Source organism: Sceloporus occidentalis, unplaced genomic scaffold (genome assembly GCF_023333645.1).
Source record: "Sceloporus occidentalis isolate IW3139 unplaced genomic scaffold, rSceOcc1.0.p SCAF_484, whole genome shotgun sequence".
NCBI classification, from domain to species: domain Eukaryota; kingdom Metazoa; phylum Chordata; class Lepidosauria; order Squamata; family Phrynosomatidae; genus Sceloporus; species Sceloporus occidentalis.
In genome coordinates, this window is record NW_028317464.1 from 27323 (window position 1) to 98827 (window position 71505).

Here is a 71505-nt window from a genome sequence, read left to right on the forward strand (position 1 = left end):
TGGTTCACCATTTTCTCATTGAAGAACCGAGGAGCAGGAATTGCATGGAGCCTGACAGCAAGAATGAGGCACGTAAGGTGTTAACTCGATGGAGGGCAGACATTGCTCTGGTGGTAACACTTACCCTCAGGTACATTATTGCACCATTCGTCAGCATTTAAAGTGCTTCTGCAGGCCACACATTCCTGTCTAACGTCCCACATACACGCAAGGTGCCGAAATCAGGAAAAGAAACATAAATACTGTGAAGTGGGTGAGGAGGCCGCGCAGGACCACACGGGATTCATAAAGTTTACTGATTATCAGCCGTAAGTCCCCTATAACGCACACCGCTTATCTCCGGCCGTATAACTAATCCCGTCCTTATAACCCGATATATCCCTGTATAGTAATGGAGTAAAGAAGGAGTGTATCCCCCTTTTTGAGGCAGAATTAGAAATCGCTTCTATGTGGTGTTTTTCTCCTTCGTCTCGATCACCGGTGAGGACCGGGATAAACGAAAGGTTGAATTCGATACTTTTTTCCAACCAAATGACTCTGTTACTATGTAGTTTGCATTATAATGAGTAGACACAAAAAACAGTCCTATTGACAAACAGGTCATAAGAGAGCGGATGGTTTTCTCCCAAAATTAAATAGCAGCGGCGCAGGACAGACCCCTCTGTGGCCCCCTCTACCCCTTGTCCAGCTGGAGGATTTCCCATTAACAACTCTCTAAGCCCCATCTTTACGCCAGTTTTCAATCCAGGTGCAAATAATGTTGCCTACGCAGATCTCTTGATTTGTACAGTGACCTTTTATGGGTTTTAAACAACAATTTTTTTGCTTCCACTGCAGGTGGACATGCGCAGCCCACTTTGAGGACAGCCCGTCTAAGAGCCAACTTTTTAATTCTGATGAGCTGCTGCTGCAAGAAGATTTGCCCAGCCGCTTATTATCTACGGCTGGCTCAGTGATATTTCTCATACGTCACCATGCTGCTCGAGCGGTGGGTTGCGCAGGACCAGCTCAGGCATTTTTCAGCAGAAATGGCAGCAGGACCAGCCTTCATGATGCGTAGCAAGAGTTCCATGAATTCCAACCACAACGTTATTAAATAATTCCAATGTACTCAAAATGCAAAAATCACCTTAAATATATGACAAACACAGGGCCGGCCCAAGGCAAAATGCCGCCTGGGGCGAATTTTAAAATGGCGCCCCCCCCCCCCCTTATCTACCCTTCCTCTCCCTCCGTCCCTGCCGCCCCCCCCCCCTGTACTTACCTTTCAGCAGTCCTGCGGCGAGTCTCCCTGTTTGAGGAAATCTTCCGGCACTCAGCATTACAAGCCGGCACCGAGACCGAACAGGGAGACTCGCAGCAGAGGAGAGAAAGAGGGGCGCCGAGCGGGTACCGACAGCTTGGTAAGCGAAAACCACTCGAGCCCCTCTCTCTCTTTCGCTTTAAAAAAAAAAAAAGGGCTTCAAAAGTGCCGCCTGGAGCGGTTACCCCACTCGGCTCCATTGTCGGGCCGGCCCTGGACAAACATCTTCTACTCCAAGCTCCCTATACTTCCGAGCGCACATTTTACGACGTAGTTTAACTACCGGCTTGATACTGCAATCCTGGCAGTAGTCAGCCCTCAGGTCCGGCCATCAGGATTCACTCCAGATATCCCAACGGTCAGTAAGACATCAAATTCGTGACACAGATCAACTACCCTGAGATGGCTGTACTATATCTCTCTCTGGTACTGAAGGGTTAATCAGACATAATGGCATGGTTTGTGCTAAAATCACCAGAAAGAAGGAATTCTTCACCCATTGTTTTTCCACTGCAAATATAGCCCATTATCCCAAGGCTTTGGTGCCATTTACTACAATATACTTGACTATTGTACAGCCAGGCGTATCTGAAACAACCAGCCCCAAATAACATGGCAGGATAGTGACATCACCCGCCCGCTTCACTGAAAAAACATTGCTCATGGACGGTGGCTTTGATTATCCTTGCAGGGAGTACAACTCTGTCAGGACTGACTTGCCCAAAACTAGGATATTTGGTAAGTATGCAACACTGACCTAAGTGTTATCCTTAACCATTTCGCACACATGGATGCTGTCAACCACTGGATTTGAAGGCAAATTAATTGGTTTTACCCCTTTTCTCATAACAGATGTTTCTTCCGTTATGGAAATAATTCAATAAGTACAATATCTTTCCTGTTCATTTTTCTGCAAAAAAAAAAAAAAGGATAATTTCAAACTTTTTGCAGCTGTTGTCTGGGAAAACGCGCCGGCAGGACATTCCGAATCTCCCGAGAGATCTGGGAGAAATACACTTTCCCGCTTGGCTGCCAAAGTTGCAGAAACAAATTGTTTTGTCTCAATGGGAACTGTGGGAAGACGGTGCTGTTTATTTGCTTAACAAATATAATAAAAGCAGGAGACACTCTTTAAAAAATAACAGCGAAACGCGTCGCGGAGCCGATGCTGCCGGTATCACCTGTCCTGGCTTTTCAGAGAAATACACAACCTGCTTAAAACACGTGAATTGCATGCAGCTTGGATGTGTTCCTTCTGGGAACAGCAAACTTTCTTCAATCTGAGATGCCCCTTTTCTGCGCCTACGTCACAGGATATTCATAAAATTAACTCCTTAATGAACACTGCTGGCTGCCAAACATTAGTGATTAAGACATGATGCCTGGTATCCGCCTGGTTCATAAATATATAAAAGCTTTAACTCAAGGGGCTGAACAAAAAAGATTGTATAAAACGTTTAGGAAATGCAATTATTTTCATACACAGCCTGCATATTTCAGATGTAATTGGACAAATCAGAACAATGAAAAATAAAATGTTCTTCTTTAATACTTCGTCGAGAATCCTTTGCAGGGAATGACTGCTTGAAGTCTGGAACGCATGGACAGCACCAAACGCTGGGTTTCCTCCTTTGCGAGGCCATTTCGACAGCTGTCTTCAGTTGTTTGTGGGTCTTTATGCCACAGGAAGTGAAATCGAACCGGTAGAGATCAGGTGATTGACTCGGCCATTGCAGAATATTCCACTTCTTTGCCTTAAAAAACTCCTGGGTTGCTTTTGCAGTCGGTTCTGGGTCATTGTCCATCTGTAAAGCAAAACGCCGTCCAATAAACTTTGCTGAATTCTGCTGAATCTGAGCAGACAATATATACCCCCCTATACACTTCAGAGTTCATCCGGCTGCTTTAGTGACCCGGTGCCGATGGAAGCCATGCATACCCACTCCATCACACTGCCTCCAGCGTGTTTTACAGATGATGTGGCATGCTTCGGATCATGAGCCATTCCAAGCCTTCTTCATCATTCTTGTAGAGGTTGATCTTGGTTTCATCTGTCCAAAGAATGGTGTTCCAAAACTGGGCTGGTCTTTTTAGATGTTTCTTTGGAAAAGTTTAATCTGGGCTTTCTATTTTTGAAGCATATGAATGGTTTGCACCTTGTGGTGAACCCTCTGTATTTGCTCTCGCAAAGTCTTCTCTTGGATAATGATATGCTTACCTCCTGGAGAGTGTTCTTCGCTTGTCTGGATGCTGTGAATGGGTTTTTCTTAACCATGGGAAGGATCCTACGATCATCCACCACTGTGGTCTTCCGTGGACGTCCGGGCAACTTCATGCAGAGCTCACCAGTGAATCCTTTTTTTCTCAGAATGTACGAAATTGTTGATTTGGCTGCTCTTAATATCTGCCTTATGGATTTTTTGCTTTTTTTTGCAGCCTAAGAATGGCGTTTCACTTGCATTGAGAGCTCTTTTGACCACATGTTGTGGGTTCAGAGCAACAGCTTCCAAATGTGAATGCCACACCTCAAATCAAGTCCAGACCTTTTACCTGCTTAATTGATGAAGAACTAACAAAGGAATACCTTTCATGGACATCTGTCCATGAAACAACTTTTTAGTCAATTGTCCAATTACTTTTGGTCAGAAAGAGTGTGCTACATATTAAAGAGCTGTAATTCTTAAAGCCTTCCTCCAATTTTGAATGCAAATACCCAAATTAAAGATGAGAGACTGCACTCTAAGCCCATATTCATTATTTAACTGTAACTTGAAATTATTTTGCTAAACATCCGAAATAACAAAACTTGTGTCAGTGTCCAAATATTTTGGGGACCTTACTATATATCGTCTTTCTCCAAGTGGGTCTCAAAGCGCTTTTTGTGCACACCCTCAGAATCGACAGCTGAATAATAGTTATTATTACCCAATGAATGGTACTCATCTATCAACCTCGGAAGAACGAAGGGCTGAGTGGACCCTGCCGGGATTTGAACCTGCAACTAAGTGAGCAATCTCGCACGTACCGGGTAACGAACAACCTGAGTGAGCGTAGAAAGAATTTTCACCTTGACTGCCTTACAGCTGTAGCTCTAGAAAACTGACATCCAATTGTCCCTGACTTATCTGGGTTGGGACAAATATATTCCCACCCGACATTTGTTTCTGCTCAATGTAAAACTTAATGTGTTGGAAATTACCTTTGTTTTAAAATGAAAAGAAAATTGCTGCAAGTTCCACCATAATCCTGCAACAAACTTTCCATACAGGGCCACAGCCAGCCCACACCCAAGCCAAAGAGGACATCACCTCCATATTGAGGGCTAAACTACTTGGCCTGTTCAATGACACAAAGGTCAGGGATACCAGACCCAGCCTGGCCTCGAACCACTGACTATACAGAGCTCCAGGAAATATTAACTCCCAAGCCAGTGCAACCCCATTGTCGAACCCCAATCAGGTTAGCTATAACTATAAATACATGAGTTGCAAGTTTAAAGAGGCTGGAGGTATCAGGAGAGGCAGAATAAGGACAAGATGTCCCAGAGAAATGGTCTTTAATTATCCACTAATCACATGGTGAGAGCAGGACACAGGACACCTAGCAAGCAGTAAGCCACGTCAGTTGGCCCTTGGCCTGCCGACAACCATCAAAGTGCCAGGTCTGTGGTTGATCCTTGGGTGCGTTATATTGCAGAGGGTGCACTCCCTGCCACCTGCACCTTCTAGTGGATGTATCAAGGGTTAAAGCAATTAAACAAAATATCTTAAAAAACATCCCAGAGCTAAAAAGGGTATTTTGTGCCAAGCATAAAGTGCTAATGATTCTCAGGTAACGTTTCCCAAACAGCCGTCCAGCACCATAAGGAGAGGGTCAATGCACACTAACAAATGGTCTTTATTACATGATACCCTTATGGGCAATGTGTCCTGTCTGATAAAGGGCGCTGATTTAAATGTTTACCATGATATACTATATACTATGAGCCCAATTTAAAACCACACTGTACAGGGTTAATGTGGCTAGAACATTCCATTTACAGCAGGGAACTGGGACACATCCAGCCTGACCTGTCTCACAGCTCCTTGCAGGGATTCCATTGTTTTAAGAATCAGATGGGGTTGATGTGCAGGTCAATTGGAGCTGACAAAATCCGCCCCATGTATGCCCTTCGACAGAAGAATAATGTAAAGAGCAGTTAATGGAGGCTCAAATTAACCCATCTCTCCCCATATCAAACACAGCAGCCACCAGGATCCGGAGTAAAACACATCTGGTTTTCTTTAGTATCAAAATCACCAAGTTTTTCTTTTGATGGGGTACTGAAAGCCACGTCACCCACACGGAACGCATTACAGCATGCTACAATTTACTCGATACGTGTCAGTTAAATCTGAGAACATTGGAAAGAATGTAATTTTAACATGATTGTATACACCAAAAAAAATCTTCCTATTTAAAGAAAATGAACCAGGACATAAATATTCAGCATTCAACAGGAATGCTTTCTGGGCTGTGGAATTTATTGGAGGTCACCGGCGAATAATTCACACTCTGACCGTTAACTGTATGAGAGTCCGGTTTTGTCTGCGGCCAGTCTGCGCGTAAAAACATGTGGGTGACAGCGGGGTACCATGCATAGGAAGCGTCTCCCCTGCCTGCCAGGATTCGGGCTGCACACCCCGTTTTACTCACAAACGAGAGGCGCTCTGGACATTTGCACTTTTTTTACTGGAAACACAAATTCTGATACATCTGTTAATACGAGTGGGATGGAAATTGATGGCAGCAGAGAGTATGAAATCTACTTTTAATTCCAGTGATATATTTACAAGACACTTCTAAAACAGCCTCTTGTGGCATCATCACCATCCGTGGCTAACCCGGTATCTGAAAACATAGACCTTTATAAAAGGTTTCTATTAATGCAGACAAACAGCAGAACCCCAAAGGCAGCCATTACTTTGAAAGCAATATGAACACATCTCCAGGTATCTCTTGGAGGCAGATCTTTCCTCTGACTTTGCAGGGCACACGATGGACGAAATCGCCGTCACACAGTACTTTCCATCCCAGATTAATAACGGGAATGCGCCTGCAGACTGTTATAGCCAATCACAGACAAGCGAGCGTACAGGAACGCCTCTTCACGACTCCGCAGCGACTCCCAAATAAACTACTGGACTTTACGTTTTTTAGCTGATGACGATTTGTCTTGATCATCATCTGTAAGAGAAAAAGGCGTTAGGGCATTTGTGCCTTTCACATGATTCCTTCACAGTTCTTTAGTGCACAAGGGGTTAAAAATGCCATAATAAGAAATAAAACAAGGATAAACATTTAACCCCTTATTTACTGAAGGTATTTTGTACTCAAAAACAATTATTTTGTATGATTTTAACTCTGATAATTACTGCTAAAGTAGTCAAGCAAAATACATTACTTTCGGTGTCTTGAGTTCCTGTCTTTGTGGCAATTATAGGGTTAATATTAGAAGGTATCCATCGCTGTATCAGAGCCGTGCATTATTTTCACATTCAGTAGACGGGTTTGTTACGGGTATAACAAATGAAACAAATAAGCCACAAAGTGCATGTATCAGGGGTATGGCACCGGAGCTTGTAGGCTCTAGTCCTGCAGCCATTTGGCCGCCATCTTGGTAAAGTCGGCCATTATTTATTATTTATAAAAATAAAAAAAAAAACTCTTACGATGTTTAGCATTTTTTGTGCGAGTGCACAAAAAATAAAATCACCAAAAATGTATTCAGCTGCCCCTCCAGGTTACAGAAAATCCCCACATGCTCAGGTAACGGTATAGTTTTTGTAATCTACAGAGCACACGGCATAATACGCTCATCTCACTGTGCGGCAGCACAGCGCAGGCACTCAGAAAATAGAGTTAAATGGCATAATATACTAAACATAGTTTAGATACAAAAACAAGTATACCAGCATTTTGCTCTTCTGATGTACCCCCCTTTGTGGATTGCAGTTCCCGTCACCCTGGCTGAGGGTGATGACCATCTGTGCACTATAACAGGGTACCAGAGATCCCTGCATGTTAGCAGGAATGCCATGACAGTCCCAGCATGCCGGCAAAATCATCTAACAAGAGGTCAGCGGCAGCATGCAGTGACATTTATGTGTTCCTGACATTTCTACGGCAGCAGACAGCTCCTCAAACAGATCTCGGAGCAGGGATCGGATTGTATTTGGTTCCAGAGACAGATGCTGATGGGTTCCTCGACTTCCTCGAGCTGATGGCCACCTGGTTGTACACACGAGGGCTGACCAGAACTAACGATTTCTTACTAAACGGAACCAATCACCACACACTTTATTCAATTCAGCTCACCCGCCGCGGCCAGATCCTCCTGCGGTTCCTCGTCCGGCAGGAACTTGGCTCGGCTTGCGCTCTGCGGGGCGTCATCGCCATTGTCCTGGTAGATTCGGGACCACTTGATCGCTCGGTCCATCTCGGGAGGAGGCGCTCTCTTCTCCTGCGTTTGGTAGGACTCAGGCGGAGGGACCGCGTTGGTCTTCCAGACTTTAAACTGTTTAGGAGGCTGCAACATAAAAGATGAGGGAAGAAGTCAGAGAACGACAATGCCTGCCATGCGATTCATACTAATAAAAAAATGCGTCACCAGAACAGACCACCAACCCCATTAATTACAGCGAGATCTCTGGTGTAATAAGCGCAATCAATAAATTTCATTAATCGGACATTACTGCACTCGCGCCCCACACCACCCCTCAGGCTGGGGCATCACATACTGTAGGAAAGCAGGATAAAAGGGGCACCGGATACATGGCACAACCCGTCACGCGGGGTTTTAGGAGCCACTGGCAGGCCCTGTGTGAGCGCATGGTACATCATAACAAAGGGCCCCACAAAACATTCAGCTGCTTCCCAAACTTCTGCCTGCTTTACTCCCTTCCTTGCATTCTGCCCCTCCGCTTTGCCCTTCATTCCCTTGTGTTAACCCTGTCCTCCCTTTGAACTTTATTCACCGGCCTCTGTTTTACCTCCTCTGGTGCACGCAGGACCCGGCTGCTCCAGTCGATGTTCCGGTTCAAGGGGTTAGTGAGGAAGGCCGGGGTCCGCACTGTCTGGAAGAGCTGCTCCGGCCGGGGCAGGGGGTTCCCGGGGGAAGGGAGTAGCTTCTTAACCGTAGGGGCCAGGCCCTTAGTCCGCTCCCTGTCCTGCTGCTCGTCCTCGGAGCTGGAGCCACCATCGGCCGCGAAGAAGCCTAGGGGATCCCGTTCCTCAGCAGCCATGGCGGAGAGTGCGTTGGAAAAAGCCTCCCCCGAACACACGGCACCAGCACCGGAGTTCCGGGTACAGGGAGCGCAAACCTACGCGGACACCAGGCGGCGCCGAGAGCCGGGAAAAAATCCCTCACACAGGGCTGGCCCGACAATGGAGCCGTGTGGGGTAACCGCTCCAGGCGGCACTTTTGAAGGGGCGGCACTTTGTCGCCCCAAGCCCCTTTTTTTTTTTTTTTTTTTAAAGCGAAAGAGAGAGAAAGGGGCAGGGATGGAGGGAGAGAAAGGGTAGTAAGGGGGGGGGGGGGCGGCATTTTGCTTTGGGCCGGCCCTGACCTCACATGTAACAAGTCTGCCCTATGCAGGAGTCGGGAAAACATCCCCCACATGTAACAAGTCTGTCCTACACGGGAACAGGGAAAACATCCCCCACATGTAACAAGTCTGCCTCACGCGGGAGCCGGGAACGCAGAACGCTCCGGGAATGCAGAAAATACACGCGAGGATTGGGTGTCTGAGGAGAAATGCATGTAATAAATTATACACCCGACCCTCACACGTGTACGAGCTCGCGGGACATCCCTTTCCAAAACCATCGACATTAATATGAAATCGGTACTCCCTTTGCAGATATAACGGCTCCCGCTCTTCTTGGAAGGATTTCCACAAGATTTTGGGTTTCTGTGGAATTTTTGGCCGTTCATCCAGTAGAGCATTTGTGAGGTCAGACGCTGATCTTGGACGAGACACCTGGCTCGCAATCTCCGTTCCAGTTCATCCCAAGTTCTTCCGCCCCGAACTCCCTTCAGCTGTGTCATTATGGGGAGCTTGCTGTGTGCGCCGGGCCACGCGCTTCAGCACTCAGCAGCCCCGCTCTGTGAGTGTACGTGGTCTACCGTTTCGTGGCTGAGCTGTTGATACTCCTAGACGCTCCCGCTTTACAAAAATGGCACTTAACAGCGGACCGGGGCAGAAATTCCACCAACTGACTTGAGGCCAAGGTGGCATCCTGTGATGGAGCCATGTTTAGTCACTGAAGTGGAGATGGCTGCCTATGGGCTGATTTTATAAACCTGTTAGCAGTGGGAGCGACGGAAACACCTGAACTCAGTAATTGGGAGGGAGCCACGGACTTTTGGGCTTGTAGTTTACATGCAGGGAGGAGGGTTACTTTTTACATAAAATGCTTGCTGGCGGCATTATACAAATACATACCAGGTCAGTATAAAATGAGCTCTAGTGATCTATTCACCAAGAGGTCTCTACAAAAGACACGAGGACATCAGCTGAGACTCAAGGAAAGGAGATTTCAGCATCGGAAAGGGTTCTTCACAGAAAGAACGATCAGAATATGGAACTCTCTGCCAGAGGATGTTGTATTATGTAACTCCTTGGATAGTTTTATGAAAAGTTTGGATGCTTTTCTGGTTCAGCATAACATAAAGCGCTACAACTGTTAAAAGGACAGTCGTATCAGCAAGTTGATCCAGAGAGTAATCTGATTGCTGCTATAGAATCAAGAAGGATTTTTTCCCCCTATTGTGGCATAATTGGTAATTGCCCCAAGTAGGGTTTTTTGGATCAACTTAGGAACTTTAGAAGTGGGTACGTGTGAAAGTTTTTTTTACTATACCTATATATTACAACCAACACTATATATATACTATACAATATGACTACATTACTATACCTATATATTACAACATACTATATATATATACTATACAATATGACTACATTACTATATAACTATATTACAACCTACACTATATATACTATACAATATGACTACATTACTATACCTACACTATATTACTACATTACTATACCTATATATTACAACCTATACTATATATACTATACTAGATTACTACATTACTATACCTATATATCACAACCTATACTATATTACTACACCACTATATTACTACATTACTATACCTATATATTATAACCTATACTTGTCACGGGCAGGGCTATCGGCCGAGCCGCGACGTGGGAGTATGGGTGTACCAAGGGTTAAACGCCAACCAGACTTCCGGCGCGTTTGGTCACTTTCCCCGCAGGGCACCAAGCAACCACCACCAACCCCAACCAGTCACCCCAAAACTCCCAGTGTAAACCACGCTGCCACCACCAAGAACTTTAAAACCGGGCGTCTTAGGTTACCCAAAAACAATCAGACCGCGATAACTACACAATCCCCAAACTGATATCTATATAGTTAACCGCTTAGTAACGTGACGTATTTATATGTATACAAAAGGCTATCTCCAGGCTGAATTCGATTAGAGAACAAAGACAGAACTGATTAAAAATGTTTAATCTGAGTATAAAATGGGTCACAGTGCTGTTACATAAAAATGCATACAAAAAGAGACATAGACTTAGTAGTACAAAACAGTGTAAAATAAAAGGGATAAAACAAAGTATCATACCATACTTCCTTGGAGCCTTGATGTTGTCTCTGTGATGGTAAAAACAGGCTCTCTCTGTGATGGTAAAAACAGGCTCTCCCTCCATTACCAATTGCCCACCTTTTTATCCCCCCCCCAAGACCGCCCTTTTCCTGTTACCTGAGCAAGGGGATGGGAGTAGGGGGTTCAGAACTATGACCTTCTGAAGGCGGGGTTATACCTTCTCATCTTTGGTCTGGGATCACAAAATATGTAATATGACGCTGGCTGAGCTTGGCATAATTATGACACCAGGATCATCATAATTCTCTGGTCCTAGTGATCATTTTCATACCAAACTCCACACCTGTATCAGTTGGCACAAGGACACGTTCGCATAACACTTGTTATGGTCATGCCTGCATGGCGTGTTTGGTCTCCCTGAAACCAGCACGTCGCAGGCATAAGGATGCAATGTACGATGGGGCCCAAAAGTTATGTACCCATCATATTTTGGACATTATACATTTAATAATTGTACCCTGTGTCTATTGATACCCTGTCTCCACACCCCAGGGAGATGTTGCCAGGATGTCTGGCCTTTCACTCTTCCACAGGAATCCCTTCCTGTCCAAGGTGACAATACCCAGCATGGGGTAATCAAGTTTTATTTTGGGTTCTGGCTCCAAAAGGAAAGGTGTGAACAAATGTTACTGGACTTAGCATCAGTCAAATGCCTTAACCCATTCAGTGCCAAGCTCCAGTTACTCATGCCGTGGCATGACACCTCCCCCTTTAAAATGGTGGCCCAGAGATTAAGCCACAAGCTTATCTCTGCGCCAACCTACTCTTTCCCTGGGTAACAGTTTCCGGCTTAGATAAAGTATTTCTTTGGGAAAACCCACCCTGCAGAATATACTGAGCAAAGCATCAGCTACCTTATCTGCTCTGCTACAGGATAAGGCCATGGTCTCAGGGTACCCAGGGGCATAGTCCAACCCCTTAATAACAGATTGTTTCTTCATGCAGCTCGGTATAGCTACAAGCCCCAACAAATCTACTTGACGGGTAGCTAGGGTGTCCCGCCCTGGGTTCCCAAACCAAGTAGGCACTACGTGAGAGATAACAGAATGGTCACCAGTTTCACCCTCTCCCTTGTGTCCTGACTTCATAGTCCCACAGAATATGGGCACAGGTGCACCAGAGCCCTCTCTCTGTCCCCCACCCTCTACCATTTTAAGGGATACACTAAAGCCTCCCCCCTCCCCCTCAGAAATAGAGTCTGGCTTTTGTCCTTTAGTGGAATCACTTTTTACAATATGCCCGGTGTCCCTTTGGTTTGACACTGCTGGTTCAGGCACAGACAGGTATTCTTGCACTCTCTGCCCCCTATTCTGGGAAGACTGCTGCCAGGTTACCACAGCTATGGTTGAAACATCTGTCACTCCACCTGTTCCACTCAAAGGAGGCATACATACAGGACCCTGGGAACCAGCTAATCTTGCCACAGAGCAACACTCACTCACCCTCTGCCCTGCTGCACAGTCGGGCGGTCCTCTCACACTTTCACAAAGCACCTCAGACATCCCTGGTTCTGGCACAGATTCGATCTGCCCTCCCTCCCAGTGATGCAAAACCTCCACATTCTCATGCAGCACCTCAGACACCCCTGTTTCTGGCACAGATTCGATCTGCCCTCCCTCCCAGTGATCACATTTCACAATGTCCCCCAAAGTTTCACACAGAACTTTAGGTGAAGCAGGGCTGTCAGTCAGCCCTTCTGGCTCGCAAGCAGTGTCCTCTGGAGCATAGTGACAGAGCATTCGGCCCAAATCATTCCCCAACAGAACATTAACAGGGATATCCTCAGAAACACCCACTTCCCGCAAACCTTTCCCCGCACCCCAATCCAGGTACACACGTGCCATGGGCACAGCAGGGCGCACACCCCCAATTCCTTTGATGGACATGGTTCTTCCCGGGATTATGTCCTCCGTATTCACCACTTCAGGGCGCACCAAGGGGAATGAAGCTCCAGAATCTCTCAGCCCCATGGTCACCCGGTCACCCACAGTTACACTCTGCAGGTTATCCTCCTTTCTCCCCACAGGCCCACCCACAAGCAAAACTGATGGTGCCCTTTCAGGGGCGCTCCCACCCCCACGAGCAGGTTGGGGTGGATTTCTAGTGGGGCAATTAAAGCTCATATGCCCAATCTGGTTGCATTGAAAACAACGGCGGCCATGTGACCCACTAGACATAGCCCTTACCCCATTGGCAGTTGGTGGTGAAGTCCTCACTGCTGATCTTGTGGACGATGATGGAACTGTAGCCCCTCTCCAGGTGGAAGTACCAGCTGACACAGCTCCACGCCTGGATGCACGAATGTCGGCGTAGTCATCTGCCAGCTCTGCAGCATCCCTAGCTGTTTTCGGCTTTCTTTCTAAAATCCATTCTCGTACATCAGGGCTCCGGGTCTGTAAGAACTGTTCTAGGACCATTAAGTCATTAACGGCTTCATAGGTAGTAACTTGTACTCCAGTAACCCATTGCTTGTATGCGGTTTCCAATTGTGCAACATATAGAATGCAGCTGGATTCTGCTGCATGCTCCTAAACTTTTTCCTGTAAGCCTCAGGAGTAAGGTTAAAAGTTTTTTGCAAGGCAGATTTGATTGCCTCATAATCGTTATCAGTCTCTGAGGGAAGGGACACAAACACATCCAAGGCTTTTCCTTTTAGTTGTGGGGTTAGATATCTCCCCCACTGGTCTGAGGGTAGTTGGTGCTGCCTGCACACTTTTTCAAAACTTTTTAGGAACACATCCAAATCAGTCCCTTCTTCCAGGGAGGGAAAATCATCCTTGCGAAGCCTACGTGTGCTGGGATCTGATGCATTGCTGTTCAGGGAGGACTGAACAGTGGACTGCAGCTTGGCAATTTCCAGCTCATGTCTCCTTTGTGCCTCTCTTTCTGCCAGCCTTTCTTGTCTCTCTGCTTCTCTTTCTGCAGCTTCCCTTTCTGCCAGCCTTTCTTGTCTCTCTGCTGCCTGCTGTTGAATCATCACCTGCATGGCCTCCCGAGGATTTGAAGCCATCAGTTGCCGAAATAACTCCGTTGTGCAAATGTCCATAGCACTTTGAGGGGTACAACCACTAGGCATTCCAATGAGCGCTCCTGCAGTAGTAGGGAGCTCTGTCACACTTTCGGTGTCCATCTCTGGCTGTACAGTGTGCCTGTCGGTCTCCATAAGGTCAGCAATAAGTTGTTCCTTGCTTTTGCCAAAAGTTTGTAAATCCCTTGCTTGGCACATCAATTCCAGGGCCTCTTTGGGTTGTTTGCGATAGGCCTCCATATTCGGAAATGGTATAGAGAAAGAAAAACCAGAGTAGGGAGGGGAAACTGTTTTGTACTTTGTATGTCTTTTTTAAATCAGCACTGAGCTCTGTCTTTGGAAATTACACAAAAAGGTATGCAATTTCTTCTAGTGCTTCAGGCAAATCCAGTCAGCACAAAAAACCTCTAAAAAATATATATATCAATATATCTATCCCACCGCTATGCCACCAGTTACTCACGGGCAGGGCTATCGGCCGAGCCGCGACGTGGGAGTATGGGTGTACCAAGGGTTAAACGCCAACCAGACTTCCGGCGCGTTTGGTCACTTTCCCCGCAGGGCACCAAGCAACCACCACCAACCCCAACCAGTCACCCCAAAACTCCCAGTGTAAACCACGCTGCCACCACCAAGAACTTTAAAACCGGGCGTCTTAGGTTACCCAAAAACAATCAGACCGCGATAACTACACAATCCCCAAACTGATATCTATATAGTTAACCGCTTAGTAACGTGACGTATTTATATGTATACAAAAGGCTATCTCCAGGCTGAATTCGATTAGAGAACAAAGACAGAACTGATTAAAAATGTTTAATCTGAGTATAAAATGGGTCACAGTGCTGTTACATAAAAATGCATACAAAAAGAGACATAGACTTAGTAGTACAAAACAGTGTAAAATAAAAGGGATAAAACAAAGTATCATACCATACTTCCTTGGAGCCTTGATGTTGTCTCTGTGATGGTAAAAACAGGCTCTCCCTCCATTACCAATTGCCCACCTTTTTATCCCCCCCCCCAAGACCGCCCTTTTCCTGTTACCTGAGCAAGGGGATGGGAGTAGGGGGTTCAGAACTATGACCTTCTGAAGGCGGGGTTATACCTTCTCATCTTTGGTCTGGGATCACAAAATATGTAATATGACGCTGGCTGAGCTTGGCATAATTATGACACCAGGATCATCTTATTTCTCTGGTCCTAGTGATCATTTTCATACCAAACTCCACACCTGTATCAGTTGGCACAAGGACACGTTCGCATAACACTTGTTATGGTCATGCCTGCATGGCGTGTTTGGTCTCCCTGAAACCAGCACGTCGCAGGCATAAGGATGCAATGTACGATGGGGCCCAAAAGTTATGTACCCATCATATTTTGGACATTATACATTTAATAATTGTACCCTGTGTCTATTGATACCCTGTCTCCACACCCCAGGGAGATGTTGCCAGGATGTCTGGCCTTTCACTCTTCCACAGGAATCCCTTCCTGTCCAAGGTGACAATACCCAGCATGGGGTAATCAAGTTTTATTTTGGGTTCTGGCTCCAAAAGGAAAGGTGTGAACAAATGTTACTGGACTTAGCATCAGTCAAATGCCTTAACCCATTCAGTGCCAAGCTCCAGTTACTCATGCCGTGGCATGACATATACTATATTACTACATTACTATATTACTAGACCTATATATCACAACCTATACTATATATACTATACTAGATTACTATATTAGTACATCGCTATATTACTCTACTTATATATTACAACCTTTACTATATTACTACATTACTACAGGTCGTCGGTGGCTGCAAACGTGACACATTATTTACTGAAAATTACAATGTTTGTGCAACAGTTTGAAACAATTTGCTACTTTTTATTCCAGGTTTTCCCGGCTTACACTCAGCGAATGGTAAGAAAAATGTCAGCGGGGTAAAACATAAAGTGGGAAGTGATCAAGTCTCCATAGCAACCAATGGAACAGTCGTGCTGATTGGACCATTCTCTTGGTTGCCAAGGCAATAAGACCATGTTTGAAAGTTTGGACTCGAATTTGTTTACACAAAGTATTTAGGAATGCGGCAGAATGTTTTACATGCATGTAATGCAACCCCGCATAATGCGTATAAAAACAAGAACAAACATGTAATCATTTGGCGAAAAGAAGTTAATAATATTCGTTTCCCAAGAAAAGGCTCACATACAGCATTTATACTACATACTGTACAATCTACGCGATAAAAATATAAAATTATGTTCCGCGTCTGTTATAGGATTTCATTTATTTCTTGTTACTTTGACTTTATCCAGAGATTTCAAGTCTCAGCCGCTGCGTCATGCAGCCAGGTGTCTACTACTACACCGTCATGGCGCAGAAAATGAGCTTGACCTTAGAGGCAGAAACTGGTTGTCGAATGCTGAGTTTGAGCAGGCTTCCTGGGGGCTACAGGGAAGTGGTGGGGCCCCAGGTTCTCCTGGTACTGGAAGCCTGCTTGATAGGGGGACACTTTGTCTGGTAACCCCTGGCTCTGAATCTGATTGGTTGATTAAGGTCAGAGATGTGTTAAAGTACAGGGGGAGGCTGGCCTCACTTTCGGGGTGATAGAGAGCCGTCGATTCCTTTTCGGGTGCAAACAGCTTGTCGTCCATGGAGTAAGTGTTATTTGCTTCCTGCACAGACCCGTTTGGAGTCCTTAGAATATTAATGTCTTCTAAACTGTCACCTAAAAAAGGAAATGATGCAGATTGTGAATATACACAGAGTGACGCATATCACACGGACAGGACGTGCCGCCAAATTCCTGCCTTTAAATAGCGCCATCATGTTCTGGAGCGCAGTTACACTCTGTACGTGCATACGCGACTTCCAGCTGATCTATGGATATGATGCAAACGCTCACCTACTTTATTACATGAATCCATACAATTCTATAGATAAAGAAGTGTCCATGCTGCAGACAGGATACCTCTGAGGCCTAAACCTGTTCACCTTTTCTCTGGACTCTGCCGAGGAGCCAACTGTTCTCGTTTGGAAAATGGTGGTTGTTTTTTCTATTAAAGAGGGTTTGTGCCGTAACAGAGCCGAGCGCGTCGGTTAGCTTTGGCAGAGAATCTGCATGTTGGTTGGAGGAATAAAAACTTGGAGGGTTTCTAAACCTCGCTATGGAGTTATTGAACTTAAAAGAGGGTGCGTGGAGTGAGCAGTTTGCGCCACAACTCCCATGATCCTCTTCCATCCCCTGTTGGAAGCTAAGTGAGAGTTGTAGTGTTAGCCCCCCTTGATACTGTAAAGCGTTGAGTACACCTTTTTCAGATACATATGTAAAAGCCCCTTCCCCGGGACCCGATTACTTACCCCGGATGGACGCCAGCTTCCTGTTTCTGGCTCTCTGCACCTCGTCCGTGATTTTGTCTATTAGGAAATCCTGCGTCTTTAGTAACCTGATGGATTCGACAAAGGCATCAAGTCCTTTGGGGTTTTTGGCCACGCGGTCCAGCAGCTCTCCGGCTTTCTTACGACTGTTCGTTTGACACAAAATCTCTTCCGTGTCATCTCTGTTCAGTATCTTTTGGGATCGCAAGTAGTCAAAATGTCTTTCCGCGATGATCTTTTCGCACAGATAGTGTCTCAATGATTCTAGAACCTATGAAAAGAACAGTATTTGAGGTATTGAGCTGGGAGGGAGGTCAGTGGGACGGGTGTATTTTTGTCTGGGACATATTGGGGTAATTCACTATTACATATATACATTTACACACATACACCAATCAGCCGTAACATTATGAGCGTCTGCCTAATACTGTCTGGGTCCCCCTTTTGCCCCGTCGAGGCACAAACTCCACTAGACCTCTGAAGCTGTACTGTGGTATCCGGCACCGAGACATTTAAGTCCTGTAAGCTGAGAGGTGCAGCCCCCATGATGTGGGACGCATCATGGGGGCCGCGTGTTCTCCAGCGATGCACCCGGCCATCCACGTGATGTAAAAGAAAAGGGGAATCATCAGACCGGCACCTTCTTCCATTGCTCCGTGGTTCAGTTCTTCTGCTCACGTGGCCATTGTAGGCGCTTTGTGCACTGGATGGGGGTCAGCATGGGCACCTTGACTGGTCTGTGGCTATGTGGCCCCAAACGGAACAAACTGCGATGCTCTGCGTGTTCCCACTCCTTTCTATCAGAACCGGCAGTCACTTTTTAAGCAGTTTAAGCTGCAGTCGCTTGTCTGTTGGATTTGGCCCCCACGGGCAGCCTTCGCCCCCCAGGTGCATCAATGAGCCTCGGCTGCACATGACCCTGTCGCCGGTTCCTTGGACCTCTTTTGATAGATACCGACTGCTGCAGACCGGAAACCCCTCACAGGAGCCGCAGTTTTGGAGATTCTCTGACCCAGTCGTCTCGCTGTCACAATTTGGTCAAAGCCGCTCAGATCCTTACGCTGCCCATTATTCCTTTGAGGATGAAATGTTCACCCGCTGCCTAATATATCCCCCCAGTGACAGGCGCCATGATAACAAGATTATCCGTGCTATTCCCTTCACCTGCTATGGCTGATCGCTGTGTGTGTGTGTGTGTATGTATATATATATATATATATATATATATATATATATATATGCTGCACAGTAAAAATATACATGCGCACACACATAAATATATATATAAATATACATACACGTATATACATTACCTTTAAAAAGTTTGGGGTCACTTAGAAATGTCCTTGTTTTTTAAAGAAAAGCACATTCCCCCAAAATAACATGAAATGGATGAGAAATCCAGCGCAGGCGGGGTTAATGTTGTAAATGATTTTTAATGGAATCTCTTCATAGGCGTACATCACTCCTGTGTCCCAATGGCCCTTTATCACTCCCATCACTCCTGTGTTCCAGTAGCCCTTTATCACTCCCATCACTCCTTTGTTCCAGTAGCCCTTTATCACTCCCGTGTTCTAGTAGCCCTTTATCATTCCCATCACTCTTGTGTTCCAATGGCCCTTTATCACTCCCATCACTCCTGTGTTCCAATGGACATTTATTACTCCCATCACTCCTGTGTTCCAATGGCACGTTGCACGTTGCGTTCGCTGATCCAAGTTTAAGTTTAAAAGGCTGATTAATCGTTAGGAAACCCTTTTGCGAATATGTTAGAGCCAGAAATGTCCTTGTTTTCCATGAAAAGAGCTGAGTGACCCCAAACTTCTGAATGGCAGTCTGTATGTATATATATATATATATTCTGTTTATATTGTATATACCGGTAATTATAATTATTAATTTACTGATGGTGGCCTCCTCATTTACCTGTCAATAAACTAACGTAAGCCAATGAAACCTCTTGTTAGCCACTTGTCCCACCCTCTGCGTCTTCAGACACTCAGCGCCAAAGAATCATCGATCAGAGGCGTATTAACCCTTCTGTCTTCACCCTTCCCAGTCTCCACTGCTGTAGTTAATGTGTTGGGGGTCTGTTCCCTTTATCAGTAAAATATTTGGGGGTTTAGATGGTAAATAGTTGAATGGATAAAGTAATGGTTGAGTGACAGGAGGCAGAAGGTTTGGGGTAAATTCACAGGATCTAGGAGGCAGAAGGTTTGGGGTAAATAGGGGATAAATGGTGGAGACAACCAGAGGACTGATCCTGCGCAAGACGTCATTCACCTCTCACTGGGGAGGAAGGTATGTAGCCCCAAACGCTCACCATTCATACAGTTGGGTGCCCCAGCTCCCCCCGGGGGGGGGGGAATTATCCTTGTCAGTCGCTCAATCTGAAACACTTAAGAGATGGCGAGGCATGGAGGATACACGGCTGCGACGCCTTACATTCCACATAATGGAGTGAGCTTGGTGCATTATGCATACATGTAACTTAACCTGGGCAATGCGTGTAACACCGCGTTTACAGCGAGGCAGGACCATGTAACACGTCATCACACGTCTGTGTTCCCAGGAGCTGACACTCATTTCCTGATACACTTCACGGCATAACCTGTTCCTAAAGGGCCAGACATGCTCACACTATTCGCTGAGTTTGCGTGGCTGTTATTGGCTACTGGTCAGGCTGAGCTCCAGGAGACCGCGCATGGCACCAGGAGGCTCCAGCGCAGCCATGACCAAAAAACATTGGCTTGTCTGTTCCTTTGAAGCGCAGAAACATTCACCAGGACTGGGGCCCCTGATACTCACATCTCTCTTCACTTCAGCCATATCATCTTCGCTGAGTTTGGGGGGACTGGTCAGGGCCATCTCAACAGGGTCCCTCCGCTGTCAGGGACATAGAAGAGCTAGCACTCTAATGTGCCGTGTTTAATGCTGCAGGTTCAGCTTCCTGTCGGGACGATACAGATTGTAACAATCTCTGCTTCCTCTTGTGACGTCTTCGCACTCACTTCCTGTCTGACAGGTTTCAGCCAAGAACAACTTAACGGAGCCCGGGACGCCCTCAATGGATCCTCAAGGATCGAAGCACCCAGGGGCAGCTCACCCCATGTTGGGAGGGGCAGAGAGAGGGGAAGTCACCCAGTGTCAGGAGGTGGTAAAGGGTAACTCAACCAGAGTTACATTTTGACACTGGGTAGGTTGGCCCACCTCTCCCTCCCAACACTAGGTGAGACCCCGCTGCCCCCCTTGTGACACTGGGAGAGCTGCCCCCCCCCCCTTGGCAACTTGCCCCCCCCCCCTTGGCAACTTGCCCCCATTGACACTGGAAGAATTGCCCCCTCCAGGACAGGGGCGGCGGAAGGACAGCTCACCCAGTGACAGGTAGGGTGACCAGATCAGCCATGTCTTCCAGGACACGTCATTTTCACATATTACTGAGTGCTGCCCCCTGCAGTGCGTGCGGGGTATTCGCTTCCAAACGTGTGTAGTTAACCCTTTCAGTGCTGATGTGCAAAACCTCCATTTATTATTATTATCTTTTATTACGCAGCGCTTAATACAATACATATGTTCAAGGGGCACGACGAGGTGGAGAGAGCCCGGCTCGCAAGCTTACAATCTTTGTGTGGTTAACCTCTTCACTTCCAGAGTTCCAAAGGTTCTATGTCCGTGTGTGTGTGTGTGTAGTTAACCTCGTCAGTGCTGAAATGCAAAACATACAAGCATGTGTGTAGTTAACCTCTTCAGAGCTGGAACACAAATATTTGACTTGTATGTACATACTTAACCTCTTCAGTGCTGGAATGCGAGCCTTCCGCGTGTGTGTATTTAATCTTTTCAATGCCGGAATGCAAAACTTCCATTTAGGTGTGTAATTAACTCCTTAAGTGCTGAAGGGCAAAACCTCCCTTGCCCATATGTGGTTAACCTCTTCATTGCTGATGTGAAAATCTTGAATTTGCATATGGATAGTTAACCTCTTCAGCGTGAAAAGGAAAAACGTCCATATGTCTGTTTTTAACCCCTTAAATGCTGGAGTGCACCTCTTAGATGTTATGTATTCAGTTAACCTCTTCAGTGCTTTAGTGCAAACTTGCACTGTGTGTAGTTAATCTCTTCAGTGGTGGAATCCAAATTGTCTCTGTACGTGTTTAACCGCTTCAGAGTTGCAATACATAAGGTTGAAAAAAGACCTAAGTCCATCAAGTTCAACCCTAACCTTACTACTCTTGATCCAAAAGGAGGCAAAAAAACCCCTAATTAAGCAACATCGAATTCCGCCATCAGGGGAAAAAATTCCTTCTTGACTCCAAAAGGCAATCGGATTTCTCCTTGGATCAAGAAGCTTTAAAATATTAATTCTATTTATATCCCTGTATGTCATGCCTTTCTAAAAAAATTTAACCTCCTCATGCCACTCGCACGCCCAGCCCCAACTCTGTCTAAATCCTCCTGCAAAGATTAGTGTGAATTCCCGGCCTAATTTTGTGTCATCAGCAAAAACTGTGACGTGGCTCTCAATGCAGCTTGGGAGATCATTTATAAATAAATTAAAAAGAAGAGGACCGAGAAGAGACCCCTGAGGCCTCCACTTAATACCTGCGTACAGTCTGAGTGCAAAACTTCAACATGTCTGTAGTTTACCTGTTCAGTGCTGTAGTGGAAAATGCCCGCGTGTAAGTGTATATTTAACCCTTTCAAAGCTCGAGTGAAAAAGTTCTGTGGATCTGTTGAGTTTTAATGCTGGTGTGTGAAACTGACATGTGAATGTAGTAAGTTAACCTTGTGTATTTGTGTAATTAACCTGAAATACAGACCATCCATGCATTTGTGTAGCTACCCTCTGCAGTGTTGGTGTGCAAACTATCCATGTATATGTGTCTTTAACCCTTTCAATGCTCGCGTGCATCCATAGCTTTCGAGCTTCCATAAGTCTGTGTGTTTTTAATCTCTTCGATGTTTGTGTGCAAAGCTTCCATATGAATGTGGGCAGTTAACCTCTTCAGTGCTAGAGTGCCAAATAGTCTGAGTGTAGCTGACATCTACAGTGCTGTAGTGCAAACCTTCCATGGGTCTGTGTGTATTTACCGTAATCGTTGAGAAATAACTGGACAGTTACCTCTGGGACAATAAACACTGCACACACTTCCGGAAATGCCCAGCAGAGGGCGCCCTCTCCCTCCTGATCAGAAAGTGCAGAGAGGGTTTTTGGGAGGTTGTCTCGGTGTGGATAGGGAGCACAGGTGGAGGTCATTACCGTGACCCCTCTGGCTGCTGAAGGGTTCCTCTAAATGTGATGTTCCATAGGGTAGAACAAATAAAACATTGTTTCCGTTCTCTGTTGTCTCAAAATCATATTTAGAGCGATCATGGATTCCTTGTGTAGATATTTTTGGTTTAAGACAATTTGTGATCTCAGAAACATTCCTATATCTATGTATCCCTATAGATACGTGTGCATCCATATATATATATATATATATGTGTGTGTGCGCATTCCCTATAGCGTGTTTCCCCGAAAATAAGTCTTATATTTGTTTTTCCTAAAGAAGACACACTATGGCTTATTTACAGGGGATGTCTTATTTTTATTAAGTATGGAACAACAATCTACATTTATTCAAATATAGACCTGACGGGGGGAGCCGGCCTTGTTGATGGGGCTGCCCGCACCTCTCCGGTCACCTCCGAGATAGCAGCTGTCACGATGGGGCAGATGAGAAGGGCTGCCCGTCTTCTTTACTGCTCCGCACAGGTGCGCTGCATCACGCCTGTCACTACGTCTTATTTTCGGGGTATTGTTATATTGCGCAAATGCTTAGAAATCCTGCTACGGCTTATTTTATGGGTATGTCTTATTTTCAGGGAAACAAGGTATATACGTGCGCATCCTTATATACAGTCTCTCACAAAAGTGATTCCACCCCTCACATTTCTGTAAATATTTTATTATATCTTTTCAGTGACTCTCTGCTACAATGTAACGCAGTGAGTGTACAGCCTGTATAACAGAGTAACTTTACTGCCCCCTCGAATATACCCCAACACACAGCCATTAACCCCTCAAATATAACCCAACACACAGCCATTAACCCCTCAAATATAACCCAACACACAGCCATTAACCCCTCAATATAACCCAACACACAGCCATTAACCCCTCAAATATAACCCAACACACAGCCATTAACACCTCAAATATAACCCAACACACAGCCATTAACCCCTCAATATACCCCAACACACAGTCATTAACCCCTCAATATAACCCAACACACAGTCATTAACCCCTCTAATATAATCCAACACACAGCCATTACCCCCTCAATATAACCCAACACACAGCCATTAACCCCTCAAATATAACCCAACACACAGTCATTAACCCCTCAAATATAACCCAACACACAGCCATTAACCCCTCAAATATAACCCAACACACAGTCATTAACCCCTCAAAATAATCTAACACGCAGCCATTAACCCCTCAAAATAACTCAATACACAGCCATTAACCCCTCAAAATAATCCAACACGCAGCCATTAACCCCTCAAAATAACTCAATACACAGCCATTAATGTCTAACACCTTGGCAGCAAAAGTGAGTACACCAATCATACAAGGAACTGGAGTTATTTTGGTAACGAAACCCTCACATCCGTATTTGCAGAACATGCGTTAACAAAATGAAACCCGAAATGAAGGTTTTCCTGATGCCTGTTAACCCCTAAAGCGCCGGGTGAACCCGTTTCCCAAAAGTAAATACGAACGTTCAATAAATCACGGTTTCAGCGTTTGGATAATTGTGTTTTATTTCATAAAGACTAAACCTGGTTACTGGGAGAACGGAATGATGGTTCTGTGTTTTAGCTCCCTGCTCCTTTACTGATGCACGAGGGCCAAGCACCGTATACACCACACGCTACACGGAGAAACACGTTTACTATGCTGCATACTTTCTATCGCACAGATTAATTTGTGAGAGAGGGGCTGACACCCCCTCCAAAAATTGGCCCTTGGGGGCCGCGTCACTGGCACCAGAGACCATGAGATGCAGGAACCTCTACATGTTGCACACGTTAAAGGGAAAACATGCGCAGGCTGCAGATAAAGCACAGAAAGCAGCTTTTAATCTAATGTATGTGAGCTGCATTCATAATCCATATCAGTTTGGGATCGGTGACGTCCCATTCAGGGCCAGACCCTCCAAAGATGGACGTTAATATAATGAGGGTGGAATATAAAACCTCGCAATCTGCCGTGTTCACTGGCCACGGCCACCAAAGGCCACAGAAAGTCTAATACAGAACAGAAAACACCTGAGGTCCGGTAACAGAAGAATCACCATCCCAGTGTAATAAGGGGGCACTTTGTACGTTACATATTTAGAGTAAATGTGGGAAAGTCCACTACACGCTGCGCATGGACGAGTGAGAATACTGAGACGTGGCTCGCTCGGTAATAAATCATCGAGTGCACATTTACTAGAGACTTGTTTCATAAATCATACACATTTCAGACACCAGGACCAAAGGGAGACGTACACGGGGCATGTTTCAAGCTGTGATCATTATGTCATTTTCATGTTACTGTTATGATGTCGTTGTGATGTCATGGAGATGTTGTTTTAAGCCCTTGTTTTAATGTTGACACACTTATCCATCTAATGTAAAATCTTGTTACATCCGAGCATTGAGCTGCCGTTCGTTTAATCCACACCAAATCATTCTGTCCTGAAGCCCCCGATGCTGAGTTCCACGAAGTTTGAATAAACCCGCTGGCATCCAAGCCTCCGTGCCCTGGAGGGGCCACGAGGGCCAGCCTCCTCCCTACAGACTGCAGGCCCTGGCCTTGGAAGGGGTTCTGTTTTTGGGGAGGTGGAGACAGGGCGTCCATTGGGACTACTTCTTCCCCCTGGTAGGCTACCGACTGCAATAGCAACCCGCTACTGGGCTGAGGTGGGCCAAGTGCAAATACTGAGCTGTGTGCAAAGGAGGCCAGATGGAGAACAATGTGTGTTTTGCGGTTACTCTTATATGTAAATTACCCCTTTGTACCGTTTAAATATCAGAGTGTTTTACCCTCAAGGATCTCGTATCGGCTGATGTTTCTTGAGGGGGAAGGCATTAGCGGCTGATATTCTGACATCAGCTGATAATAAGCAAGGGGTTAATCGGTCAGAGTAGAGGGCGAAGCGGACTTTAGTGGATTTACCCATTTGGGGTACTGAGATCCGTTACACCGCCTTTAAACCCATACCAAAGCCTCATTACATGGGGAATTTTGGGGTAAAATTCTTCAAGCTGTACTGTGGGGCAATTAAGGCAAGTCCCTACTCTTCAGGGTGTCTGACAGGTACGGCCGCAGGTCTCAGGTCTCAGAAGCAGACTTAAGACCTGCAGTCCCTCTGAATGAAAATCTAGGTTTAAACGTCCACATGCGCTGCTGCGGGGTGAATATGGATTGCGGCACGAACACTCGCAGACGTTGTGAGATTGTCAACAGCATTAAAGAAAATCATTGTGATCTAAGCAGCGATCACCAGTCCTTAATATTAATCCCTCAAACCTTTCACTTGTACCTGACTTATTACGTATATAGGGGCAGAGGAGTCTGGAAAATGCCACTTTTACCCCTGTGATCACGGATAGAAGACTCGGTCAATAACTGTGATATAAAAGATTATTTCTAGCAGCGAGGAGCTTGATTATTCCGAGGGGAGGACGACGAGAAGCTCTCTCTCGCTAGAATAACGTAACCCCCGATGTCGCGTGGACGGCTCCCCCTGCTGGCTACATGCTGAGTTACGCTCTGATCTGTGGATTTCATTTATTGCCTGAATTCTCCAGCGTTCTGTTATGAAACCATCGTTCATTTACAATATCAACAGATTCTCCTCAACATATTTCATTTGCCATAAATTGTTCACTAATATTTTCTGCGAGGGTCGCATGAAATGCACTCTATTTTATAAACCTCCTGAGATCTCCCCCGGCAGCTCATCCCCGCACGGTATCGATAGAAGCGGGACGGGGGGTTTGTCCTGCCTGTAATATGTCAGATAATTGCTGTCATGGCACCATTGATGGTTTTTACTAATCTGGAATAAATTGACTGATTTTATCACGTTTTACATACTTAAGATGTAGTTAAATGCATCATTTTTGCTCGGATGTATAAAGATTTAAGGCCATTATGTTATAAATTCAATCTACTCACATTCATCCAATGTATCCCACTATGGGGTAAAAAAACTCCCATTATCAGAGGAGAAATGCCCTGCGTGGAATCCGATTTAAGGGATCCCTGGTGAGTCGCTGTGTGACCCCGATGCTGAAATTGCTTGGTGTCTGGACTGAGAACGCAACTTTAGAAATCTACATATCAAACCGAGATCAGAGGGAACGTTCCACCAACAGAGGCAGCGTGAAATCCCGACACGTAACGTTGTGTTTCATTCACAAAGGGTTGGTGCGTTTGTAACGGGGGATACGACGTGAAGACCAGCCAATCAGGGCGGCATTCAAGGAAGAGGTGAAGTTCTCTCTAATCTTTTACGAGACTGAACTAAACACATACGGGACTCCGTGGCAGAGCGAGGCCACGGACTCGGTCATTTAAGTGACAATTAACAGCTTCAGGGATCATTTTTTTTGTTGATGAGAAGGGAGCAGCAGGTCAGACAGCCGTCTACTTTTGCCAGCTCGCTGTTGGCCACGGGAATCAGCATATGGTCCTTCAGCTTCTCAAACACCTGGAAACAGAGAAAATAATGAAAGGTGAGAGCCTGCCAGCAACGTAATGTCTGACGGGGAGGCCGCCGGCCCCGGCTGTCTGATGGGGAGGCCGCCGGCCCCGGCTTTTCCTTAGCCCGGTTATTGAATTTCTAGTTGTTCTCATTATGTGGTATTTAATCTGACGGACACAACGGCCAGACTGTCTCTGAAACAGGACACGTTGAATTGGCCGCTTTAAAACTGGACACGAAACACGACGCGACAAACATTCACCTACGAGAACAGATAATCAGATAGTTTTGGGGCAAACCTTGACACTTTCTGGAAACTCCTCGGGCGCGCGGTGCAGCAGGACGTGGCCTTTCCCCGGGACATTTAAATAGACGCAGTTGGCTGCCGCGTCGTCGGGGACGGTCAGCTTGTCGTAGCGGTGATCGCTCATCTGCTGCATGGTCTGCAAAACAGAAACGCGCTCGACGTTCATACAAAGTTACTTTCTGTTATTACCCAGCGTCAGCTCGCTGTCTGTGTGCGTTACATTAAAGTTTGTTCTATGCTTCTGGCTCCACCCATTAGTCACATGACCTCAGCCTCCATTTTGTCCTAATGTGTGATTCATAAACTCGAGCAAACACGCACATACATATGCGAGGCCACCCAACCGTCATATGCGAGGCGACCCAACCAAAGTGTCCACATCGAGCTTCTAACCTCACGTCTTTTTGGGTGAAAATCAGCAGGATTCTATAAACGTTTAGCTCTTTGCTGCGCTAAAAACATCTGCTTCCAAAAATCGAGAGCCGCGGAACTAATTAAAACTTTAACGGCTCCGAGGAAAGAGGCGACAGTGGCCTCCACGCGTCTGCACCTTCATCCCAGATCCACGAGGGCCGGATTCTGCTCTCCACCCGGCCAGTCCGTCCGCTCCTCACGTCGGAGATTTACGGCCCGAGCTTGGTTCTTAAAGGTCGTCATTTGAACCTCACACATTCTGCGTCGTTTCTGATTATCTCACAATGGTCAATTTAAATAGCTGACCAGCGGATTTTTTCCCGACTTTAATGGCATTTTCTGAGCGGATCCCTCGTGGGGAGACGGGAGAGGATTTGGCCGAGGGAGAGGGTTTATTTTTAGGAGTGAGTTAAAAATGCGATGTTCCCTTTGGTGTTAGAGGGAGTCTCGCCTGACGTCAACTGAACAAAATGTTCTGTGTCTGAACGCTTCAGCTGCCGCAGTAAAACCTCCAGCGTGTACACGGCCAAGAAAAAACAAGAGCGTCAGCTCCATAGACAAGCCACGGGGTCTGAGGCATAGCTGGGGTTTCTATAGGGTCTACGTGTTTCGTCTACGTGCTGGGGGGTTACCGCGTTCTCATGGACAGAACCCCTCCTCCGCTGGCTAAAAACACAAATAATTTCAACAAATTCTGGGTTACTTAGCGGTGTTTCTGCCAATTCATCAGAAGCACGGAATCTGTGAAAAAGTAGAGGAAACCTCCTTAGAAATCTGCCGCTTCTCCCCCGACGCAGCGGCTTCATCCACGGCCCACGCTTTGTGGACAGACTGAGCAGCCGCCTGGATACTCCCCGGAAACAAACGTACGAGCAGAATAAAAACAGTACGATGACATCATAAAAGAAAAAACAAATCTGCCACTTCAACCAACGTTCCCCGATCAGCAGAAAGACCAATCGCCAGGGGCCAACGTCGCAGGGCAGCCATCTTTCCACGCTGACACTTCCCCAGGCGAGACGAAACCAGGAGATCGCACATGAACCGGGCTCTCTTACAGCTGCATTAAATTATAGGAACTTCTATGAAATTCAGGATCTGGCTGAACATTTTCAGCGGTATTCTCATTAACCCCTTGAATGACAGGGGATGAACACAACAATTTTTCCAATCTTTTATCTGCAGGGCCATAAAATTTGGATGAAGTTGCGGTGGATTTTCCAGGGAATGGGATGCGAACGTGAGAAGCTGGGGATGGGGGAAAGATGGGGCACGAGCAGCTTAATACGTAGCGGCGTCAGCACTCCTTGTACAAGCTGAGCGCCACAGCAGGAAAAAAACAACCTCCTGCATTAGTCTGTGCAGCTGGCAATCTGGAGCCCCGTCGCAGGGGATAATGTACTGAAAACATGCGAATGCATGCGCAAGGCCCAGCGCTGCCAGCAAGACCATGAAGCAGCTTGGAGAGTAAAATGCCCCCTCGTATTATTTACCTTCAGAGCTTTTTGGGCTCCTTCACTGGATCCAATAACGATAAGGTTCGGAGCCGCCATGCTGCAGAAACTCTTCAAATGCAGATTGTCGTAAACGGGAACCGTGGAAACCGCGTAATCCTGGGCCAAAAACAGGAGGAAAGGAATAATGCAGCCTGCTGCGAATATACTCTGCACTGTTCTACAACCTGTTGCCAATATACCCTGCGCGACCCGGCTCATACCGCAACCTGCCGCCAATATACCCTGCGCCACCCGGCTCATACCGCAACCTGCCGCCAATATACCCTGCGCCACCCGGCTCATAACGCAACCTGCACTGCACGCTGCCGCTGCTCATATAATCTCTGCGCGATGCACTGCACGCTGCCGCTGCTCATATACTGCTGCTGCCCGGCCCCGTCACGTTTTGGTATCGAGGTCTCTTTTCACGAATGTTTCGTTTGATTCCGTTGAGCTTTCAGGCCGATTACTGACCTTAAACGCGTCGGCCAGAATCTCCGCTCCGCGCTGGTTGGTTCTTTTTGATAAACCCACAAAAAACTCTCTTCCTGGAAGAAATAAACAAATTCTTTTGAGAAATATATATCTACATCCTACTCGGGAGCTGCGCTACCGACTAATACCCCCCCTACTAACCCCAACCCACCAAACATGACATCATCAGCACCAAGAAGAACCCGAAATCTTTACTAATTACCTGTAAACAGAACGTCTCCACCGTCTAGGGTGGCGCTTTCATCCGTCATCTCGACGACGTTCAGCCGGAGGTCCTGCAGAGCTTTCTTAACGGCTTCCACCTAGAATGAAGAGAGCGAGACCTCAGCGCTTAATTCTCATACTTTGGGGACTTTTTGTTGCATTTCATTCACAAAACCCGCGATTGTCACGAAAGGCTGCGGCGTTTGGCAGACGGCGACTTCCGCGTAGAGAAGCCGGACCTCGGATGACGCGCATGTTCATTTACAAATCCCCGAAAAAATGCAAAGCATTCCACGCCAGACCTGCTCCTTCGTGTTTAGTGTCTCTGTGGCCCGAGGCCTTGGCTGCCGCGATAGCGTATCTGCGGTATATCGCTGCTCAGGATACGCTGCGCATGCACACCGTACCTTCTCACGCCGCCACACAAAACATCCCTGACATTTTGGTGAGAAAACTGAAACCTTCCCAAGTATTTGAGAGAGAATTACAGCAATGGCCTCACCCGTCGGCAATGACGTCAGATCAACAGGTTACACAAAAGCCACGAAGGAGCGCCCGTCGCCCGCAAACCTTATGTAGAGGGATCCCTGCTTTGGAACAGGTGTGTGCCTGGAGCCGATCCGTCTTCTTAATCCCATGAGATATCAAGGTGTTCTAGAACCTCAAGTAAAAAAGACCCCATTTGGGAGAATAATCCAGAACGAGAAACCAAAATCACACTTCCGCCACTTTCCCCAAATACAAGCGGTTACACGTTACGGGCAATAACGCCGCATAACGGAGTTTACAGGGGAATGAAGTATCAGAAACTTCCTGTTCTCAGGATCTGCGTGATTATTCCTCCCCAGTAAATTACCTCTGTGCTATCATTCAGATGATAATTTGTTGCTATGGTGGGGTAAAGGTGATGGAAAGCCCACCACTTAACACGAAGGGGCAGCAGAGTTATAATCAAACTCTAATCTACGCTTATAAAGCACGTTTATTCCCCCCCCAAACCTGCGTAAAAGATGAGATCAGTGTGTAATGATGCTTCAGAGACCCCCGCAGTTCAGAGACCCCTGATTAAGAGAAATAAACGAGTCCCTAGAAATGAAACAATTAATTCTATCCGCGGATTGGAATGAATCGACGCCGATCAGGAGCCAAATGGAAAGAATGACAGAATCTAAGGAGCCAAAGACGTCGAATCGTTAACTAAAATTCAAAGCAGACTTCACTTAAAAAAAAACTTGTCAATCGACATTAAAATATTGCATTCCATCCGAGATCTGGATTGTTTTTCCTCGGAACGCTTTGATTTGCGTTGCGCACGCACACACCTGTGCCGCAGAGAGTTCCGTTTGGCAAATCTAGATGAGAGACTCAGAATTTAGAGTTCTGGGAAAAAGGCAATAAATGTTTGACATTTCTAAGAAAGAGATTCCAGTCTTTTTCAGATGAAACACGTTTAGAGACTCGACCGGCCGCATTCGACCAACAACCCAAAGTGTCCGAGACAAATGAACAAAGATAAAGCCGGGGGGGGGGGGTCATTAACTGATCTTCTACGCAGCGAATGTAGGGAGAGACGAGACGCTCCGCTCCAGAGACCTGTCCGGAACATGAGGCCCCAACGCGTTTCACAACCGTCTCAGTTCATTTACACTCCATGAAAGATCTCTGAGCAAACCGCATACAAACTTTACAACAAACAAACAATAACTAGCTTACGCAACAGAAGGGGCAATAACGTTTAAAAAACAATTCCCGTTTATCCCAGTAAATAACTTAGAGTTTTAAAAGTGTTCCCAGCACTTGCCTACCATGGATACGTCGTGGTGCGGAGTTCTATCCCAATATTCCAGACGCTCCATTATCTGATATTTACAGCTACTATTTAACATAATGGAAAATTCCCAACTGCTGGTACAAAAATCATCAAAAGTTTAAAAAGTGATTTTTGTGACAAATGCATAACCTCGCCTTCGCTAAACGTAACGTGTAACGCTTCTGCTCCGTCTACCTCGACAAGCATCTGAATCGTCGTTCATTTCATGAAAACAGCTTTACAAATTGCTGTTGACGTCGTTGAAAACGGATTACGATTTACCAGCCGCTGATTCGCATATCATCAGGTCTCACGTGGTGGTCGGCGCGTCCGTTCCTTTTCCAGGTTTGCTTATTTCCTTTATATTTAAAGCAAAAAAAGTAACATTTATTTCCTCGTTCCTTCACAAATCAGACCGTCCTGTACTGACCAGTCCGTTACGTTTTGTATTTTATATCAAATTCCCACACAGGTTGCATTTTATCCCCACAATGTGAATACCAGACCCTACGCAGATTTCTGGAAACGTCCTAGGGGTACCGCCAAAACCTGACAGAGAAGACGAGTATCTGTGAAGTTAATTAGCGCTGCCAGGTTTCGGTGGCCCCTGCCGGACACCCTGCATAAGCACCAAGATATCACTGTTTGTTTGTTATGAAAACACGGCCTCGGTCAGAAAAAGACAGGAATTTATTAAAGGTCGGAAAAAGCCGGAAGCCGGGGTCATGGAAAACATTTTCGAGGCACCCAGAGGCATTCCAGATTCCGTGTGATAAGGAGGACGACACGCGGCACCAACCTCTTTCCTACACGATGGCGGACAGGGAAACGTTTCTCTTCCATCCGGTGCCCCTCGCTGGGCCAAGAATTCATTATCTTTCAGACACCAAATATCCCCAAATACCCAGAGAAGCCCCCGGCGCACGACATGGGTCCTATTATCTCGCCAAAACTATTTAAAATTCATGAAGCTTGTTGAAAGGCGGACGGTCACATTCTAGTCATTCCGAAGGGTATGGGAACAGGAGAGCAGAAAAGGCACCTCTCCGGGAGCTATTATTACGGCCATTAAATTGCTACTTAACATGATCCGCATTCCTCCGGGGCTGCAATCCGGCCACCACTTAAAGGGCCCGGCCCTCACTTGACTGCAAACCAGAGGGCCACCGCATGTAATGCAAACTTCAATGTGTGGGAGTCGAATGGTCGACGACCAGAGCCGAAGCCAGTCCGTAGCCTGCGGTGGGCACCAGGGAGCGCGACTGCGATTGTATCCTTAAAAAAAAAAAAAAAATCCCAATAAATGTCAGTCGGGCTGGATTTGCTGCTAGGGTGGTGGATAAGTGTATAAGAGACCAATACAGTGAGGGATTTTAACATGCATGGGATAGACATATGGCTCCCGAACCAACAACTGATAACAGAAGGAAACATGCGCAGACTAATCGGGCCGAATGGGGCTGATCTTCCAGCGGGTTCTAGGTTTCTGTGCTTGTTCCCAGTTAAGAAAAATGTCCCCCGGTGGGGCTAGGTGTGCAGTAGTGTCTGGTTGGGGCACTCAAGAGTACAACGAAGTGTTGTGGTAATCCAGTTCTATCGACCTATTAGCCATTGGTGTTGTTGCCCCACCATGTTTTCCTACCAATGTAACAGGCGGCTAGAAGCGTTGTCGTTAGAATTATTATATCGTCCGGTATCCGTCACGGAGATCAGACTTTGTATGTTCTGTTATGCACAACTCCGCCGCTGCCTCTACATAGACAGATTTACGCTCTAATTCACGCACTGCAGTCTATTGTGAATTAATCTCTTTTGGAGAGAGAAAACGTTTTTCGGGGGATATTTTTATTTTATTTTTTTTAATGTCCTGGACCAGGGGGAGAATCTTTCGATTTTTGATTTCCCAGTCTGTGCAGACGCATTTTTTCCGTGCGACCTCGTTCACTAACAGATCCCAGTGAAATCGTCCCGCTGTGAATGAAATCCTGGCTCCTGCAGTGAATTTCGGTTCTTGGCTGAGTCATCGTTTAAAGGGGATCCCTTTTCTTTTTTAAGTTGCGCGTCTCTCCCCTTTAGGAATAGAGTTTGACCTCCCGCCCGATGACGTGATTTCTCCAGCTCGGCCATTAGCATTCGCCCAGAGATTTGTACAAACCGTACTTTGATTTCTTTATATGGCAACCCCCGGGGAGGAAGCAAAACCCATAATGGGAGTCATGGGGGCCATTTTTTCCGGATGATTATATTCTGCAGTTATGTTGTGGAAAGAATTAGGAGCTGGGAGGAGTGAGGAGTCTAATCTGACGACCCTGCAGAGAAAGAAAAGCCAGGATCGCATTTCTCCTACGCAGGCAAAGACTTGGCAGATAAACAAAACAGTCAGTGTTCAGAGGCTGCAACGGCGTACAGGCCGGGAAGGTTACCTTCCGCCAATAGTCGGCCCCCCAGACAGAGCCCCAGGTGTGAAGCTGCACCCCCAGACATAGCCCAGGGTAGGGTACAGTCCCCAGACAGAGCCCCAGGTGTGATGCTGCACCCCCAGACATAGCCCAGGGTAGGGTACAGTCCCCAGACAGAGCCCCAGGTGTGACGCTGCACCCCGAGACATAGCCCAGGGTAGGGTACAGTCCCCAGACAGAGCCCCAGGTGTGACGCTGCACCCCGAGACATAGCCCAGGGTAGGGTACAGTCCCCCAGACACAGCCCCAGGTGGGAAGCTTCCCCAAGAGCCGGACTCCAGTTTCTGATGAAAAGCAATAACGTTTGTTGTAATGTTGTAAATTGTCGCGTAATTGTGTTAATGACGCTGGAAGCCAAGTCCTCTACAGACAGGAACGCAGGGATTTTAGACATGAGAGGGAGTTACGGCAGATTATCCGTAACGTGGAGCGCACCAGCCCTTCCATGGATTGATTGTAGAATCTGCCTCCAACCCCATCCTCTGTTGAATAAGAATAAGGATTGGGGGTTACAGAATCCGACGTGACGCCGAATCATCCACTTCCCACATATTGTCTGATCGTTTTTCTGCACTGCTGCAACCGGGACATGAAGAGACCGTGTTACCCACTGACACGTGTGTCACAACTGCCCGGGGCATGACGGGACCCCATGACGCGCATATGTTAAAAAGCCAATTCGAGGCGAAAGAGGTCATGTGGCCCCAAACTGTGCAAAGTCCAACAGCTCACTACCTGTCCCCACCTCAAAGGGGTTAAAAATAAATAACTGATTGTATCTGGCTTCTCCGCCAGTCCCAATGAAAGGGGTGATTTCTGGAAAAGGTGTAAAACAAACCAAAATATGCAATGTTTGCACTGACCAGCGGCAGCTACGTGTACCGGGGGTTATTACCGTACATTTCCGATCCTTACTCGGTCCCATTCTATCATGCGGCATTATTATGTGCCTCAGGGAGCGCGGGTGGATAGGGGGTCCATGTGCTGCTCCAGAAATAATGATACCCCCATTATCCACAGCTACAGAACAACGTATTTCAGAGTCACGGACCAGGCTGAGGAAGTTGAAGGTAATTGGTGGTCGAGGTTTTACCGCAGCTGGAGAGCTACCCCATGATATGACCAGCGAGACAGAATGCGACAGAATGCCAGGACGCGCAGGTCTCTACAGGATCTTGGGGAAAAAAGTCTCTGAAAATCCAATAACCCACTAAATAAATCATTTCTTTCAATTTCAAAGTTTAAACGTTCCGATTTCTTCTCAATACATAGAAAGCGGAGTCTAGAACATGCCGGCGCACAGCGGAAAGTCTCTGCCAAAAAGTGCCGTGACGCGAATGTCCGCGAGACACCAACTCGCTCTTTTACCTTATAAGGAAAAACGATGATGTCCGGAAACTGGCGCCTTTACACAGATTTTTTGCAGCTGTTGAAATGAGCAGAAGCCAAAAGCGGCCTCTGAACGTTTGGATTCCTTTGTGTTGTGATTATCATCCGGAGCTCGGAAAATCCTTCAGCATTCGAGCGGGACTCGGAAAAAAACATCTGGAACAAAACCCGCCAGGGATATCAAATGAAAATATTTTCTCTCGCTGACGATAATAGAGCTGCGGTCATTTCCTTAAAAAAGATCTGAGCTGAAACCTGGGAGTCTCCAATACGGACTGACTTTTTACGCCGTCTCTGCGATTCCTGCTCAGGTCGGCTTCGGACCTTTTATTATTCAACGTGGCTTCTAGAAACAACAAATAACAGACCAAGCAAGCGGGTTATAGGAAAACGCAGGGCTTCCCCCTACAAGAAAAAAAGCCGAAAAAACCACGACCGTGGAAAACGAAGCGTTAGCCGGGGGGGGGGGGGGGTGACCAGAGACCAGAAGAGGGTCTCCCACCGTTTTATTTTCACTAAATAATTCAGGATAAAATATAAATGTTTTTCTTTTCAAACCAGTTGCAGTTTTTGCCCCATAATATAATGTTTTCACAAAGCATCATATCAGCCATTTGTATGCCATTAAGGGCCCCATGTCAGGAACAGCCAATCAGAGGGCTCTTAGTGGCCTCTGTGATGTGGCCCCCGTCTCTCTTAGGTATGGCCAAGCTCAAAAACACGGACCCAAGATTTTGCTGAGGGCCGGCCAGCCAGTATATGCGGCAGTACACAGAGGGCCAGCTGGACAGGCTGTATGCTAGACACAAAGCTTTGGGATCTGGACGATGAGGAGTTTTCCAGAGACTTTATTTCATGAATCACCCTGGAGGAATGCGTCGGGGGGGGGGCAACATTTCTTTTTTATACCCAAATTACAGAAATTTTATTCTTTCGGTTATATCTGCGCCGCATTCCTCGCGCTCACATCCTTTGCCCCATAAAAAGCGTTTACCCGTCTCATGCAGTTTCTGAGGACAGCATGTTCCACATTCAGGGTTTCGACAGGAAAAATAAAACCATAAAACAGCAGAGAACAGAAAAACAGACAACGAGTGAGAGGGGGAGCGAGGAAAGCATGAGGGGGAGAGAGGAGAATGCAGGGGGGCTGAGTGTGAGTGGAGGGTGAGAAGAGTGTGGGATGGGGCCGAGGTAAGTGTGGGGAGTGAGGAGACTGGGAAGGGGCAAGGTGAGTGGGGGATTAAGCAAGAGTGAGGGGGAGAGTGAGGCAAGTATGAGGGGGAGTGATCAAAGTTAGTGTGAGTTGGGGAGTGTGAGTGCCAGATGAGAGTCAGTTTACCTTCTGCTCTGTGAGGTGTAACAGGCAGACTCTGGGGTCTAGGCAGGCACCCTGGGCACCCCATTCCTCCCCGATATAACTTAGTTGTTGCACATTCGCTTTCCCTCCATTATTTTGCTTTATGAACCAAAAATATAAATTACTGTGTAATTCTAAAGAAGACCAGAAACGCGCCGGTCCAGTCTGCTCATTAACCGCAATAATCTTTCCAAGAAAGCGCCTCATCCAGAACAGGCGGCTTTCCCATGTCGCTCCAGAACTGCCACGAACGCACCCAGGCAGGCAAAGTGGAAACCCCAAAGCACAACACGGCCCTTCCTGGTGAGTTCTGGACATTTAATGTCACAGTAGGACAGCAGCTTCACGGCAATTATTTTAATAGATTCATGAGATTTTATGGGGCAGTAGAAGTATTGTTAAACACTCATCTACACACACCAGACAAGCCAGAAGGCTTGCTTTTCCCTCAGATATCTCATGGTGCTTTCACAACCACAAGGGATTCTGGGTAGGCACATGCAAACAAGATTAACTTATGTAATGAGATTTTATGCGATCCATAGTTAAAAAGGGACAGTTTAGGCCAAAACTGTCCCTTTTTGGACAGTTTTTTACGTATATTATTATTAGGAATATTATAATGCATTTTCCTGCATGCAGATCCGCGCATGCATCCTCTAGTTATGGCAGACAGAAAATGGAGTTTCTGCCCCATGTAACTCTTCCCACGGCTGCCTCTACCGAGCCCAGGATGCATTCTCATGTACACATCTTGCACACACAATGAAGCAGCAGCCAATCACATGCATGCTAAAAAAAAACAAAAAACAAAAAAAAAAATCAGTGCTCAAATAGCATGCATGTGATTGGCTGCTGCGCCTGCTACTCCTATTACCGTATTGGCTCGGATATAGGCCGCCCCCGTATATAGGCCGCACCCTAAAAGTTTGGTGCTTTTTTAAAGAAAAAGTTTTTTTCTTTAAAAAAGCACCAAAAAAACATGCTGCCACTCTGTCTCCCCCCCCCAAGATATGCTGCCACTCTGTCTCTCCCCCCCCGAGATATGCTGCCACTGTCCCCCCCCGAGATATGCTGCCACTCTGCCCCCCCCGATTTACCAGAGGAGACTCCCGGGTGTCTTGCGGGGCTGGCGGGGGACATCTACGCAATACGCGTACACAACTTCCGGTGCCGGCACTCAGCTGATGTGCCAGCACCGGAAGTTGTGTACGCGTATTGCGTAGATGTCCCCCGCCGGCCCCGCAAGACACCAGGGAGTCTCCTCTGGTAAGTCTTGGGGGCAGAGGTAAAGCTTAGACAACCTCCCGTGCCGGCACCCCCCCCCGTGGAAAGTGCTGGCAGGGGAGGCTGTCTGAGCGTATCGGGGAGTAGGATGCAGGTCCCCTGCACCGCTGCGGGGCATCTGTATCCTAACCCTGCCCGGCGCCCGGGACTGCATCTCCTGGGCGTCGGGCGCTAGACCCCGAATATAGGCCGCACCCCCACTTTAAAGACTTAAAGTGGGGGGGAAAAGTGCGGCCTATATTCGAGCCAATACGGTAATTTAAATGGAAACCCTGCTCCTATTAACCAAAATGGAAGCGCTACTGAGCGCGTGCAAGAGGTGTACCGAGGTACGCTCCCTTCTTTCAGCCGAGACAGCCAGGGAGGAGAAACAATCCTCGTTATCTATTTAATAACTAAAAGAGGCCACAGGCCATGAAAACAGGTCCTGAGATGAACTGGAATTCCTAAGGTCTGCTGTTTACGCCGGAGATTTATTGTAACATTATTTCCAGTAATTTCCGTGTTTAAAACGAGTGTCTCGTTTGGCACATCCTATAAATCCAAGCGATGTAGCGTAGAGCTGATGTTACGATATTATCTGAGCACGTAACGCATGTTGGGCTACGAAGAGGACTCCGGTGCTGCCAATGCCCCAGCTTTCCAACCTAGAAACAGCAGAACAGCACTCCAATGTTTCTGGTGCCTAAACTGCCCCAAAATACCCCCAAAATATCACAAATAGAGTCGCTCAGCACTCCAGTGAGGTATATTTAATTCAGCAACACGGCAACGTTTCCACCTTACAGTCTTTATCAAGCCATTCCGACATCTTTCATATGTGGTCGAGCTGGATGAAGGCATTAACACGGGGTAAATAACGAGGGGCAAATATATTATTATATATATATATATAATAATAATATATATATATATATATACACAGGGCCGGCCCAAGGCAAAATGGCCGCCAAAGGCCATGCCGCCTGGGGCGAATTTTAAAATGCCCCCCCCTTATCTACCCTTCCCCCCCCCCCCTTGTACTTACCTTTCAGCAGTCCTGCGGCGAGTCTCCCTGTTTGGTCTCGGTGCCGGCTATGAGGAAATCTTCCGGCACTCAGCATTACAAGCCGGCACCGAGACCGAACAGGGAGACTCGCCGCAGAGGAGAGAGAGAGGGGCGCGAGCGGGTACCGACAGCTTGGTAAGCGAAAACCACTCGGCGCCTCTCTCTCTTTCGCTTTTTTTTTTTAAAAAAAGGGCTTGGGGCGGCAAAGTGCCGCCCCTTCAAAAGTGCCGCCTGGAGCGGTTGCCCCACTTGGCTCCATTGTCGGGCCGGCCCCGTATATATATATATATATATATATATATACACACACACACACACATATACACACACACATGCGTATATAGAGAGAGCGGTTCCTGCCAGGGGAGGCACATTCAGACCTCAAAGTGACTTGAATGTTTGTCTGAACCTGAGAACATCTTTCCAGAACGTTCTGCTTCCATTCGAGGCTCAGAGGGCGGTTGGGGCCGACATCCTGAGGAATGAAAGGCAATTTGTTCTCACAATATTTTCCTTGGATTCGCTATGTGGGACTGAACCGTTAAAAACAAGACAGAAATAGGCCTTTCCTTGTCCTCGGCAGCGACGGGTATTATACAGGAATCCTGGTCCGCGGCCAGCAAACCGAGCAGCCAGGAATAGTTTGGCATTTATTCAAAAGTAATGACTTTCCGTATGAAAGCGCAGGTAACCCTGAAAATACGGACATTCATCAACGTCTGTTCGAGAAAAAGCCACTTTCTGTCCTCCACTGGAGATCTATATTGGAGCAAACGTGGAGGAAATCTGTCCACCAACAACGATTGTGACGGACGGGGCAGAAATCGGTATCGGGATTGTTCTCAGGAAGGTGTTGGAGGCAGAATGTGGAACAGGTCCAGACCCCCAGGTCACCTTCCATATCCCAGGACGTACCTAAAACCCTGGCATGTGCCAAGTACCCCAAAGCCCAGCGCATTATTATTCCCAGCGTGTACCCTGTATGTACACATCACATACATGTACAACCCCTGAATCCCAGCTCGTCCTTTTGGATTCTCAACACTTCCTCTCCCAGCTCGTCATGGCTGACTCTGTGACCTCGTATTTATTCGCCATGATGCAATCCCAGTACATTCAATGTGTTTGTGAAGCCAGCCAGTAATTATTGTCATTGATCCAGATACTGCTGCAGCGTGACAAACAAACGCAAACACACTTATGTCACGCCTTACACGGATATCACTAGAAGATACTGAGAGAAGCGGTCAACGCATTCTGCTAATGGGAAGAAATCTCTGCCGTCGGAGCTTTAATTCTTTACTCTGGACCAGATGCAGAGTGCGGTGCCAGCAGAGATGATGTAACCACCTCCTCGCAGTTTCTGTTACATAAAGCATGAAATAATATGCATTGTATGCTCAGCCGGAATGGAGTCTGCCATCGTGTTCGAAATGCTTTAAATAAACAGAAATTACTTCCTCCAGGCCGATGCCGCCTCCGACAGCTTCTCTGCTCGAGAACTTGAATCACCACATTCCAAGCGACGGTTATAGCGGCCCTGTCACCCCGTCACCCTGGAAATTGTGCTGAAATAGTCATGATGCTGTGGGCACCCGGAGTACTTCCCGTTTCTAGATGCCCCCTTTACTGTGGCCAATCAGGAAGGAGCACATGAAGTCTTTGCCCCAGGGCCCTGAGTGTTAGGGGCCCTAGGCCCCATCCTGTGGTAAATTTTCCTGATTACTAGTACCCTGAGTGGTGAGGACCCCGGCAGAGAGGTGCGGGAGGGCTTTAATGCACAGCATTCGCGCCAATTGGCTGTTTACTCTTCCTTTGCTTTACTGCCCTCCCTTTCCCTCCATGTTCCATGCAGTGGCATATTCAGGCCTAGGCCCCTCATAACAGGGAGTCTGATCGTCACTACTCAATGGGCCGGTTAAAAGGGTGATTGCTGATCTCCCCAACATGGAAGTCTGTGCCAGCTGTACTTTCAAAAGCGGGGTGCCAGGTGGCCCTGCCTTGGGTTAGGCCTCAGGCAGCGCCAAAGATAAATAAGTGACTGGCCACATTGGCTTGTGTGTGGAGCTCGTACGTGCTGTGGGGAGGACTGCAGCTGATAGTAACTTTAGAGGAGCTTAAATTCCTAGTTTTTTTCACCCCAGTATCGTGAGGTAATATCATTGCGACATTGCTGGGACCTCTCGACATACACTTAGATGAAAGCAGCCTGCTGCCGGGTCCAGAAACGCCAGAAGCGCACCTGTGGGCAGCAAGGGGCAGGCACGGGATTTAAAGATCAGGAACTGCTATGCAGAGGCTCCTTGCTCCTTGCTTTATATGAAATTTGATTCCTGGCTTGTCTGACTACCCTCTGCCTTACGATTTCATACCCTGGAGACATTATCTGTGCACCATACCTGGCTATCCCGACTACCTGTTCTGTGCACCATACCTGGCTATCCCGACTACCTGCTCTGTGCACCATACCTGGCTATCCTACCTGCTCTGTGCACCTGACCTGGCTTTCTGTGGCACCTGTCCTGGCACTTACCTGCGGCATTCCCTTTACAGGTATCTGTCTATTCCTGTAGTGGTTTGCTACTTAGACTATTTACATCTACCTTTACCTGAGCCTCCTCACTTTGGGGATCATCCAGGCTTTGCTTATCTTAGGACTCAACACTTTGCTGGGTCTTTCAGGACTCCTGGGGTGAGCGCTCCTGGGTCACGGCCGTAGCAGCAATTATGTTGTAACCCTACGTTGTATTAAAAATATTAAACCAATGTGTCCCATTTATTAAATATATTCATTATCTAGATCCATAGATCATATGTCTAAAGAAGAGCAAAAAAATTACCGTATTTGCTCGATTATAAGATGAACCTGATTATAAGACGACCCCCCAAAATCTGAATATTACTTTAGGAAAAAAAGAAAAGGCCTGAATATAAGACAACCCTATAGGAAAAAAGTTTTACCAGTAAATGTTAATTCATGTAAACTATTAAATTTTTTAATAAAAGCTATGATTGAGAAAAATATTTTTTTGTTTTTATTTCCTTGTATTTTCCAACCTGCCCCCCAGTTACGCACATCTGCCCCCAGGCTTGCCACTCCAATATGGCACTGTGGCCCATGATATGCCTTTTAACCCTCTATATGCCACTGTGCCCCATGATATGCCTTTTAACCCCCTATGTGCCACTCTGCCTCCAGAAATGCCTTATACCCCTATATCCCATTCTGACATTTAGGGGGTTAAAAGGCATATTATGGGGCAGAGTGGCATATAGGGAGGTATAAGGCATTTCAGGAGGCAGAGTGGCGTTAAGGGGGTTAAAAGGCCGGGGCAGCGGGTTGACGTCTACGCGATTCGCTGCAGCCGAAAGGAGGCGTGGCTAGCAGCGGGGGTTTGTCTGCGTCCATCGCGCAGACCTTCCCCGGCTGTCAGAGATCAGAGTTCCCCGCACCAGTGCGGCACCAGCGCAGGGAACTCTGATTTCTGACAGTCGGGGAAGGTCTGCGCGATGGACGCAGACAACCCCCGCTGCTAGCCATACCTCCTTCCGGCTGCAGCGTAAGTTGTCAACTCGGATCGAGTAGACGTCAACCCGCTGCCCCGGCAATACAGCAGGAAATTGAAAGCACCGGTAAGTGTGTGTGGGGTGGGGGAGTGTTAAATGGGGGGGGAAAGGAGGATCCAGGTCCCCTGCAGCTGCGGATCTGGATCTTAGTCTCATAGTCAGACCCCGATTAGAAGACGAGGGGTATTTTTCAGAGCATTTGCTCTGAAAAAAACCTTGTCTTATAATCGAGCAGATACGGTATTAAACCCACAGAATTCGTCCAGGAAGAGGCTACCGTTTCGGACACTGTAGCCCCAGAATCTCCCATGAGAAGTGGCTTCATTGTGCAGCTCACTGGGATCCCACTAGGGGGCGTCATGGAATGTAAACCAGGACTTTTTAATACAGAATTAAAAAACAACTTGAAAGCCAGATGCTTTACGTCTTACATGTCGCTGCCTACATGAGGCTTCAGGAGACCCTGGCAGGGGAAAGAGGCAGAAATCTTATTTTCTCTACCAATTTTACTATAATGGTTCAACTCTTTGTTGGCAAGACTTTCTAGGAAATGACTCCACCTGAGACATACCTTACGGTGGAACTCCCAGCACCCTGCCTAATATTTTTTAATAAAGCATTTAGTATGTGAGGGATATATAAGTTATCCATTAGGGCAGGAGATCATAGAGTACATCTCACGAATTAGGCTTCAATACACTCTTGTATGAAAGTCCCCGACTACAGACACGCGGCAGGGATCGTCCTAGTGAGGATGGGCCAGCAAGCAGCCCTATAGAAAACACTGCTGATTGGATCTTAATAGGCAACATTAGTTAAAAAATGTTGTGTGAATTGGAATGCACAAATCTACTACGCATTAAATATCATTATCATACACAGGGCCCGGGGTTCAGCTTGATGTAGACCTGGAAAGGAGGAGAGGGGCTTGTTAGCCAGAACCATGGAAGGTTATAAAAGGAAGAGATAAATCTGGATAAACTTGTCACAAGCATCTGCCCCCCCTCCCTTTTTAATTTCTTTTAGATTAAGATGATCGGTGATGGCAGGGGCCCCTGAGGGCCGGCATCCATGCAGCACGTAGCTGATTGAGGTACAATGAATTCGGACAGCACTAGCACAAGTACTGCAGGTCGGCTCTCTGGTGAGTGGTAAGCAGTGTGCAGACTGTGATGGAATGTTATGCCGATCGTCTCGGGGACCCCCCCCCCGGTGCTACGCCTACGTCGGTCGTCTCGGGGACCCCCCATGCTACACCTTGGTCGGTCTTCTCAGAGACCTCCCCAGTGCTACGCCTAGGTCGGTCGTCTCAGGGTACACCAGCCAATCATCAAAAATCTCATCGGTTTAAGAGAACATATATGATCAGCTGCTTCATCTAACCTGCGGCCTTTTATCTCCAACCTCTGTGTCTTTATATCGGAATTTAATGACTGTATTGGCATCGCTTCTGCCAAGGAAGTTTATTGTAACAAAATGAAATAAACCCAAGTTTTTGGCAGCGTTAATCGACATAACTGCATGCAGTTCGACAAGGCCAAGAACTGAACGGGCTTTTATTTCAGATTGTTCCGGCGGTTCTTCCAGGCTGTCAGACTGCAGGTTTTATCCAGAAACACACGGCAACAGCCCGGTGACGGCAGATGGTTAGATCACTTCTATCTTTCATGATGGATCGGCTCCCTGTGGGCCAGTGTGATCCCCGTCACAGAGCTCCGACTCCCGCATTCTGAGCGGCAGCGACACACCCGGGGCAGCAAGTTCAGGGAACACTTCTGATGAGGATTCAGGGCAACTCTAAGATTAGAGAATGAATCACAGCCACTGCCACCAAATATAAAAAATAAAAGGAGAAAAGAACGCCGGCAACGTGATGGAAGGAGGATGTCCCCTTCATACATTTATTGACGTTGTATTCTCGGGGGGACACCCGCTGTAAGTCCCTTTACCATGAGAAATCAAGCTCACTCTGCAAAACAGGTTTACATTTTAGAAACATAGTTACTATTTTATATATAAATCGCAAAAGTTATTGTCACTATAGCCACATGTAAAGAAAAAGGTAAAGGTGGGTTTTTCTCGTGTTTAGGACAGAGAGCGGCTGAGGGTCCAAGGAGCAGGGCGCGGCGACGATAATCAAATTACCTGCTTAATGAGGATTTGTCTTGAGAACGACTAAAGTAAACAAAGGACGGCCACTTAGAACATACAAGCCTTTCCACCGGATTCACAAGAAATGGTTAAGGAGTTCAGAAAAAAACATTTTTACAACCATATTACGGAGGGGCGTCAGCGCCCACCCGATTTACAGGTTTCTTTTTTTCTTTTTCTAGACTGAATCGCGACTAAAACATTTTCCGACAAACATTTGGCGTCTCGAAACACTAAATAACCTTCATATCTTAGAAGAAACTTCGACTTTCAGTATCCAACTGCTTTGCTGTCCTGAGGGGCTTCCCAACTCGGTCACACCACCCACCAGGACCCTTAAAACCTGCCCCACCGAGGGCCACCATCCGCTAAAGAGACTCACGGTGGTCTGGAGAGGAACTATATGGGTTCTGTATAAGATGCAATTCTACCGCAAAGCGGAGCAGTCACCATGAAAACGCAAATCACCCACCCTTTATCTTCTGTATATTCTTCCACCAGTCGTAAAGCGAATTCTGTGGCTTCGCCATTTGGAAGACATTGCCCCAAGGGTGCCGCCATTTAAAGCATATGGCCCAAGGGTTCCAGTTATTTCCTAGAATTACCCTCCAGGGGTCCAGCTCTTTAGCACATATGCCCCACACAGTTCCATCCATTTTTCTGACATGCCACCATGTGGGTGGTCCAGCCATTTAGTGGACACATCCCACAAAGTTCCAGCCATTTAGCAGATACGTCCATGAAGGTCCAGTCCTTCAATGGACATAGCGCTGGATGCATCTTTCTGCAGACATACCACACCTTGTCTGAACAATCCACCCCATGCCCATCACCCCCAGCTAGAATAATATTTCGAGAGAACTAAGGGTTTGCTACCTCCTGGTTTCTACAGCACCAGCCTTTTACTCTGCGCTACACACGCTGCCTGCGACATGACACACTAAAAGACAAGCAATGGCTGAATTGTATTCCAAACGCGTGTGTTTTACCCTTTCACTGCCAGTAGCACCGAGGAAGTGGCCACACCTTTAACCCTTTGACTGCCGCAACAACAAAAGACACATATTGCATCACGCGCTGAGGCCACTTCACAGTGACATATTTAACCTCACCACTGCCGGCGTGTCCACATGTATATTGAAATGTCATCAGGCCCTGCTGGCAGGGAAGGGGTTAATTTGTGAGGGTGGAAGCTGCAGCGGTTACCTCTCTCCTTCTGCTGGGAGCCCCTGGTCTGGTTATTAGCGCCGTCTCATCCAAAATCACAGCAACGTCTTCCACAAACACGGCGTCTGGCATGGAGTCGTCGGAGGGTAACTCCACCACCTGCAGCCCCAGCTTGTCCCTTAAGACCCGGACATAGAGCTCCAGCTCCCGGCGCGCCCCGGCCAGGTTCACGGTGCCACAATCATTCATCCTGAGAGCCTGCTGGCTGAAAGAGTCCGGGATGGAGCGCACCACGACGTGGGTGCACTGCCCAAAGTCCGATACCTTCTGCTCAGCCATAGCAGCAACGAGGGCACAATCAGGGAACCCCAATAACAATGCACTGGAGGGAGGCAATATGGGGCACAATCAGAGAACCTCGGCAGTAGCGAACCGGAGGGAGGCAGCACGGGGCACAACCAGCAGACACGAGTAACAACGTACAGGAGGGAGGCAGCACGGGGCACAATTAAAAGGACCCCCAAAGACAATTCACAAGCCAAAGGCAGCGGGGACAGGCTGCACAGGGCACGATCTGCAAAGCCCAGTAACAAATGCACCAACCAATGGCAGCAGGAACAGACTGCACGGGGCACGGTCTGCAAAGCCCAGTAACAAATGCACCAGCCAATGGCAGCAGGGACAGACTGCACGAGGCACGATCTGCAAAGCCCAGTAACAAATGCACCAGCCAAAGGAAGCAGGGACAGGCTGCACGGGCACGGTCAATAAGCCCCAATAACAATGCACTGGAGGGAGGGCAGCAGGATGTAAAGCGGTCCCTAAAACAGAGATGTAATCAAGACTGCAATTGGTCACTTTTCACTGGCACCTGATTGGCCACTGATCGGGCAGCTCGGGCTTTAAAAGCTGACTTTCACCCCTTCCAGGCAGAACGCCGGTCAGGGACAGAGAGTCATCAGTTCCCGGCAGGCAGATGCAGCAACATTCTCTGTGAAGGGATTTTGACTAAATGCCCCTAATGTAACGATGACTCCGACAAGCATTGTCATGGACACTGGATACGGACTCTTCGCTGCCCCTGAGAATTGTTATGCAACATGTGACGGATCTGAATGGAGCCAACAAATGAGAAAATCTGGAAATATCACAAAAGACCCCCAAAATAACCCCTTCCCCAGAGAGCTGGGCAGCAGAATCCTTCCCCCACTGCATATGTAACGGAGAGGAGAGGCCGACTCATTGTCCCAAAGCCATCCACATTCCCCCCAAACTATCTGGTTTTAGCCCTTTTAGCCTGTCGCCTTTCCCTCCTCACCTCACCTCCCCCGGCACTGGTACTCATGGGCGGTGGAATTTACCTGAACTATGGGCTCTGCACCCCAAGGACCTGGCACAGGGCCGGTGATGGAGGTAGAACAAACCCCAAGGAGGGGCAGCACCAGGCTGTACAGATACCCCCAAGCAGCACGGCTCTCGTCTACTAGAATTCGTATGGCTGCCTGGGAAGAAGCGCAAACCCTCACATTTGGCAGAAGCTTTGCACCTGACACATTTATCTCTGCGCAGGATGGAGATTGTGGCTTCTCTCGCCCGTCAGGGAGAAATTTCAACCAGTCCCTCAGCAGAACTTATGGTCACCCCAAACCTGAAATCTAGGGCCCATTAAACACTTCCAGTTTAGGGAAGAACATAACCAACAGGCATTTTTTAATTCATTGTTAAGTGCGTGTATCTGCCGCCAGCCACTTCGGCTCACATTACTCTCAGCCAGATACTGACTAAACGTGGCACAGCTTAACGTCAACATGCGGAGCTCCAGAATAAACCTGTGCCTGTCAACTAGCTTCTCTGGACTGCAACTCCCATCACACTCACTGGAATTCAAATTGGCAGCCAAACTCATCATGCTTTTACAGCCCTTTGTCAGGATAAGAATGATGGGAGTAGCGTTTTTTAATAATCCCCTTGAGGTTTGATTTATTTTTGAATGGTTTAAAGCAAATGAACATTTTAACAAAATAACACAAAATCAGCTGCACAAAAAGAAACCTAAATCTAATTATATCATTCGGAGTAAATGCCGACTGTATGGGGCCAGAAGTCAGCGACTAAGTGATGCCACAAAGAGCCAAGTGCCACACACACAGCCACCATGTTATCAGGTCACCGCAATCTATGCACGGCATACAACGCTACTAAAGCAACCGACAGGAGTTTTTAAACACGTAAAGTGGCCATTTTTAAACATTACGTCTCTAGATTTTGAAAGGATACTAAAATCTCACGGAAATGATTAAATCCCACCGGATGGGCAGATTCCAGCTCTGAACGCAATCAGCCAGACTCTGCATCAAAACGTCACGCCTAACGCATAGCGTAAACGGTCCCGCGCCTTTCAGTTCCGTGTCACCAGAAAACGTGACGCTAAAAGTATCTCAAAGCGGACAGGAGTCCCTCGCAATCACTGGTTACATAACATTCACTTTAATACGCTACAAACGGGTGCATGAAAGGCAAGTGTGCACTAAAGGTCAATAATAACCATCCTGATATTACCCATAGATGAAAAATGATGGCGTCTTCGCAGCATTAATATCAGCAAATACACTGGGTTAGTGCCGTAAGCTTGTATGTATCGGTTTGTCTCAGTCTGTCAATTCTCGTCATACCCCTTGAATATATGTATTGTATTAAGCGCTGTGTAAATTGTATATAAATAAAAGATAATAATAATAGTGCTGGTAATTAGACTTAACTAGTAGCCCTTTACGAATACTGTTCTTAGGTATAAAAGGTAAACATCAGATTTCCGTGTCCCAAAGCATTTCACAAGAGTCATTTTTCTGTAGGTGGTGGATAAGTGGAACAGCCTCCCAGCAGAAGCAGTAAAGGTTAACATAGTGAAGAAATGTAAACACGCATGGGATAGGCATACGGCTTGTGAATGTAAGACAAGACCAACGACTCATTAAGGTTTGAGTCTTTACAGCAGGAAAAATAGGGGACTGGACAGGGGCCGAATGGGGGCCGAACTGTCGTTGGAAAAGATTGTAGGTTTTGATATTTTTAGGTAACCTGTACCAGTCCGATGGCTTTGCACATCGAACGTTCCCGGTTCACTCTGCCGCAATCCGGCTCGGTTTGGGTAAGCTGACCATGGTACCTCTCTCCGACGGCTGGGCGCTCCCGTTCTGGTAACCAGTGCCGTCCCTCCGCACACCACTGCTGTGTCCTCCACAAATGGCGAGTCCGGAAGATCTTCGTCAGCTGGCAGTTCCACCACGTTCAGGCCCAACGTGTGTCTCAGCGCTGCGACATACTGCTCGTGCTGCTGCACGCTTCGCGCAAACTCAACCGATTTCTCTGTGTCAGTCCTCAAAGCATGAGCACACAGCGACTTGGGAATGGCACGGACTACGGCATGTGTGTAGAGTCCGAACTGGGAGGCAGCCAGGCCGGCCATAATTCAGGAAACGGTTAATTATAAAACCCTTCTGATGGCAGCGTAGCAAAAACACACAACATGCGGACAGGGGCAGCCACTCATTCAATGTATAGACCCACTTGTATGAAAGCTAGCTTCTGATGCAGAGATGAAAGCAAGCTCCTCATTGGCTGGTGTGCCTGTGTCTTGACAGGACATGCTCTCGTGATAGGTTCTCCTTTCCAGCATCAAGTCCTCCCCCCTGAAACGTTCTCAGACAATCAGGAGCAGCAGGAAATGTTTATCTGCGCTGTCCCTTTAACTCATCACCTCGGGCAGGAATAAAGGAGCACATAGGAGCAACGCACTTGTATTATGTACACTGTAAGCTCAACAATGGGTGCTTTTAATCTTCCAATGATAAAAAAAAAGGTTGTACCACGTTAGCCGTTGAAAAACAGGAGAAAAGTATAGTTAAAATGATACCATTTGTTGGCTGAGAATTTAATTGCTTGCTTTCAAAACCAAGTTGTCCGGTCCTTTCCTCCGGCATTAATGAAGCTAAAACAGAATTATCTAAATACAAAAGCACAATTCACACGTTAACAAAAACTTTAGATAAACACAGAGGTATTGGGGGATTTGCTCAGCAGTAAATTAGCCAGACTAACAGAGATCTAATAGACAGATAGGGTTCAGTCAGAGCATCTTTGGTCAGTTTACTCCCTGTTTAGAGGGGCCATAAAACCATATGACACATGCCAGATCCATGAAGGTGTCAACTGTTAGCAGGAATAAGCTGTAGTTAACCCAATGTTTTTGAGAGGATTAATGATTTGTAATGTTATAATGGAAGATGAATTCTGTTTCTATTGAGGTCAGTGAGTAGGGCATTAAACCGACATATTCGTTTGACCTCCCATATTTTTCTCTCCCTCTGGGTACAGAACGATCCCATCAGTACTTAGAGCTTTGCATTTCGTATGCTGTGTCCAGGCTGACAGAAATGCTCTCCAACAGGTGTATCTGTATGTTTCTGATGGGATGTCTGCTGGAATTAAACCGTTAGTGTTGGGCATTTAACACACATAATGAGGTTCACCACGTTAGAGGATTTGCATGTAACACAGTCATTGATTTTGTGGTGTAAGTGTGAGTCTGGTATTAGTATTTTATCTGTGGTGGGGATGTGGGCGCAGGTCTCACATCTGTTTTGTTGGCGGTTCACCATACATTGTTTGAGGTTGGGGTTAGGGTTAGTGTTTGAATGAAAGTAGTGGGGGATGTGGGAATATCATCCGAAGTCTGTAGTGTGCAGAATTGCTTGTAGTTCCCTTGAGATCTTGCGTAAGGCTTACATTTGTGGATTGTAGGTGACCACTAATGGTACTTTTTTGTGGCTGCTAGTATCTCAGGAGGTTTTCTCTGGGGACATTGATAGCTTTCTGAATTTGGGAGTCTGTGATTTTTTTATACTGTACCCATGGTTGATAAATTCCTTCCTGAGATTCTGGAGATGTTTATCCTGGTCCATAGAATCTAAACAGATGCGATTATATCAGATGGCTTGACTGTAGATGATTGAGTTTTTGGTATGTCTGGGATGGAAGCTGATGTGTTTCAAGCAGGTTGGTCTATCTGTTGGTTTACGGTAGTGAAGTCTTAATGGACTTGTTCTTAATGTAAATGGTAGTGTCTATGAATTGGATGTTAGCGTTGGAGTAGGTCAGTTTCAGGTTTATATTAGGATGAAAGGCATTTGTGATGGCGTGTATAAGTGGTTCCCTGAAGAAAGGGTTAACTGCTTACAAGAGTCTAAGCCCAGTACTCCAATCTTTTTTGCCCTTAAGTGGAGGTGAGGTTTTGTTATGTTTGACCTGTATATTTTATGTCACTGCGAATGTAACAGTGTTGCATAATTTGTATGGTAAGAGTTGGGAACTCTATACAATTGAAAATAAAAGAGCCTTCATGAAATCTGATGAGTTCCTCCTCGCTACCAGCCCAGATGATTAGTATATGGTCTATGTAGCTGAGATATACCAGTGGTTTGGTGTGGCAGGTGGAGATGTAGTCCTCCTCCAGTTTGGCCATGAACAGATTGGCATATTGTGGTGCCATTCGTGTGCCCATTGCAGTCCCCATTTTCTGGAGATAATAGTTCTGTCCAAATATGAAGTAGTTATGATTGAGGATAAACTGTATTAGTTGTGTTATGGGTTCCATTCCTAGGTTCTCCTGTTGCAGGTATTTGCAGCATGAAAGCAAGAATGCTGCCATCAGGAACTGTGCCGATGTTGGCAAGATTGTTTAGGAGATCAGGGGTGTCTTGGAGGTAATTGGGTGATCGCTTTACTAAGGGATCTTCAATGCACCAATAACATTACAACAGAGCTTTATGCCACATATTTTATATTTATTTGTCTGTTGCTACCTTGTTGGGCGCATTTATTTCCGTGGAAGCGGCTGCGTCTACTCCTATGTCTCAGTATCGGAGAGTCATGTCGGAGTGCTGGCTTCTGGCAGCGGCAGGTTGAGGGTCCGTTGCAGCCCTGATTTTCAACGTTGTTGATTTCCTTCTTTTATTTCTGGGTATGCGTGAAGCGGGTGTTTTGCGCATGCGCAGTACTTCAGGTTGTGCACTATAGCTGATCATGATCAGGAAACAAATACTTCAATGCAGTTTATTAACGTTTCCAGTGGCATTTTTTCCTCTCCTGCAGGTTGTTTATAGTTGTAAACTAAAAGAAAACTTGATACAATAATATTTATTTCTATACAAAATAAATTTATATACATTATATAAATTCGAGTTACTATATTTATTCTATTTATTATTACATCAATTTATTGGGATATTCCCTATATATATTATCTTTGATGTTTTACTGTGGTTATTGGTTCCCTAAGTTTATTTGTTCTGTCCCTGGGTTATCTCTCTACCTCTCTGCATTTCTCACCTCCAGACCTATTATTTACAACACCCCACTCAACCCCCCCCTTATACCATCACTTGTTTTAAGTTGTAACCTCTATCATGATGATTAGTATTGCTTCAGACCTGATGAAGGGAGGATAACTCTCGAAAGCTTGTCTTTTTAATATTATGTTAGTCCAATAAAAAAGGTATCACCGCATACTCTGCAATACTCTATTTTTTGACATCGTATATATATATATATATATATACTGAAGGATTCTTCTCCAAGATCCAATTCTGCTTATGGATGCTTATCTCCTGACAGGGAGAATGATTCATGTTATACAGACATGCGATTTCCAACGCTTACGGAGACAAATTAATCTGCAAAGCTATACATTCAGCCATGTCGGACATGTTATAAAAGATTAAAACACTTCTGAGACTCCCTTGTAGGGATTCCCCAAACCCCTGTAACATCAGTTATTGGCGATAATATCAGGAAAAGCCTTACATAAAGCGACATTCCCTGTTCCTCGGAAAGGAAACCAACACCCCATTTGTTGAATGCTCGATTTGTAAGCTCGTGGAACCATTAAGTGGGTAAGCCCAGGACCATAAAGTGGGTGAGCCCCTAAAACAAATAACTCTCCTGTTGATGTGGGTATGTAAAGAAGATACATGGATACAAAGGTCCGTGTGCCTGCTGGGAAGTGCTAGCTCAGCATTAACTATAAAAAAAGGGAAACTTTATTCTGCTTCATCTTGATCCTCCGTTGGCGCAGTTATTTAATAAAGAACCTGGTCCACCTTCTAGATTGGAAGCTCATTTAAGCCGGGCCCTCCTGACCTGTTGTTTCTGTATGTCATCTTGTTATGTTATATACCATTATGTCCTGCCTACCCATTGTACAGTGCTGCAGAATCTGATGGCGCTATCAATTGGTTGATGCTAGAGGAGGCCCCTGCCGGCGACCAATAAAGTCGTTCTTATGGCCCTTTAACTCCTGATGGCAAAACTATGGATTTCCGCCTGCGTACCGCGTTAACCGAAACTGAACACAAGTCTAGTGAATACATTCACTTTTTTGACAAAGCTAAAAGCTCAATCAAAAAGTTTTTTCCCCAAGGTTTTCAAAAAGGCCTGGGAAAGGATGGAGACGATATTCGTGCCACTCAATATCTCATACCCCAACTTTGAGTAGAGGCTCCGGAAACTACATTCAGTTCCAGCAAATGGATCTATGAAACAGACCCACTTTCTTCCCATCAAGATGACATTTTTAGAGGTCCATGGGAGGCAGAAGATATCCAAGATCCCAGTCTGCTTCAGGTAAGATTTTAAACCATTCTTTTTTCTCTGGAAAAACTAGGTGGCAGACTCACTAATTTTTTCCCAGCAATGATTAGAAATGACAGCAGACCGCAAAACCGCCTCATCCACTTAATTTTTTGTCTATGGGTGTAAGATTGATGAACACAGAGGTACAAGATTTAGAGGAAAAAGAGTGATCATGCCTGTTCCAATGTCTTCCCCAGCCAGCAATCCCTTTCTTGTAAAAAAAGGAAGAATTAAACAAATGGGTTTCTTATAATCATTTCAGAATGGAACGGATACACAGTTTAAGAGATACAAATCTTTTCCGGGCAACAGGATGAAGATTACCTTCCGGCCTAACATCAGCCTCCTTGTGATTTACAAAACTGATGAAACCTGTGATTTCTATTTTTAGAAGCAGAGGGGTAAGATAATCTATTGGGACAGCATTCTCAGAATGGCTGAAAACGAAGCTATTACATACCAAATGGACAATAAAACCTTCATGGACTTAGGTTTCCTCATAAATTGGAAAAAATGTATGGCAATTCCTCATACCCAACTGGAATTAGAAGAAAGAAATTAAGTTCATCCTGGTAAAGAAAGCTTCATTTGAGGAACATTTGAGTCAGACGCCAGATCTTCACATCAATTATCTAGAATTGCTTGAATTGCATAAAATCAAAGCTAATAATGGATTTGGCAAAAAAATTCTGGCATTCCTGCTTGGTTCGAGGCATTACCATCCAAACAGAATACATATCTGGCCTCTCGAACACAACTGCAGATTGGTACTCCGGACACCTCAAAGATTTTAGCCACAAGAAATCAAATATGAACCCATCTGAATTCCCAGTTATCGAGGTTCTTCAGGTGGAGACATTTTTATTCTAGTTTTCCTAATCATCCCAATTTATGTGTTGTGTAATGTTTGCAACATTACTTGGATAGGACAGCAGTGTTGCACCTTTTAATTTCTTAAATACTACATACCGGTATTTTAAATCTCACTCAGCCGGTCTAAGTAATTCTCCTCTGCAGTTAGACTTGAACATATTCTTAGGGCAGCAGATTGGTTTAGGATATCTGCATTTCAAGATTTTAGTTTTAAACTTTTGCTTTAACATTATGAATTGATATGTCTGCTGGTTAAAGACGAAATACAGCCGCTGCGTGTTAATTCCACTTGTCTGAAACGACTTCATGTTTCTGTTCCAGGTTTCCACATAGTGGCTTTTAGTTTATAATGGATCGACATAGATTTGAATGTATATGTGAAGGTCTCCAGCATCTTCATGGGTTAAAGCATAGAAACATTTGACAAATAGTTGGCTGCACCTTCAGGGCTGGACACATTCCTTTCTGAGCCGTCCTGGCTGAAGAAACATCTTACAATCATATCTTACAGGAAACGTGAAAAGTCGCACACGCGTGTGAGAGGAATCCACGTCTTCCTGAAGAGACATTTCTGTGTCTTATTCTGTGGTGAATTTATTTGCTGAACTCTGAGGAATGTCTGACCCTCTCTGCTCTCCTCAAAGTGACTATTCCCAGGAGGTGTCTTATGAATGGCATTCAGGAACGTTTTAATGCCTCACTGCTTGCACCTTATAAACAATCCCATCCAGGAGAGTTACACATAATGCACTTCCCAGTCTGGATTCTTCCAGTCATGTAACTGCTCACATTCCACATTAACCTCATTAAAACGGTCTGTGTAGCTGCCCTATTCACCCATAGAATCTGCCCACCATACTCTCTAAGGACCTGCCTATGAGATTAGGGGAAAACCCCTGTTTGTCTCAGTCTTGGCCTGTCTGCATTTAACTGTTTCCTTCCTAACAAATGTCTGTGTACGTCTTTGCACCGCTGTTACGAGTCCCCAAATTCAAAACAGAAAAAAACCCAACCTTATCAAAGTATGTAAGTAAGTATGCCCTGGGCCCTGCATCGCAGCAAGGATGCCACAAACCCACCCTTGGCACATTGTTTACGATATGCCATTGCGCTCACGAAGGTTTTCACGCCAATACTGAAGAAGTATTGAAAAGGTTAACTACACACAAACATGAAGAAGGCTTAGACACCAGCACTGGAGATGTTAATCACACACATGCACACAAAATGTTTGGCACTGAAGAGGTTAAGCACACAGAAAAGAACAGACTGGATAGAGGTGCCATTTGTTGGTTACATTGTATCTCACCTGCTGGGGGGGGCAGGGAGACATGGTTGGGTTGCTGGTTACTCCTCTTACAGGGTACCGGGAAAGTACCCCTGCTGCATTGGGGTCATAATAAGACCCTTTGTGAAGCTTTATTTGGGGGAAAAGATTGAAGGGACAATGAGACAAATATTTAAATTTGGTATCCAAACTGACTAATGGTTAATGAACATATACAACAGCAACCAATGAGGAGCAAGGGTGGGCCCCCAAAGTGGAAATAAAACAACCAATAGGGAAAGAGTCTACTTTTCAGCAGCGGCCAGTGAGGGGGGCACTTATCCTCTCCATGTTACGCAATGTTGTGCCTTGTTGTCTGGACATTCCGTCTGCGTTGTCCCTCTTGGGTCACTACTGTATGGTGAAGTTTCAGGACAGGCTCCAACGTAGCAGGCGCCATATTTGGAGCTTATGGTCTATTAGCTCCATGAAGTTCCCCCAATCGAGGCAGGGGTACAGTTTCTTGAGAGCCCACACCAGGACTAGACATACCACTCGATCCTCACTTGGCTTGATTTGGCTCCCAAGCCAGACATTGAGGCCTCACCCTACCAAAAATCTTTTTTAAATCAAGGAGGCCAAATCCAGGAGCCCAAAGATGGAGTCAGCCCTATAGCAGGAAACCAAATTGGGATAATACCCAAAGAATGCCAGTACTTATGTATTTTGCTCATCTCAGGCACTGTCGTCATTGGGCTACGCTATGTCTTCACACCTGTTAATTTTTCTGCATGCTGTTAATTTTTCTGCATGGATGGATGCGGCCCGGTACCTGATCCAGGTGCTTGAGATGGCCGGCCCAAGATTTCCTATAGACGGTCTACGAACCTCTCGAAGGGTTTTACCTTGAACTGGTATAAATGAAACTGTATGATGACCACAGCTTTAGAGACTATGTCTGGAGCCAGCATTCCCAGATTATGTCCAAGGAGGTGAGATATGCCCCTCTCGCTAATCAATCCTGGAGATCATCGTCTCTGGGCATAAGGTAGTCTTTCGTATACATTAAAATGGATATGATGACTCGACTGTCCCTTTAAATGCAGTAGCGCTCGGTGTGAGCCATTACATTGTGTCAGTGAGAGGCCAGTGATGGCTGCAAATACAACCTCCTCCCTTAAAAAAAAAAAAAAGCCCCTCTATAGAACCAGTCATGGCTTCAAATCAACTGGACCCTTAAAAAACAGTCAAACAAGTTAAATACAAGCCCCTTCACAACTCTAGTGGCTGTCCATCTGTCATAGAAACATAGAACTTGCTAGCAGATCAGCTCGATTCAGCGTCCGTCTAGTCGCCTGTCTCTCCTGCTGTAAAGACTGAAACCTTAATCAGTCTCGTCTTAGATTCAGGAGCTGTATGTCTATCCCATGCATGTTTAAATTCCCTCACTGTATTACCCTCTACCTCTTCTGCTGGGAGGCTTTTCCACTTATCTACTACCCTCTCAGTAAAGAAAAACTTCCTCCAATTCCATCTCAGCCTCTGACCCCCTAGTGTTCGATTCTGGTCTCTTGATTTAATATTTCTCCTCCTTTGAAATAAAACTTCCCTCCTAACTCCCCCCAACCCTAACCCTTTCTTAGAGATTTAATGGCAAAATGAAGAGATTCTCTGTTAAATGTTTCACACGCGGTATTTTCCAATGTACAGGAAAGTATGTTCCATATATACGAAAAGTAAAGGACAATCAACCCTTCAAAGGGAATGATCTCTCCATTAAACTGCAGGAACGTTCTACACAGAATTCTGGAAAATTTGGAAAGATAATCTGTCTTTTTCTTTCCATCCACTTTCCATTGATGACATTCCAGTCTACAGCAAAAGAAAGTCATTAATCTCTGACACAAACATACATGTCATACATACATGTCATCCTGACATATTTTCCAAGGTGTGTGGACAGAAAAAGTTGTTTTAATATTCCGTGGGGAGAAGGTATCGTGTGTTACTTACCCCCAGACGTTCAGGTACATCGAGCATTGAGCTCCATAATAACCTTATTTTTTGTGATTTCGAGGTCACAATGTGGGTGAAGAGGACAGTCAAGGAGAGAGAGCCCGAGGCCAATTACTTTGGGGTCTTTAACATAAAATGCCATCACGTCAGTTACCCTCTGTAACCTTATCCATAACTGTGAGTAAAATGCAGCCCAAAGGGTACAAAGGTGCCTCATACGAGAGGAAGGGGCCCTATCTGGGGACCCTCTGCTTCTTTTCCTGCAAGCCTAAAACATCCTGAAATGCCAATTCTTCTAAGATTTGCAGGGGAGAAAAGTCACCCAAACAGCCATTTTGTAATTTCACTAGTATTAGGTCATTCCTGTTCAATCTGTGCCCTGACCTTCCATCTCAGATAGGATGACCGTCTAATAGAATGTAAGCTCACAAGAGCAAGACCTTCAATCCCTACCAATGTGTCTTATGTTTACATGTCCTTGTAACAAACAGCTAAATTTCCTGGTAAATAGTGATAACATAGATGCATTTCTTCTCCTTTGAAAATGTCCTTCCCTCTTGTGCCGTGTTTAATCCCTTTATGCATTTAAATGTTCCTATCACGCTCTCTCTGTCCTGTTTTCCCTAAACTGTAACATTTCAAAGGAGAACTAGAATCTAAAATCTACAATCTAAAACTAGAGGTGCAGAGGCTTATACGTAATGTAAGGAAGTGATAGTTCACTTGGTAGACAATTCACATCTCATGGACTGCTAGACATGTAACATCTCATGAACCCAAGACATGCTACATCTCACTGACCTCTAGACATGTTACATCACATGAACCCCAAGACACCATATATCTCATGGATTACAAAACGTGCTGAATCTGGTGGACCTCTAGACTCATAATATCTCGTGGACCTCTAGACTCATAATATCTCGTGGACCTCTAGACTCATAATATCTCGTGGACCTATACACAAGTTTCATCTCATGGACCCCAAGACATCTTATATTTCTTGGACCACTAGACTGGTTCTCAACCCAGTTCTCAGAAGAGAAGAGGTTTGTAACATTCCTGGTATAATAAAAATCTATGCAAACAAAGGCTTCGATCCAAAGCAAAGCACTTAATCCTAACAATAAACAAATGCACATCTGATGAGATCATTCACAGTAAACATGCGTGGTGCAACGAGGACATTTTTGTAAATCATGTCAGTCTGTGCCACGGTAGTAAGATGGAGAGACAGCTGCTCAGGTTCGCCTTTCACGTCTCACTAAGAAATGTCAACATTGGATATGCTTATTAATGGAATGCAGAACTATTTTGGGTCAAAAGTCCATATTTTTTATGCCACAAAGTTCCATCAAAATCAACTGCAGAATTTGCTGCAGAATGGCCATATTATATACTTCCCCGACGGTCCCTGTCACGGTCAGGACTACTTGTCAAGCCGTGACTGTGTGGAGGGCGTGGGCATGAAGGGGGTAATCGCACCAGGCCTCTGGATTTACTAACTTCAGCCCTTAACAAGGCATCAGTTATACTAAATTAACCCCCAAATCCTGCCTGTATCCCCCCAGATAGTCTGCCACCATCACGATTTTGATACCGGATTCGTGAGATACACGAATTAAAATATCCCTCTATATATATTAACCCACCTATATATATATATATATATATATATATCCTCTAGAAAATAACAATTTGGTAACGTGTTATCCTCTCTTAGGGTTTGTGGATATCAATGCTAGAGTCCAAAGATTACACAGTGCCACAATTACAAAAAACAAGACTTATAAAAAATAACAAAACAAGCAAACAGTTCTTAAAAACAATGGACTTAAACACAGGACCCTCACTCACGAGTTTCTTCGATAAGCAGGCCCCTCAGCCACGGGTTCATCAATAAGCCGGCCTGTGGGAACTCCTTTAGTCCAGGTGGTTTCTTATGATGTTTTTCCAATCAGAGTAAATTGTGGAGTTCTTCTTTGAGGTGGCTGCATTGCCCCTAAAACACCCCTCTGGCCACATTACCAATTATATGACACCTTTTCAAAGAATTGGTTCCCATCTTTGATCTGCCAATAAGTTATGGTGGGGTAAAGGTGATAGAAACCCCTCCACTTAGGCTAGGAACGGAATTCCTATAACTCAGGGTCCTTATCAGTCGGGCCATGAATCACCACAGGGGTCCTGGGAAGATGATGCCTCCAGCCAGAACAGAGGGCATGCACACTGATTTAAATCAACATCAGATGAATCCATTCAATGCTTACACAAACAAACCACCTCTGTTGGATTACCCTTCCATGCATCCACTACATCATATGTCCTCTTTTCACAGCACATTCCTGCTTTGAGGGCAGTGGGGATCATTGAGGGAGAGGGAGCTTTTAATAGGTGACCCCAGTCAAGCTTCCCATGTGGTCACCTTGAGGCACTCTGAAGCTGAGTGCCGCAAGGTGGCTTTTCAGGGAAAGGTAAGTGGGCAGTCCTACCCTCGCCCTGCCTCCTGCCCAGCCCTCCACAAGTTTGACCCCACCTCCCTAACAAAGGTGTCCCGGTTTGGGGTATGATATCAATTTAGCTAAAGCTCACAATAAATGATAAAAGGGTTAACTGACAAGATTCAATGGCGGTCACATGCTACCAGCTCCAAAACAACTCACAGAACAAACCACTTTAAATTTTGTGAGTTTCAGATGAGGGCATTCAAACTTAATGAAAACGCATGTCCTCGCCTGAAAGCCTGAACCCGCCACATAAGAAACTCGGTCTTACAGTTCTCACTTTTTATGAAGTCTCGAAATTTTACTCATACTGCATCCAGCCTGATTTATTTCCTACGATTACTTACACAGAGCAAGTGACATGACAGACTGCCAAAAAGACTTTACACCACCTCATCTGACACACGGCACAGACATGGAAAAATTACTACTGGGCTCAACAGAGACAAGCATTGGATGCCCTGCTCCAAGACAGTTAAATTAACTATTTTGTGATATTAGAAAGGGTCATCTTTTTCATTCTGTTGTATTGTCCAATTTTGTGATACGTTCACTGGAACCAATATGTTACAGGAGATAATACTTTCCACGTGTGAGGCCCATGAGTGACCTGGTGTTTTTGTGCCTGTACCTGTGCATATGCATGTACATTTACTGTGAACATGCTACATACACTGTACATGCTATGTATGTATAAAAGCCATACATGTAGTTTGGGTTCTAGATATATCCTTGGTGCTATGCATGCTTTATAGTGGGAAGGAATGATGCTATACGTGTCGGACACGGATCTAATCCTGGAGCCGAACTGTTTTTCCAGCATCACGTCTCATTCTCAGTCTGTTTGGCCACATGTCGGAAACTCGGCTGAACGCGCCTGGAAAGATCCCGCTGGGAGTTATACGCCTGCTCATTTTTTGTCCAGGGAAAAGTTCTCTCAGACGGGAGGAATGTGGAAAGTTTCCATACTGATGCTTATGTTTCACTGTCTATTGTCAGACATTCCTAGCAAAAGCTCATCAGGAATCAGACTAAATATTTATGTGTTCTGAAGGCATTACGTAATGCCATCCGTCCCAGTGCCTCTTTATATTCCAGTACTCAATTATATTCCAGTGCTTCGTTATATTCCAGTCCTTCGTTATATTCCAGTCCTTCGTTATATTCCAGTGCTTCGTTATATTCCAGTGCTTCGTTATGTCCCAGTGCCTCGTTATATTCCAGTGCCTCGTTATGTCCCAGTGCCTCTTTATATTCCAGTGCTTCGTTATATTCCAGTGCCTCGTTATATTCCAGTGCTTCGTTATATTCCAGTGCCTCGTTATATTCCAGTCCTTCGTTATATTCCAGTGCTTCGTTATATTCCAGTGCCTCGTTATATCCCAGTGCCTCGTTATATTCCAGTGTTTCTTTATATCCCAGTGCCTCGTTATATTCCAGTGCCTCGTTATATCCCAGTGCCTCGTTATATTCCCGTGCCTCGTTATATTCCAGTGCTTCTTTATGTTCCAGTGCCTCGTTATGTTCCAGTGCCTCGTTATATTCCAGTGCTTCGTTATATCCCAGTGCCTCGTTATATTCCAGTGCCTCGTTATATCCCAGTGCCTCGTTATATTCCAGTGCCTCGTTATATCCCAGTGCCTCGTTATATCCCAGTGCCTCGTTATATCCCAGTGCCTCGTTATATCCCAGTGCCTCGTTATACCCCAGTCCCTCATTATATTCAATGTCTCCTCTGCTTTCTGCAATCACAGAAATCTTGAGGATTTATCTTGTTGCTGGAAGGACAGAGGGACTTTGTTCCAGACAAATAATAAACTGGAAGCCCCGAAAGCTTCATACACAGACAGTCATACACATAGCATACATGCTAAATTCATGGAATTATCTATGGGATATAGTTTGGAGAGGAACTACAAACAAAACCCAAACTGTTTCTATGGGTTAAATGGCTTCAAATCAGGTGTCTAATTAGCACATTGTGACGTACGTTATCGCTCACAACATGTGCAACACACAGAGGGTCTTGTAACATTGGGTTGTTTTCTGCCTTCAAAGGCTGGAGTCATCCTGGATCTCTTGATACTTCCAGGTTGATAACCTGTCTATACCAACCATAAACAAAGCCAACTACCCATATTGTCTCTATAGGTGGAAAGAGTTAAAGTACTTTGACTATTCCCCTCGAAAAGCGCTGGAGGTCGCCATCATGCAGCCACTCTGTGTAAGTATGATCTCTTGGTGTTTCTATATTTACTCTCTTTTATACTGCAATAAATTACCCCGGTACATGCAGACTACTCGTTTTAATACATCCTGCCTGGTCTCAGGTGGATGCAGACTTACTTCACGCACAAAGTATGTCCACATACTACTGGATGGAAGAACCATCACAGAAAAATGTCCGGCCAAGCGATACATCCTCAGGGATTACGAGATTCAAAAAGCACAGAAAACCATTCCACGTAGGTTTGGAATTCTCTGGAGATCGGAAAATTCTAAACTGCTTCTTCACATATTTGTACCACGACATCATGGCTGTACATTCAATTACACTGTCCTCCGGCTAGAGATATGTAAATACATCGAGATTATTAACCGTGTATAGGGAGCCGAGCTCAGCCGAGCGTGCGCAGGGCACTTCACATGTGTCAAAATGCAAGGATTAATGACACTAAACTATGCGCCAAACATGAAATGACACATTAGGAAGAGGAATCCTCGCCTGGAGACCTGGAAAATATTTAGGGGAATATGTAAAAATCGCACACGTTTGATTTATGAAACAAAAGGAATGGTTTTTAAAAAAAAATGTTTTAATGAAAGACAAAACTTCTTAGAACAAGATTTTCAGTCTACCTGCTCCACATTGAAATATTTAAAATCAGGGAAGGGACTGAAATATCAGAAAAAATATCAGCTAATCAGCCATTAACCCCTTGTCTGCCTGATATGGGTTATATTAGTGTTTATATTAGCCAATTGTAAAGCGGTTTACATGAAGCAAATGCACGCGTGACCAGCCATGTCACCTGTGGGCCCACAAAATGTTCCTAAATTAGCTATACATAAAAAATACCTTGTCTTAAAGAGACAGTAAATCCAATACATGTCACGAGTTCTCCACTAATTTGTAATCAATTCCCTTACTTGTATTCAGGGATGATGACCCACAGGCTGCAGAATCTTACCATTTAATTCACTAACATATATATATATATATATATATATATATACACCTATATACATTATAACTGGCGTCACCTAACCCCTGAGATGTCAGCAGGTAAGGGACCCTCAGTAATACAAGTCATTACAGAGCGGTGGAGGTGAGGGCCCTAGAAGAAACTCTGTACAAACTTTTTTCTTAATGGCAGAACGGCAGCTCACGCAACAAACAGCACAAAGAATCTTTCTCTCCGGCGTCTGATACATTCCTGAGGGCTGACGCACGTCCCGGCCAAAAACAGCTACTTCCTCGCATCCGAGACACTAACATGGAGGATCTGGCCACCTACAGGACTGGCATGAAAAGGCTGCATTCATTCTCCAGCCAGAAATGCAACAGTTAAATAAGTCATCATTCCTTTACTGTTCTGTTGCCAAATACAATGAAAGAAAGTTATTTTTCTTCAATAAAAATCACAGTTTTCTTAGTTTTTCCAGAATGTTTAAAATGTGTATGCAGCACAAAAAGTCAGCCAGCGAACCAAGTCTCCATCAGTACCATCCAGCGTAAAAACGGTACCTACTGTGGTGGGTACCGAAGGGTTAAACATTGGTAAACAAGGCAAGATTGTGGTTGGTATGCCGAGGTTCGGCATATCCGCAAACAACAACACCATATATTATAAGATGAGCTGATCACACGCATTACCATGGTAACTGCGTCATCAAACTCACCGTTATTGAGATAAATAAGGGTGGAACCACGCAATTTCAACATTTTAAATTTTTACTTTGCAACATGGAAATGAGACTAAATCTTCGTCGTGGAGCTCCAGAGGAAACTAACCCTAAGATCTGCTACCTTGAGTATCAAACTGCTAGCGACTGCTAGTAACTACTACTACTACTACAGACTGCTATTAACTACTACTGACGGCTATTAACTACTACTGACGGCTATTAACTACTACTGATGGCTAGTAACTACTACTGGCTGCTAGTAACTACTACTGACTGCTATTAACTACTACTGATGGCTAGTAACTACTACTGACGGCTAGTAACTACTACTGGCTGCTAGTAACTACTACTGACTGCTAATAACTGCTCCTGACTGCTAGTAACTACTCCTGACTACAAGTACCAATAACTGCTACTGATGACTAATAAATACCACTGACTACCACCAGCCAGAAAGTTGGCCCATGCAGTCCCGTAATTACCAATGGACAGTGGAACCCTGGGAATCTGCCCATCCACCCTGAGAGTGAATAAAACCCCCCAAGACTTGGGATCACATTGAGACCTCCTGGGTACTTCCACCGGCTGATAGAAACATCTCTTCCTCGGTGCCATCACCAGCTCAATCAGGAGGGAGTAAATGATTCGGGTGAAAGGCTCCCAATTTTACCCTTGTAAATCCCCATACCTAGGACTGTAATTCATGCCCTGAATTGACCCGGCCAGTCACCTCAATCATACACCACAGACTCCACATACATTCAGGTCCCGTCACACAGGCCTCTGCCAGGATGCTCTCCCAGGGGCCGTTAGATACAAAATCATCTCAAGCTGAGCGGCAAATGATTTTATAAGAAAGCCTTGGACTCCGGTTACTTAAACCAGTCGTTCTGGCTTCACTCTATACGGGCTTCTCAAAGAATATGCAGCGGAAAACTGTAAAACTGATGGCACAAAAGGCAGTTTTAGGCCTTCTGAAATACGAATGTCCCTTCAGTGACCCGGTTAATATTAAGTCACTCCTACAACATTATTGGCTGCAGTCAGAATAGTTAGGGGAATAACATGGGCACAATGGCCCAAAAGTGCTCTAGAAAAGGTTGATGTGAGGAAATGTTTCTAGAACAGCAGTATCTGGAATAGGATCTAACTCAGTTCATGGAATTCTCAGGATCCATTTTATGAGAAAGCTGAGATTGTAAAGATGTCAGATACCCCCCATGTCCCACCAAAAGCACCATGGAACATGCGCTCCCAAAACGCGCTGTATGGCACTCGTTAAGTTGGCTCGAGTGATGGATCAGGACCAACAAAGAGAGGACACAAAAATTCCTGCACCAGGTACAGAGTATCAGAGACAGCAGAGTATTCACACCAGGCAAGATTCCTCTAAGGGTTAATTAACCCCCGAAGGAACTGCAAATCTACACAAGGGCTCTGAAGGCTCAAGTAAGTAAAGTCTTCCTTCGCATCCAGAGGACTAAGGAGCACGAAAAGCCTTTCTGGACACAAGCGGATATCCACGTGGAAATATTATCATCATTATGACTGACATCTCATTAATATCTACCTCACTTATTAATATGAAGCCCATTACCTGCCATAGGTACCACCATAAAACATACCTGCCAGGTGCCCGGTTCCTTAATACAATCCCTCTCTGATGCCCTCTTTCCTTCCCTAATGCTCCTCTTTAAGAGTGTTTACTGGATGTGAGGGTATCACAGGGTTCTTTAACGGGGTAAACAAAAGCCAGTACGCTTCTTCTAAATTCCTCACTCAGTCGCAAAAATAGCCTGCAACAGTTACACACAGGTACTGAGGGGTATCAGGCAGGTACCAGGAGGCACAGAGGTCAGTTATTGAGGTTCAGGAAGAGACAGAGAAAGGTATTAACACTTACAACCAACAGGTAAGAGTATCAAACAGGCAAGTATTAGGAGTAACAGGCAGGTATTAGGCATTACGGGCAGGTATTAGGAGTAACGGGCAGGTATTAGGATAAAGGGCAGGTTTTAGTAGTAATGGGCAGGTATTACAAGTAACGGGCAGGTATTAGGAGTACCGGGCAGGTATTAGGATAAAGGGCAGGTTTTAGGAGTAATGGGCAGGTATTACAAGTAACGGGCAGGTATTAGGAGTACCAGGCAGGTATTAGGATAAGGGGCAGGTTTTAGGAGTAATGGGCAGGTATTTCAAGTAACGGGCAGGTATTAGGATAAAGGGCAGGTACTATGAGTAACGGGCAGTTATTAGGGGTAATGGGCAGGTATTACCAGTTACGGGCAGGTATGAGAAGTAATGGGCAGGTATTAGGATAAAAGGCAGGTATTAGGAGGAAGGGGCAGGTATTACGAGTTACAGGCAGGTATTAGGAGTAACGGGCAGGTACTAGGAGTAACAGGCAGGTAATGGGAGTAACAGGCAGGTATTAGGATTACTGGTACCAGGAGGTACCACCCCGTGCTGCCTAATCAGCAGGTCGTGGCCGACTTACCTTCGCAGTGCTGGATCCCCAAGGACGACGTTCACACGGCCTCTGATCATCCTCCTGCCATGTCCTCCTTGTGCCCCACACACAGCCACGGGACCTCCTGCGTGGGCTCTGGGGCTCCGTGGCAGGGCACAGCGGTCCCGGTTGGGGTAAATATCTGCCGGAGATCCATCTTGTTTACAGCAAGCAGCAGAGTGACGGGAGAAATCTGCGCGATAATATTTATTTCATGCCGTGGGGCGTCTGGATGCCTGTCCCTATTCCATATCTGAACACCTCACGCGGCCAGTGGGTTTGTCTACAAAATCTCACTAAAGACACATTGCGTGAAAAAAGAAACACAGGAATTCCACCGAGTTTCCTGCCCTGGAACATGCGCGACGTCTATATTTAACAGCATCTAAAGCTGTCAAGAACATCTTGTGGTTGGATAAGAGGGGGAAAAAATGCAAAAAACGCAGGCCTCGTGCTAACCAAATATGGAAATATTCTAAAAGTGACTCCGCATCTGGAAACGGTTAGCGCTGCGGCCAGAGACACAACATCCAGAAGTCTGAGCCCTAAGCCTCCTAATTCTGGAAAAAGGAAAGAGAAGCCTCTGAGGGCTCCGGATGAGCAGTGCAGGAAAATATGTCACTTAATTAGCAGAGAAATGAATGTCATGTCGAAGGAAAATGCCCAGAATGCAGCTAATGCCACAAGAATCTGCCCCCTGCGTCTGTGCTATGAAGGGGCAGATTAGGAAAGCTCCATAGGTAGATGTACCCTAGTTTAGGATACAGTCTGGCTTTTAAATATATGGAGAAATACCCCACAAGACCCCCTCCTATAAAATACCCCCCCCCCCCCATCGCAATCTTTCCCCTCAAAGTATCCATTTAAACACATGGAGAGAGGAGGCATACAGTTCTTGTCCGGTGACGCGCTCCTTCCTACCTGTTCCAGACAAAGAGGAACCGGGGTGCCCTGAGGTGGCCCGGTCCCTCAACAATCTAAAGGAGCCCAGCACACGGGGTGCAGACGGCTAGCGACCATAGGCCCTGATCTCTGAGCACCCACGGTCGCCAGCCATCTGCACCCCGTGTGCTGGGCTCCATTAGATTGTGAGCTCTATGGCCAGGACACTGCACATCGCCTGTCTGGGGTGTCCCTTTAATCTGGCGCCTCTTTGTACATCTCTGCAGAACCTGTTGGTGCCATATCAATAAAACCCAAATATGGGAAGGAGAATATCTGCTTATTTATCACCAGTTTTCTTCACTCCCTGCTAGGTGCGCCTCACCGCCCCCCACCCGACTTTTACATCACCAGGTCGACTTTCCCCTCACCGGGTTCCCCCCAGTTCTGTTTCACCTCACCGGCCCCCCCCCCCCCAACTTTCTTCCACCACACCGGTCCCCCCTGACTTTCTTTCATCTCACCGGGTCCCCCCTGACTCTCTTTCACCTCACCGGGTCCCCCCTGACTCTCTTCCACCACACCGGGTCCCCCCTGACTTTCTTTCACCTCACCGAGTCCCCCCTGCCCCCCTCATTGGCCGGGATCCGGTGTTTCAGCCCGCGTGCTCCCCCCCCCGGCCGCGGTTCGCCCCCCCCCGCGCATTCCTCGGATTCTTTGCAGATGCTGGAACTCGCTGACGTCACGCGTGGCAACAGGCTATATAAACTGGGAGAGCGCTGGGGAGACCAGTGTGACCAGTATAACCCAGCAAACGGGACCAGCACAACCCAGCAAACGGGACCAGCACAGGAGAAGAGACCAGTATAACCCAGCAAAGGATACCAGTATATCCCAGCAAACGGGACCAGCACAGGAGAAGAGACCAGTATAACCCAGCAAAGGATACCAGTATATCCCAGCAAACGACACGAGCACAGGGAGAGAAACCAGTATAATCCAGAAAGGAAACCAGTAAAATCCATTAAGGAGACCAGCTCAGACAGAGATCCCCGACTTTTTCCCGGACGGACCATGCTCATACCGATGGCTCTGCCGGGAAGCTGCCCCGTTCTTGCCGCCGTTCTCTTTCTCGCGGCCGCCGCTCTGCCGGAGCAGGTACGTTTCTTCTTTCTATTGTGTGGCCCCCCCTCTCCCGTTAGGGCCCTGGTTATTGTGTGCCCCCCCGCTCCCGATAGGACCCTGGTTATTGTGTGCCCCCCCCGCTCCTGATAGGGCCCTAGTTAATGTGCATCCTCCTCTCCTGCTAGGGCCCCAGTTATTGTTTGGCCCCCAGATCCCATGATGCCCTTGGAGCCACAGTGTCTAAGTCTCTGTCTTGCTTCCTCCCCCAGGTGTTCGGCTCCTGCCCCTCCGTCTGCCGCTGCCCCCTAGCCGTGCCCCAGTGTGCCCCCGGGGTCGGGCTTGTCCTGGATGGATGCGGCTGCTGCAAGGTGTGCGCTGGGCAGCTCAACGATGACTGCAGCTCCAGCCAACCATGCGACCACACCAAGGGGCTGGAGTGCAACTTCGGGGCCAGCCCTAGGGCCACCAAGGGAATCTGCAGAGGTAAGAGGTGGCACATCACAACTGGGTGCATGCAGTTTCCCAAACAGCCCCCCACAGCAAACCTTTAGGGTGGGAAGGCACCTCCAGCTAAAGGGCTATTTCTCTCCTCTGCAGCCAAGTCGGAGGGCAGACCCTGCGAGTACAACTCCCGGATCTACCAGAATGGGGAGAGCTTCCAGCCCAACTGCAAGCACCAGTGCACGTGCATCGACGGGGCCGTCGGCTGCCTCCCTCTGTGCCCCCAAGAACTTTCTCTGCCCAACCTGGGCTGCCCCAACCCTCGCCTCGTTAAGGTGCCCGGTCAGTGCTGCGAGGAGTGGGTGTGCGACTCAGCCAAGGATACCATGCAGGAGCTGGACGACTTCTTCAATAAGGAGTTGGGACTGGACCCTAGCGAGGGAGACCTCACCAGCAAGAACGAGCTGGTGGCCTTCGTCAAAGGAGGATTAAAGATGTTACCAGGTGAGTCTCCCTCTGCTCTTGTTGCTGTAAATGGGGAGAAGTGGCCGCTCTGTGGCCGTGGGGTTTCTTGGTAAAGTGCCCGTCCCGATGTCCGGGGTTGTTGGCATATATTGTTAATTCATAGACTAAATGTTTTTACTTTATTGTCCTTCTACAGTATTTGCGTCCGACCCCCAAAGTCATACGGTTGACAGTCAGAAGTGTATCATTCAGACCACGTCTTGGTCTCAGTGCTCAAAGACCTGCGGGAAGGGCATCTCCACCAGAGTCACCAATGACAACAGTAACTGCCGCCTGGTGAGGGAGTCTCGTATCTGCGAGGTCCGGCCATGCGAGCAGCTGAGCTACGCAAGTCTAAAGGTAAGATGTGACCCTGTGGTGGGTGGGATGGCCTCTTCTCTGCATGAAGTCCAGCACTGTGCTGCGCAGTCTCTGAGAGTTCACTAACACAGGTATGTCTCCTCTCTCCCCCAGAAGGGAAAGAAATGCACGAAAACAAAGAGGTCTCACGCTCCAGTGAGGTACACGTACGCCGGCTGCTCCAGCATGAAGAAATACCGTCCTAAATACTGCGGGTCGTGCGTTGATGGACGGTGCTGCACCCCCCAGGAGACAAAGACCGTTAAGATCAGATTCCGCTGCGAGGACGGGGAGACCTTCTCCAAAAATGTCATGATGATCCAGACCTGCAGGTGCAACTACAACTGCCCTCATGCCAATGAGGCTTACCCCTATTACAGATTATCCAATGATATCCACAAATTCCGAGACTAAACCCGCGGTCCCGCTCGGAGCGGGGCCCGGCGCCTTAACACGAGGAACTTAACTCTAAGGATGTTACTGTTGTGGAAGCTCTGCTCCCCCTATGGACGTTTTGGGGTACTGCGGCCGTGACATCTGGACTGAGAATTTACTGCTTCATAGTACTGGAGCCAACGATTCGCTTCGTTTTCGGAGCATTTTTATAATATTTTCATGTTTTTGTTAGTAAATTATGTGCTGTTTAGAGCTATTCCTACGCCGGCGAGAGTCAGTTCCACGTCACGCTCCTTCCTGGCGGAGCGAACGCCTGTGGCAGCTACTACAGTCCTGCAAGCCTGCGTGGCTCTTTACTCCCTAATGAAATGTCGTTTTATTTATCAAAAGGTAGCGTTTGTGTTAAATGTAATACTGGAATAAATTGTAAATTGATTTAATTTTGATATTCAATGAACTGAAGAATTTATTTATGGAATAATCAATTAATAAAAAATATTTACCTATTTTTATATATTATTTTCTCTTCTGTCTCTGTTTCTAATACAAAATAAGCTTTAAGGGTTATTACTCTATACAGCGCTGGGGGTTATATTGGTGTATACAGTGCTGGGGGTTATTACTGTATACAGTGCTGGGGGTTATTACTGTATACATCGCTGGGGGG

The 71505-nt window shown here is 46.3% G+C and overlaps 4 protein-coding genes across 4 annotated transcripts; 1 reads left to right on the forward strand and 3 right to left on the reverse strand.

Annotated features, from left to right (window-relative positions):
• Positions 1-6479: 6479 nt before the first annotated feature.
• LOC149271613 (UPF0690 protein C1orf52 homolog) lies at positions 6480-8586 on the reverse strand. The gene is made up of 3 exons (XM_089507278.1): positions 8335-8586; positions 7661-7871; positions 6480-6529 (listed from the first exon to the last, which is right to left on the reverse strand). Exons 1-3 carry the CDS (start codon positions 8584-8586, stop codon positions 6480-6482), a joined length of 513 nt encoding a protein of 170 aa, XP_089363404.1.
• A 7891-nt stretch (positions 8587-16477) lies between these two features.
• Positions 16478-20328, reverse strand: LOC149271614 (B-cell lymphoma/leukemia 10-like). Its single transcript, XM_089507272.1, has 4 exons — positions 20269-20328; positions 17443-17731; positions 16679-16810; positions 16478-16575 (listed from the first exon to the last, which is right to left on the reverse strand). Exons 1-4 carry the CDS (start codon positions 20326-20328, stop codon positions 16478-16480), a joined length of 579 nt encoding a protein of 192 aa, XP_089363398.1.
• A 6773-nt stretch (positions 20329-27101) lies between these two features.
• LOC149271615 (N(G),N(G)-dimethylarginine dimethylaminohydrolase 1-like) lies at positions 27102-46702 on the reverse strand. The gene is made up of 6 exons (XM_089507273.1): positions 46403-46702; positions 30127-30226; positions 29904-29977; positions 29427-29546; positions 27512-27655; positions 27102-27218 (listed from the first exon to the last, which is right to left on the reverse strand). Exons 1-6 carry the CDS (start codon positions 46700-46702, stop codon positions 27102-27104), a joined length of 855 nt encoding a protein of 284 aa, XP_089363399.1.
• Positions 46703-62921: 16219 nt separating this feature from the next.
• Positions 62922-70856, forward strand: LOC149271616 (CCN family member 1-like). The gene is made up of 5 exons (XM_089507274.1): positions 62922-62952; positions 69414-69620; positions 69735-70082; positions 70240-70442; positions 70557-70856. The coding sequence occupies exons 1-5, from the start codon at positions 62922-62924 to the stop codon at positions 70854-70856; spliced, it is 1089 nt and encodes a 362-aa protein (XP_089363400.1).
• Positions 70857-71505: the final 649 nt, after the last annotated feature.

What these genes read in the sequence shown, in the direction of transcription:
- LOC149271613 (XM_089507278.1), bottom strand. Translation starts at nt 8,586, where the DNA reads ATGGCTGCTGAGGAACGGGATCCCCTAGGCTTCTTCGCGGCCGATGGT. An exon ending in TCCTGCGTGCACCAGAGGAG is followed by an intron (nt 7,872 to 8,334) that starts GTAAAACAGAGG and finishes TTTATGTTGCAG; the next exon opens with CCTCCTAAACAGTTTAAAGT. An exon ending in GGAGGATCTGGCCGCGGCGG is followed by an intron (nt 6,530 to 7,660) that starts GTGAGCTGAATT and finishes TTTCTCTTACAG; the next exon opens with ATGATGATCAAGACAAATCG.
- LOC149271614 (XM_089507272.1), bottom strand. Translation starts at nt 20,328, where the DNA reads ATGGCCCTGACCAGTCCCCCCAAACTCAGCGAAGATGATATGGCTGAA. An exon ending in TGGCTGAAGTGAAGAGAGAT is followed by an intron (nt 17,732 to 20,268) that starts GTGAGTATCAGG and finishes TTCTTTTCATAG; the next exon opens with GTTCTAGAATCATTGAGACA. An exon ending in GAAGCTGGCGTCCATCCGGG is followed by an intron (nt 16,811 to 17,442) that starts GTAAGTAATCGG and finishes TTCCTTTTTTAG; the next exon opens with GTGACAGTTTAGAAGACATT.
- LOC149271615 (XM_089507273.1), bottom strand. Translation starts at nt 46,702, where the DNA reads ATGGCTGAGCAGAAGGTATCGGACTTTGGGCAGTGCACCCACGTCGTG. An exon ending in CTCCCAGCAGAAGGAGAGAG is followed by an intron (nt 30,227 to 46,402) that starts GTAACCGCTGCA and finishes TCTTCATTCTAG; the next exon opens with GTGGAAGCCGTTAAGAAAGC. An exon ending in GAGCCCAAAAAGCTCTGAAG is followed by an intron (nt 27,656 to 29,426) that starts GTAAATAATACG and finishes TCTGTTTTGCAG; the next exon opens with ACCATGCAGCAGATGAGCGA.
- LOC149271616 (XM_089507274.1), top strand. Translation starts at nt 62,922, where the DNA reads ATGCAGCCACTCTGTGTAAGTATGATCTCTT. An exon ending in CTGTGTAAGTATGATCTCTT is followed by an intron (nt 62,953 to 69,413) that starts GGTGTTTCTATA and finishes CCCAGGTGTTCG; the next exon opens with GCTCCTGCCCCTCCGTCTGC. An exon ending in TGAGCTACGCAAGTCTAAAG is followed by an intron (nt 70,443 to 70,556) that starts GTAAGATGTGAC and finishes TCTCTCCCCCAG; the next exon opens with AAGGGAAAGAAATGCACGAA.